The sequence below is a fragment of the Daucus carota genome, chromosome 3 (genome assembly GCF_001625215.2).
Source record: "Daucus carota subsp. sativus chromosome 3, DH1 v3.0, whole genome shotgun sequence".
NCBI classification, from domain to species: Eukaryota; Viridiplantae; Streptophyta; class Magnoliopsida; order Apiales; family Apiaceae; genus Daucus; species Daucus carota.
In genome coordinates this window covers 54179584-54250916 of record NC_030383.2, presented here as the reverse complement: position 1 = coordinate 54250916, position 71333 = coordinate 54179584, and the positions used below count along the sequence as shown (strand labels likewise).

The 71333-nt window shown below is 34.6% G+C and overlaps 8 protein-coding genes across 17 annotated transcripts in view; 4 read left to right on the top strand and 4 right to left on the bottom strand.

The window, feature by feature from the left end:
* The window catches only part of LOC108211237 (short-chain dehydrogenase TIC 32, chloroplastic), a 3455-nt gene extending 483 nt beyond the window's left edge, over positions 1-2972 (top strand). Inside the window, exons 2-8 of the mRNA XM_017382777.2 lie at positions 377-608; positions 723-802; positions 1419-1572; positions 1855-1933; positions 2246-2330; positions 2444-2487; positions 2625-2972. Coding sequence (XP_017238266.1) covers positions 377-608; positions 723-802; positions 1419-1572; positions 1855-1933; positions 2246-2330; positions 2444-2487; positions 2625-2789 — 839 coding nt within the window. The 3' untranslated portion in view covers positions 2790-2972. The remainder of the gene's footprint in view (positions 1-376; positions 609-722; positions 803-1418; positions 1573-1854; positions 1934-2245; positions 2331-2443; positions 2488-2624) is intronic.
* Positions 2973-4375: 1403 nt separating this feature from the next.
* Positions 4376-11035, bottom strand: LOC108211413 (uncharacterized). Of its 9 annotated transcripts, none has more exons than XM_064089429.1 (12): positions 10706-11035; positions 10564-10608; positions 10341-10457; positions 10192-10242; positions 9301-9971; positions 9073-9177; positions 8711-8872; positions 7833-7951; positions 7543-7653; positions 5781-6851; positions 5401-5543; positions 4376-4692 (listed from the first exon to the last, which is right to left on the bottom strand). In XM_064089429.1, the coding sequence occupies exons 1-5, from the start codon at positions 10749-10751 to the stop codon at positions 9829-9831; spliced, it is 402 nt and encodes a 133-aa protein (XP_063945499.1). In that variant the 5' UTR covers positions 10752-11035; the 3' UTR covers positions 4376-4692; positions 5401-5543; positions 5781-6851; positions 7543-7653; positions 7833-7951; positions 8711-8872; positions 9073-9177; positions 9301-9828. The 9 variants fall into 9 exon arrangements, with proteins under 9 accessions (XP_063945499.1, XP_063945498.1, XP_063945501.1 ...); XM_064089428.1 differs by having other exon boundaries at positions 5781-5939; XM_064089431.1 differs by having other exon boundaries at positions 4376-4706; positions 5781-7653.
* Positions 11036-21309: 10274 nt separating this feature from the next.
* On the bottom strand, positions 21310-22311 carry LOC135151575 (protein MAIN-LIKE 1-like). Its single transcript, XM_064090123.1, has 2 exons — positions 22213-22311; positions 21310-22122 (listed from the first exon to the last, which is right to left on the bottom strand). The coding sequence occupies exons 1-2, from the start codon at positions 22306-22308 to the stop codon at positions 21310-21312; spliced, it is 909 nt and encodes a 302-aa protein (XP_063946193.1). The 5' UTR covers positions 22309-22311.
* Positions 22312-24824: 2513 nt separating this feature from the next.
* On the top strand, positions 24825-27200 carry LOC108213285 (CASP-like protein 5B1). Its single transcript, XM_017385065.2, has 3 exons — positions 24825-25237; positions 26346-26478; positions 26903-27200. Exons 1-3 carry the CDS (start codon positions 25107-25109, stop codon positions 27104-27106), a joined length of 468 nt encoding a protein of 155 aa, XP_017240554.1. The 5' UTR covers positions 24825-25106; the 3' UTR covers positions 27107-27200.
* A 120-nt stretch (positions 27201-27320) lies between these two features.
* Positions 27321-32014, top strand: LOC108211887 (pentatricopeptide repeat-containing protein At5g04780, mitochondrial). The gene is made up of 3 exons (XM_017383599.2): positions 27321-29416; positions 30685-30817; positions 31271-32014. The coding sequence occupies exons 1-3, from the start codon at positions 27627-27629 to the stop codon at positions 31331-31333; spliced, it is 1986 nt and encodes a 661-aa protein (XP_017239088.2). The 5' UTR covers positions 27321-27626; the 3' UTR covers positions 31334-32014.
* A 120-nt stretch (positions 32015-32134) lies between these two features.
* LOC108210807 (mannose-1-phosphate guanylyltransferase 1) lies at positions 32135-38522 on the bottom strand. Its single transcript, XM_064089426.1, is given in 7 exon segments — positions 32135-32407; positions 32409-32981; positions 33098-33289; positions 34067-34114; positions 34196-34258; positions 34826-34957; positions 38375-38522. Coding segments are annotated over 6 exon segments (1086 nt in total). The 5' UTR covers positions 34937-34957; positions 38375-38522; the 3' UTR covers positions 32135-32308.
* Positions 38523-40024: 1502 nt separating this feature from the next.
* On the top strand, positions 40025-43284 carry LOC108211378 (uncharacterized). Its single transcript, XM_017382961.2, has 2 exons — positions 40025-40507; positions 42524-43284. Exons 1-2 carry the CDS (start codon positions 40141-40143, stop codon positions 43054-43056), a joined length of 900 nt encoding a protein of 299 aa, XP_017238450.1. The 5' UTR covers positions 40025-40140; the 3' UTR covers positions 43057-43284.
* A 3558-nt stretch (positions 43285-46842) lies between these two features.
* On the bottom strand, positions 46843-56036 carry LOC108215195 (ultraviolet-B receptor UVR8). Of its 2 annotated transcripts, XM_064089425.1 has the most exons (12): positions 55707-56036; positions 55073-55146; positions 54895-54979; positions 53272-53403; positions 52404-52631; positions 52047-52286; positions 51884-51927; positions 49613-49795; positions 49176-49266; positions 47730-47773; positions 47417-47579; positions 46843-46956 (listed from the first exon to the last, which is right to left on the bottom strand). In XM_064089425.1, the coding sequence occupies exons 1-11, from the start codon at positions 55891-55893 to the stop codon at positions 47457-47459; spliced, it is 1431 nt and encodes a 476-aa protein (XP_063945495.1). In that variant the 5' UTR covers positions 55894-56036; the 3' UTR covers positions 46843-46956; positions 47417-47456. The 2 variants fall into 2 exon arrangements, with proteins under 2 accessions (XP_063945495.1, XP_017243071.2); XM_017387582.2 differs by lacking the exon at positions 46843-46956 and having other exon boundaries at positions 47167-47579.
* Between the last annotated feature and the right edge of the window lie 15297 nt (positions 56037-71333).

The window sequence follows — 71333 nt, the reverse complement described above, 5'->3', positions numbered from 1 at the left end:
TTGGTACACGTTGAACAGACTATGTTACTTTATGTAGTTGTTTTAATTTGACTAATATAGTCTTGTTGCTTTTGCTGAGAACTTAAATGTAAAATATTTTTGTTGTGATTACATGAAATAGATGCGATAATTACTATTGTAAGATGAGCAATTTTGATGGATACACGGATAGCATTCGTTATGTACTCTATACGAAGCCTATTGATCTATTCTAGTGTTTTGATTCATTAGACCCTCATTTTGATTTCTAGTATGAACTATCCGCTTCACGTTTTGAATTTGAATTTCTAAAAATGAGTGAAGTATTAGTCTAATAGTGAAGTTAAACGTGCTGAGAATTTGGTACTTACTCAGTGTTTACATCCTACAATTTCAGGAGCATCCAATGGTATTGGAATAGAGACTGCACGTGTCCTCGCCTTGCGTGGTGTACATGTGATTATGGGAGTGAGGAACGTTAAAGCTGGAAACAAAGTTAGAGAGGACATACTCAAGAATATCCCCAATGCTAAAATTGATGTCATGGAAATAGATCTCAACTCAATGGCGTCTATAAGGAAATTTGCCAGCGAATATATTTCCTCTGGTCTTCCTCTGAATATCCTTGTGTAAGAGACTGTTCGATTGTGTTTAGTGTACTACGTATTTCCAGATGTTCTTTTTATAGAATTTGTAGCTATTATAGATCACATTTGACTTAATTTTACCTTTGGTGTTCATAGCAACAATGCAGGGATTATGGCTCCTCCATTTACACTATCAAAGGACAACATAGAACAGCAGTTTGCAGTTAACCATTTGGGTATGTTACATGTATATCTGTGTAATTTTCTAGAATCTTATTTATAATATTGAATACCTAAACTTCAACCTTATTTTTTTTCTCTTAATCTCTTCTAGTATTTTGTAAGGACCCCTCATACTATGTAGTAGCCAGCTGAGGTTTCACTGTTTTTTTTTAAGTCACTGGTTTGATGCAATATATCTGAACACTGCAATTATTAAGAAAAAAAAGACTATCTGCACCCTGCAAAAAACGGAATCTTGATAAATTATATGACTTCAATGCAAGCCTATCAATTTTTGTATTTTCCATGAAAATGTTGGACCTAAGTTTTTTTTTTTTTGGGCAACTTTAAGAAGAAACAGTTTCACTTGATTATAGTTGATGTAGTAGAAGTCCTTTCAGGAGCAGAGCACTTCAGTACTTTACTATGAAGTCTGTCTTAGAGTCATTGTAACTCTAAAGTTACCTTTTTTTTCTACCCTTCCCACTTACATGTTTATGATAGCATTTAAAACTTCTACAAAATATTTTATAGCCTTTCCTTGTTAAGGTCCCTTCATTTATGACCTAATTTCTATTAATTTTCCATGTTGATTGTGCATAACTAAGATGTTCTATTGCCATGTTCCAGGTCCATTTCTTTTGACGAATCTCTTGTTGGACACCATGAAAAAGACAGCAGCTACTAGCCAGAAAGAAGGAAGAATTATTAACGTTTCATCGGAGCTCCACCGTTATGGGTACAAAGAAGGGATCCGTTTTGACAAAATTAATGATGAATCAAGGTAAATATTCATTTTATTATGCAGTCATAATACTTGTGGACAGACATAGATGATTATTTCCTTCATGTGTTAAAGTAGGACTTCTAATTGCAATTAGAGGTAATATATCATTTAAAAGCACAAGATTTTATCTTTTTCTTTCCAACCACTATTCATATCCTTGTGAATTTAGAATGACAAGTAAAGTGAGATGTATTTTCTTTCCTTCAGCACATGATTATGTCTGTATACGTAGTCCTCAAAGCTTTGATTACTAAGTTCAATTTTTTTTCTGTTCCTCAGCTATGATGGCAATCTTGCCTACAAACAGTCAAAGCTTTGTAACCTATTGCATACCAACGAGCTTGCAAGGCGCTTGAAGGTAATCTCTACTCTGGTTAAGACCAAGTTAATCATTTTTAAATTTAGCCTACATCAACATAATACCAATGACAGAATTATTTTCTCTTGAAACTAATATTAGCTGCCAGCTAAAATGATATTCCAGGACCGAATTGAATTGGAAGGACAATACCATTAGGTTCTATGGTTACAGCTTGAGCTGTACAATGTGATTAGTTCATGTTCAGAAAACAAAGAAACTTTGAAATAGATTAGCTTGGTGGCTATTCAGTTGAGATGGATGTGGTAGATTAAATGTGTTATATTAAATTTCTTTTCTACTGTTCATCAGGGAGAAGGGGTGAACATAACTGCAAATTCTCTTCATCCTGGAGTCATTGCCACGAATCTTATCAGTCACATGACTCTTCTCAGCTGTAAGTACATGAATGAAACATTTCTCCATATAATTAGTCATATACAAATAGCTACTAGCATTTTCAAACATAGTCATTAAATATTAAAGATTTGTTTCCTTACTAAATTGCAGGGGTTTCTACTATTGCACAATATGTGACCAAGAACATTCCCCAGGTTGGTTATAAAATTTATGTTTTTTTTGCACCTAGCTTATATAAACCAATGTTTCCCAAGACCCCTAATCTGTTTCTCTACGTTATTCATTTAAGGTAGCATGACATAATTTAGTAACAAATCCATGTTGTTTACAGGGGGCAGCAACATCATGCTATTTGGCATTGAATCCCAAAGTTAACGGTGTCTCTGGCGGATATTTTATGGACAGCAACCAAGCTGAACCAGGCTCTTTGGCTAAGGATGAAGAACTGGCCAAGAAACTGTGGGATTTCAGCTTGGAGTTGACAGCTTCCAAGTAGTTAGCTTGTGACACTAATCTTGCTACTAATCTTGCTGAATCAAATTTTGTTTGAGACATGTATTACCTAGTTTTTTTTGGGTTTTTTTTGTTTGTGGTTTCTTTTAGATAATTTGTTCTAGCTGTTTGTTGAATAAAATAAAAAAGAGAGGAATAAAGAACCAACAGGATGCAACTTTTTATACCTTTTATGTTTATTCCGGTTCTCCAATTTCTATTTTGAATGAATGTTAGAAAAATGATTTTTGTTAATATTGTGATGGAATTTCCACTTGCAATATTTTGATCTCGTTTAATATACAGAACATGTGATAATCATGATTTTAATAACTTAAATGGAGGAAATGGCAGGTCAGTTCATTGAAAAAGTTATAAACGAATACAAGCCTGTTTTCTTTGACCAGGGTTTAATAATTTGGACCTTAGAGCATCTCTAACTAAAATTGCTTAAAATGATAAATTATCAAAAGTATTATTTTTTTATTTTTTTTCTTTCGACAATTTTTACATAAAAATTTGCTCCAATAATTGGTATCTGAAGTTGCCACATATTTTGTACAAGTGTAATTATAACAAGATAAGAAACTAAATGACTTTAGGGTGATTTATACACTTTTTTTCATTCGATAAAGGTGTTAAAAGTTGGTAACTTTACTTTGCACTCTTTCCATTGCAATGAAAAGCTAACAATACCACTTTAGCAATCTTTTTGATCTTAATAAGTTAATACTACTATGTATAAAAGGATATCTCATCTTGAGGACAACATTCAAATTAGTTAATACTATCATGTATAGAAGGATATCTCACACGGGGATAACATCCAAATTTGAACTACAGTCGACTTAATAATTTATTATACCACATGATGATGTTTAGTTATTTGATTATAAAATTATTATTTATTTTATGTGCGGTTTATTTATAGTGTGCTAATAAGCCATCTAATTATAAATATGAATGACCACGCGGTTACGTCAATTTACATCAATTAAATTACACTAGGGAATTATGCCCGCGCTTCGCGTGCGAGTAAATTATTAAAATTTTCATTAAAATGAGGTCTGAAAATAAATTAAATCAGTATTAACATTAGATTTTCCTGACCAGGCTCATCAATTTCAGACATGTAGACATTTATGAATGCGGGTTTCCTGACGCTGGAGTTGATCTGCTGATGCTACCTTAAATAAATGAAAATAATGGAATATGATAAATGTTCCAGCAACATTATGGTTATGCCTTTCTGCAGGAAGAAGCAATATTATAAATTCTACTTCTGGTATGCAAACTGATAGATTTTAATCCATAACATATCTGAAAAAATCGGATCTTGAGAGCATGATACCTTGATGATCAGCGTTGGCATTATTTGACTGCGTAATTCACAACTATAATTGACTTTGAATTTTCTTATTTCTCTTTTATATGAGATTTAGATTAAATGCTTTCTGAAAGAGATAGAGTAAAATTTATTAACTTTTATCTTAACATTGATCTAAATTAGAATATAAATTATGAAATTTAAAATCATATACCTACTGAAATTTTTTATGCGACTAAAAATATGAATTTTATGGATAGAAATCAAACTAAACAATTCATGTATTAACATAAATGAGGATGATTCTTTTTTTCCAAAAGAAAAATAAAAATTAATCCGATCACATTGGAAACAAAGTACATAATCATCAGGTCATATTCACTTAATATTGTTATCCACCTGGTAAATCCACCTGAAATACTCTGGACATTGTTGTGCTGATAAATTATCGGTGTCAGCATATTTCTGGATTATTAAGTGGACATGTCTGTGTGGTGTTGCCATCAGAGCACTATGTAACTGATGTCGAGCCTAGTTTCTGACTCTTGTATCCGAAAAATGAATTACCTGTAAAAATGGACTGAAGAAAAAAAACTGCAACTTTGTAAGAGTAAATAAACTGTGAAATTGAACTGTCAGTAACTTGTTTAAATATGGAATCATCGTGTAGACACTTTAGTTACAGTACTACACTCACTGTTAGAGTTCCTAAGGAAAAAATTTATGATACTGTAAGAACATGTTAGTTCTTATTCTTTGGATCCAATAGAGGTATGACTTAACTCTTTATTAATAATAAGAGTGCCTCCTCATTCAAAAGAATAAAGATAAGGTTGCGTATATCTTACTCTACTCAGACCCTTGCTGTAGGTTTGTTTGTTTATTTATGATTTTGAGTATGATGAGTCATGACTTATCATATAATGAGTTTAGTCGGAACCTAAAACTTATGTATCCGGACTCGACCTAAAATGTTCAACATACATATGTGTTTGAATGTCGGACTCGGCAATAATTTGACAATATTACATATTTTTGGTCTAAAATAAGTGTCGGAGTGTCCATACCCATCTTCGAGTGTCTGAGTGTCCGACCGTCCGACACAGGTTGTCCGACACGGGTACTCGAGACAAAATGAAGTGTCCGGACAACATACCCTAAAACAGTAGCAACCTAGCGGTAAACGTGTTATTATCTTATGCTGAAATGACCTTAGGTTCGATCATCATTCACCACATCCAAGCCAGTCAAGAGAATTAGCATAAGGAGTAGAGACAGGGAAGCTTACAACATCTAGCCTCCTACACTTTGCAGGCTCCAACAAACATAAGAATAGAAACCAGCGTGCCACTTGTAAAGGCTCCTATTTTCAGTTTGTGCACCATCATTTTCGAGTAACACGGCTGATGTTCACTCCACCTGAACTTAAACCTGTAAGCAATGGCATCAGAAGTCTCATCATATCTAGAGTATTTCCAGAGTGGACAGCAATGTCCAGAGTATTTCAGGTGAAAACAAAGTACATAATCATATCAGGTCATATGAACTTCAGTGCTCTGATGGCAACACCACACAGACCTCTCAATACCAGACTAAAAACTAATCAATTTTTAAAACAGAGGATCAAAGATACACAAACATACTTTATCCAAATGCTAATCAATTTACCTGTAAAAATCTTTAACTTGAGTGCACCTGCAAAAACCTGCAACTTGAATTCACTGCAAAAACCTGTAACTTGAATTTAACATGCTTCTCCGAAAATCTTGCTGCTAGTGTTAATTCCCGATGCTTTAGCAATTTCTTCATGCCTTCTTGACTCGAATCCTGTAAACATTATAAACACCTCGCTCTAAACACTTAGTAATTGGATCGTAATTGTGAATTTTAATTGAAAAATTACAATCATGATTCTTATAATTCTTGATTATGTTGATTTTCCGGACTTGAGTTATATTTGCATATAATATTAAATTTAAATTTGAAAGTGAATAAAAAACTACTTATATAATAATCCTAAAAATATATAAATCAAGTTTATAATTTAATAAAAAGTCATTAAAAATAAGGAGAGTAATTTCTTTAAAAGGAAATATCTATAATATTAAAATAATTAGTTGATATATTTTTTATGGATTGATAAATAAATTAATACATAATTATAAATATTACATTCCAAAATTTTCCTCCATTTAAAACTTTACCAAACTTCAAAATTTCTATGAAAAAAATATAAATCACACACAACCTTTTTTTGCAGCAACTAAAGAGTAGCCTCAAGCATACAGGAGATTATATGTGTTCAGTAATCAGGGACAATGCCAGGGAAGGTATTCAGGTGTATATGCATTCAAAGGAATTTTTAAGCCAGAATGACACAGGGAAGTTGTTACAGCAAATATTGAGACTGAAAAACCATGTAGAATGAATTCATGTGAGAAAGGAAGGAAAATTGTTTGGTGTCTTTATCCAGACAGGATGTTGCTGCAGCAAACTCAATTCAAGATATCTTCGGTCAAAATGCTTTAACAGACTGCACTATATTCTTATAGATGTTAATCGGAGCAACTCTACAGCCATGCTGGTACAACTCCTAGGCATAACCAAGTACCAGGCTATTACAGGAAATCATATGGTCCAGAAAACAACCTTGATTAGACACCGGATACAAAACCAACAAATGAGCACCAGAGGAATAACAACCATCCTTGATGGCCATGAGTTGCTCTTCTCTCATCACTAATAGGACAATCTAGTATCACTAATAGGAAATCATGCTTGATTTTAAATAAAACTTGTGAATGCTCGATATAATGCTTATTATTTATGTAATAAAAGATCATTGATCCATGTAATTGCAGGGACAGTGCAACAAATCCAGAAGGATTATCAAACAATTAATATATTTTGAATGATATCCTCAAGTCATTGGTTCCAAACTTGTAAAGCAGAGGCAAGGCTAAAATGTAGATCCATGATTTCAAACTTGTAATATGTAATTACCTAGATAAGTTCAAAAATTGTAAAGCAGTCAGTGCCTCCATGTAAATATGATAATAGCTAAAGAAAATCATAAAATTTCAATCAGTGCCTCAGTCTAGTATTTTTAGCATATTAATCACAACATCAATATCTTGGATAAGAGCATTTGATAAAAGTTGAACCAATTTTCTTGAACACGCAAAATTTTTGATATGTAACTGAATCTATGTCTTAGGTAAATGTAATCTGTTACACCAGAACTACTAAAGGAATAAATATTCATGTAGTGCTATGGAAGAAAATTAGTCATGGGTTACGGATTGTGGATAATAACCTTGATGTTCAAATAGAAAAAAATATCCTTAACTCTCTACACATATGCAGGACCTCAATTCAGAAAATAGTAATAACAAAAGGGTAAGAATTAAATAAGAAAAATGTATATTACCTACAGTACACAGTGGATGTTCCAGAAAGTTGAATTAAGAAAGGTCAGATTCGAAATAATGTCTGTTGAGTCTGTTGACATAACTTTGTTGACTGGCTAATGATCAGATTTCTGAAAACAATGCAATATATTCTAGATCCCATATAAGAAATAACCACCAAACCCAATCCGCAATTTCAAGTCAGCAATACCCTACATACCTGCATATGAGTGTTCCTCTGGGTCTTTTCACATTGATATTAACGAACTGAGCACATACATGAAGATCATATTTTTAAGCGTGGGGATACCTGAATCAAGGTCCCAACTGAAATTGTCATTCAGTATTGTAGTCCAGATTTTTGAGTCCCATGTTTTCCTTGCATTTTCATTTCTTATCAGTGCATCCTCAAGCAGAAAAGAATTGATTCTCTCAAATGAAAATCTGACTTGAATTAGGATAGAAGGAGTCTCAGGTATTATTTTAACAGGTTCTTCCATAATGCACAGCACTGACAAAACTGAGAAAAACTGTTCTTGCACTGACAAAACTGAGAAAACTGTTCCACCATCACAAATGCATCACAAATGTATGTTCTAAGAAAACTCGTGTAACCACAAATGTTAGAAACTATAAAACTTAAGCAAATCACACCCTAATGAATGTTAAATTTATAAGATAGGACAAAAATTGTAAACGTGAATTACAAATCACTTGCACTAACTAAACCAACACTAATTCTAGCAGGCGGAGCTTCAGAAGTGTAAATAGAGCGGTCATCGAAGCAAATCCCACAACCAAACCTACAAATATTCATCCCAGCTGTATAGCACCAACAAAACATAGAATATGAGCTAGCAAGATTGGTTGATTTCACCCATTTTATCATTTACCCATCAACAAAATACAGCTCAATAATTAAACCTACTATATATAATCTAAGTTTCTAACGATAGTTTCCTTCACATAATAAAACTAAAACAAAAAATTCAACTGAGTTTCTGAAAAAATATTTTATTTTGAATTAAATTTTTTTAGCTTGAATCGTTCTTTTCTTTTTGAATACATAATACATAATCATACAAAACTCACTGTTAATAGGCTGAAAATAAACTGCAACAATGAAACAGATTCCATGCAAAAGAAATATAAAAATGAAATTAAAAATGGAAAATGCATTAAGTTTACCAGGTCGCTTTAGCCAAATTTGCTCAGGTTCCAGAGCAGTTGTTATAATGAGACGGTAATTTTCTTTATGTTTGGCTGAAACAGAGCTTTCTACAATGCGTGGATCAATCCGAGTCTGATTACTTTTTAAATTAGTAAATGGAGGTATCTATACACCTCGATCTGGAATTGTTGCCAGTCAAGAAAATTAAAACATATATTAAAAGTAAAACACTTTATCAATTACTGATAATATTAACAATGGAAGCTGCACATCGTCCTACTCATAGTTGACCATTACAACAGACTATGCACAGAGCATGGTAAATATGTGTGTGAATTTGGAATGTCAATTATATTGCTTGGCGTAGTATAGATAATACCTTCTTTAGTTAAGGTGTGATGGTTTGACACATTTGGAGAATGGCTGGCAAGCTTCTGCGCATAGAGCTTTTCTATTCCAGGACCTCTTCCTCTACGTTTGGCAGCTACATTTATATAATATATGTGTGAAATTCGTTCAAGTTATATTTATGCCCGCAAAAGAACTACATTAAACATAAAACAACGTTACTAAAATACTTCTCTCTGCAGAGGGTTCAGAAGTGAACCTGTTGGTCTTCTGATGATTCTTTTTAAAATTGCTCCTCTTCTTGATGGCCTTTATTCAGAAACTCAAGTTATGAGGTTAAGATTTTAGAGGTTTTACCCATAGAAATGACCCCACTTTACGGATCAAGGTGACGATGGAGCAACGTGCATAATTCAAATCACTTGCTGGTTTACCAGAAGTGTATGATGCATCTTTAAGCCTTCAGTCTAAACTTCCACTGCCTTGCCAGCTCAGAAAACAATATTCATTTGGCTTAGATCATTTACAGTAGACTATTAACAACACTCTTAAGTGAGTTGGGAATTAGTAGCTCTTAGCAATTTAGTGTAGATTTCAATATGTCTACTCGGAGGACGCCAATAGAAAGGCATTTTAAACATGTACTCCTTCTCAAATACTATTTTAATGAATAAATAAAATATTTCCAAGCCTGGTGAATAGAATGTTTCAATTTCTTAATATGTCATGCTTCTTCAGTTAACTAACACCAAATATTTAGTATTGTTTTGGAAAAAGTGATGTAATTTTATTTTGAAAAATTATTTAAAATTACTTGAATCCAACCTGTGGCTGCATTGGTAGAAGGCATCACGTTTGTGACGGTAGAATCCAACACAGAGCCAGGGCTTGGATTTTGATCAAAATTGGACAACCGGGCACGCCTGATTGCTGCAAGACAAATGAAAGATCAACATTGGACACAGTGAAGTGACTCTAGAAAGAAACATAATCTGTGAATCCATAGCCAGCAAGAATACTGTCAAAAACCACTCTACAAACCCACACAAGAACTCTTTGACAGCAAGCAAAGAAATTATGTTTGAATTTTGAAAAATTAAAAGCATAGTCTAAAATTAAAAGCATAGTCTAAAATTATGTTTGAACTCACATTGATATGATGCACTCTGATCAATAGTTGATAGAGGGACCTGACTCGTGGCTGCAATGATAAAAAGCGCAGAATGACCATGACGGTGTAAGACATCGATCACAAATCAACAATTGCACACAATGACAATGCGCGGATACTATTCTTACCTCTGCTGTTTTTGTCGAACTCTGACGAAGTGCCGATGGTCCTGGATCTCTTAATGATTTCAGCGCGTCTTTGTAGGAACAAATCCAGAGCATTTTCAGAACCTTGTTGACGAATACCTGCCACAATGTGTCGGTTATGAATTGAAAACACAAACACGTGGTGTTCCTAAGCTAAAGAAACACGGCTCAAATGATGAATGTGAGGCAATTGTTTCGCGAATACCAGCAAGTGAAGCATCTGATTGATTTTCTTTGTTCCTCTTCCGACCTACACATGAAAGACAACACATGAGTCTCGCACACACGGAGGTGCAAAGCACAATTAAACCCATCCTATTGCAAAATCATGCCTCTTTTGTACGAACCTGAGCCTGACAAATTAATCATCGGCTGCTGCGAACGTGAATCCATAGCCAGCAAGAATACTGTCAAAAACCACTCTACAAACCCACACAAGAACTCTTTGACAGCAAGCAAAGAAATTATGTTTGAATTTTGAAAAATTAAAAGCACAGTCTAAAATGCATCCCTGATTACGTGCAGTTTCCATAATGGAAGAGAAGAAATCTGTATTTAGCAATCAACACAATCAATCGGGAATTAATAGGCGCGAAGAAGGCAAGCTGGCACTATATCAGTTGGTTATCTAGCCGGTTAAGAGGTTGTCAATGGGTCGCGCAAGATAAGTAACATAGGTATTTTAGTATATAGGAATTGGGTAAAACATGGGTAACCCGTGGGTATAAAGGCAAAACGGGCATTGCACACATTAAGAAGATATAGATTAAATTTGTCAAATTTAATGTTTATTATTTGCTACTAACATTTCATGTTTAGTTTGATGGAACTACTTTGAATGATAATTGAACATGAGATACTTTTTTCTATTAAAATAATAAAATGTCTCCAGGTGTGGCTATACATATAATTTGTCACATTTTTAATAATTCATTTGTAAAATATAAACTGATGTAATATTTTTTGAGAAGTGAAAAGTTTATAGAAGTCAAGTAAATTGAAATTATTTAATTAAGAATATACATAATAATATAATATAATTTTTATTTTAAAATTGAAAACCTTCTTAATGTCCTTTTTACCAGTAATCACCGGCTCCTTCAAATTACTGACCACCCGGAACAAAATCTTTACAAAACTAACCACCTTTTTTTTCACTTCACAAAACTAACCACCCTAATTCATAATCATCCAGGGGCGAACACCACAGAAAAAATTTTTGCAGGAGGCCCCTCCCAGGGGCGAACAACAAAGAATGTTCCTTATATGTTCGCCCCCCCCACGGGCGAACATAGTAGGGAAATTCTTTGTTCGTTTTGCTCAAAAATTCTTCACTTTTCAGTTCGTTTATTTAATTTATAAAAAATTCAAAAAAAGGGAAAATTGTGATAATTTATATTATTATATTTTATAATATTATATTATATAATGATATAATATTACAAAATTATTTTATATTAAAATATAATATTTTAATATTTAAGTTCATATTTAAGCTCATAAAAGATAAATAATATTGTTATTGTTTTATTTTTGTTAATCCGAAAACGTCATGTAATATCTTGTCCCGAATGCATTTGATCAAACACAGCACTTTTATTCATAGAAGATATTAAAACAACGATAACACGACTTAAATTGAAAAGCAGAAAACAATCACGACGAAACTACAGACCACTTAATCGTCCTCGGACGACATTACACTATCAGAATAATAATCCGGAGTGGTGACCAATGCAAGGTATTGTTGTTCCTTAAACCGGTCCCCTTCTTCCCGAAACATCCGAGCATCATCGTATAGACTCTGACGATGCAGTCGCAGATTCATGCGATTCTCCTCTTCTCTCGCTCTGAAGAGGGCGGCCTCCAGCTGCTGCGGCGTTTCTCGAGGCATAGTACGAGCCCTTCGTTTAGGAATCGGAATCCCAGCTAGTGCACAACGTTCCATGCACACTTCATGCCTACGCACACGCCACTCCCACTCATTCAACATGGTGGTAATCGACTGAGGGGAGTATCGTAAATTAGGGTTTAAAGAGTAGGTAAAGTCATCATCACACCACCATTTTCTACCCATGGCAACAAACAGATCACCTGGTGTGTAACTCATGATTTATGATGAACTATATCTTCTGTGAGGTCTATGGTTGTGTGTGCATTGTGCATATTGTATGTGAACCTATTTATAGGCACAGCATAACATTGCAACGAAATAATGCTGATATTCACATGATCAACAGTTGTATCCCATAATGCTGATATTCACATGATCAACAGTAGTATCTCATAATGCAGAGGTTCACATGATGAACAGTATGTCATAAAGTAAAGGTTCTGCAGAAAGTAAGGCTGCATTAGACTTAAAGCCAAAGGACTTGTAAAATCCAAAATTATAATCAGATCTGGAAAGATTTTTAGCCACTTGTAAATGCATTATTTTGAAGGGGAATAACTGCATCCTTCAATAACATATCAAACTGCAAGGACTTGTCATATCAAACTTTAATTATGAGTTGTCTACTCACCCCTTTAAATTGCAGCTACTGTTCTACTGCATTACAAGTTTGACTCAAAAAGATACAAGAACTGCAGAGACTTGTCATTTCAAATATTTTAATTATTTTAATCAAATGTAATTTTATTTTCACTTTATGTAATGCTTGTGTTCTTTTAATTTTATGTAATGCTTGTGTTCTTTTAATTTTATGTAATGCTTGTGTTTCCTTTAAATTACACATCCCTCAGTTTATGTAATGCTTGGATTAACAATAATAAAAAATAAGCACTAAAATATGTGGTTTTTTCGGTAATATGAATAATTTTGTTTAGGTTAATATAAATAGATATTGCTCATATCATTCCGATTTGCAAAAATAAAAATTGCAAATAAAAGTACATTTGATAAGTTCGAGGTCTTTAATATTCTCAATCCTGAGTTATGTCGACATAATAGTCGGAATCATAATCTTCATCATCATCTTCAGCATCAGCGGCCACCGAGGTATGCTTTTCATTGCAATCATAAAGAAAATTTGGCACATCTCCCCATACTTCCCAAAATTCAGCTTCTTCACGTGCATCAAGTTTCTTCTGCAGTGCATCACATTCTTTCGTAATTCCAGCCATGTATCGATTGTAGCGAGCATCAGAAAATGGGATACCCAACCGACGAAGTCTGTCAAAATAAAGTTGTTGAACTTCAGGATAACGTTCGGACTCGTCTAATACCTCCTGATATGTCGGCACCCAATCTTTGCCCTTTCGGATTCTCCTAGTAGTAAACTTGCGGCAAGAGTTGTTGAATTTCATCTGGGCCAGCTCTCGAGCGTGCTCTTCGGCCTGGCGACGTTTCTCCTGTAAGATCTCCTCTTTAAGGCTCATTGGAGCCCCCCCTGGATGCTGATTCGTCGCCATCCGTCCCATTGGTGGGCGACGCTTTTGTTGCACGACCGGTTGTTGGTTGTTCTGGTTGCTGCGCATTCCTCCCAACAATAGCTCCGGTTGTCTTCTCTCTTGTTTTTTTAGGCGTTTTTCATAGCCGGGGGTCATTGGTGCCTTGCCCTTATCCATTTTGGGGTGATTGAAGTGATTAAAAGAAGAAGTGTTGCAATGACAAACAATAAAATGAGTGAAGTGTATGTGTTGAATGTATGGGGGAGAACATATTTATAGGACAGCTCCACATTGAATTATTGTTGTAATATTATGTATATTCAAAAGTAGTTGCAGTTATGACATAATTCAAAATTTGTATTATGGCAACTCCCTGCACTGCTCTTCTTGCATGTTTAAAATTTCGAAATGACAAGTCTCTGCTGCATTTTTGTCTAGGGTATCTTGAAATTATCTTCAGCTTTCTTTTGCAGGTACTTTATACAAAGCATGCATATTACTGTAGAGTTGGAGTGTGTTGTCAAGCTATCATGTCATGCTTATTGCTGTACACATGTGAACCATGTCTTTTTGCAGAACCTCTTGTATCTTTTTCAGTCAAAGTTGTAATTCATTGATCCCCCTTGAAAATAATGCATTACTAGTGACCTGCAGCTTTTCTTTTTGCAGAACCTTTAATTTATGCCCTACTGTTGATCATGTGAACCTCTGCATTATAAGATACGACTGTTCTCATTAGAAAAATTTGTATCAAAAATATTACTCTATCGTTAGTGGAAATTTTGAAAATATTATATATTGAGTTTCAGACATTTTTTATGAATGGTATTACATCCAAAATGAAAGATTCCGAGTCCTACTATTTTTGCTAATATTTTTAGATTTTTAAAATTTTATCAACTATTTATTTTTAATTTTTTGATTGTTTTATTTGATTTAAATAAAAATAAATAGGAGAAGTTTTTATTCCGTTTATTTATCCCGTTTATTTATTGCTTTAACACCATAAGCAATAAGTTTATGTAAATGCTTCTGTTTCGTACTCTAGTGCTTGAAACCCCTTTTATCAAAGGAGCAATTATAACTCCTCCTGCTCATGCACAGTATACGTATAGTCACCTCCTATGCATTATTACACTTGTGAAGCACCAATTATTCAACTAGCTAGCCTACTATTCATGCACAGTATGTTTCTCTTTATATGTTGCAGCTCTCCATGCACCAATTACTAAGATTTTTTGCCTAACATTAATTCCTTGGCCATTTGCCTTATAAATTGAACTCAATTTCAACATTTCAACTACGAAAATACATCGAAAACAATATTTCTTTCATTACTTCAACTGCACCAAGATGGAAAAGGGTAAAAGGCCAATGTCCCCCGGATACGAAAAACGCCTGCAACGGCAACAACAGAGAAGACAACAACCGGAGCTATTGTTGGGAGGGATGCGCAGCAACCTAAACAACCAACGACCTGCATTACCTCCTAAAAGCAAACCACCACAGACGTTGGAGATCAAGCGGGATCATGCGTACTATTTGCAACGTAAGTTTTCTACTAGGAGAGCTCGAAACGGCAAAGATTGGGTGCCGACAGAGCAGGAGGTTGAGGATGAGGGCAGACGTTATCCTGAAGTTGATAAACTTTTAGAAGACAGACTTCGTCCGTTGGGTGTTGCATTTTCTGATGATCGCTACAATCGATACATGGCTGGAATTGAGCAAGAATGCGATGCATTGCAGGCTAAACTTGATGCACGTGATGAAGCTGATTATTGGGCAATTTGGGGAGATGTTGACGCTGAGGACGATGATGATGAAACCGAAGAATATGGTTCCGACTATATTGTGGACATCACCAAGGATTGAGAACTTATGTCATGTTCTCATTTGAAAACAATATGTAATTTTCTTTAAGTTTATGTAAATTCAGTTTATGTAATGCTTTTGTTTCGTTTAAGTTTATGTAATGCTTCTGTTTCCTTTAAGTTTATTTATGGGATAAATATCACGTTGGTGACTCGTTTCGTCCAAATGTATCAATTGAGTGACTCATTTCCAAATTGACTCAAATTGAGTGAAGTGTATGTGTTGAATGTATGGGGGAGAACATATTTATAGGACAGCTCCACATTGAATTATTGTTGTAATATTATGTATATTCAAAAGTAGTTGCAGTTATGACATAATTCAAAATTTGTATTATGGCAACTCCCTGCACTGCTCTTCTTGCATGTTTAAAATTTCGAAATGACAAGTCTCTGCTGCTTTTTTGTCTAGTTGGAGTGTGTTGTCAAGCTATCATGTCATGCTTATTGCTGTACACATGTGAACCATGTCTTCTTGCAGAACCTCTTGTATCTTTTTCAGTCAAACTTGTAATGCATGCACAGAAGAACAGTAACTGCAATTTAAAGGGGCGAGTAGAGTACTCATATTTAAAGTTTGATATGACAAGTCATTGCAGTTTGATATGTTATTGAAGGATTCATTGATTCCCCTTGGAAATTTTGAAAATATTATATATTTAGTTTCACGCATTTTTTATGAATGGTATTACATCCAAAATGAAAGATTCCGAGTCCTACTATTTTTGCTAATATTTTTAGATTTTTAAAATTTTATCAACTATTTATTTATAATTTTTTGATTGTTTTATTTGATTTAAATAAAAATAAATAGGAGAAGTTTTTATTCCGTTTATTTATCCCGTTTATTTATTGCTTTAACACCATAAGCAATAAGTTTATGTAAATGCTTCTGTTTCGTACAAGTGCTTGAAACCCCTTTTATCAAAGGAGCAATTATAACTCCTCCTGCTCATGCACAGTATACGTGTAGTCACCTCCTATGCATTATTACACTTGTGAAGCACCAATTATTCAACTAGCTAGCCTACTATTCATGCACAGTATGTTTCTCTTTATATGTTGCATTACTAGTGAACTGCAGCTTTTCTTTTTGCAGAACCTTTAATTTATGCCCTACTGTTGATCATGTGAACCTCTGCATTATCAGATACGACTGTTCTCATTTGAAAAATTTTTGCTACTATTTTTAGATTTTTAAAATTTTATCAACTATTTATTTTTAATTTTTTGATTGTTTTATTTGATTTAAATAAAAATAAATAGGAGAAGTTTTTATTCCGTTTATTTATCCCGTTTATTTATTGCTTTAACACCATAAGCAATAAGTTTATGTAAATGCTTCTGTTTCGTACGAGTGCTTGAAACCCCTTTTATCAAAGGAGCAATTATAACTCCTCCTGCTCATGCACAGTATACTTATAGTCACCTCCTATGCATTATTACACTTGTGAAGCACCAATTATTCAACTAGCTAGCCTACTATTCATGCACAGTATGTTTCTCTTTATATGTTGCAGCTCTCCATGCATATTGAATCACATCTAAACACAGCAAACCCAGTTTGAAACTCTTAAAAAATTAGAGAAGCACACAAACACCCAAAAACACACAACCACAAAAATGGCAAGCTACGTAAACGTGAACATCTTCTGGGGCGGTGAAATCGTGAAGCAAGATAACGATGTTATCTATACGGCTGATCCAAAAGAGATGAGGTTTATCCAATTCGGCACTACATTGGAAGAGTTACACGATATTGTGTATGAGGTTATGAACATAAGTAGGCATCACTGGAATTTGAAACTGAGTTTCAAATATCCTAGACTTGGTGTCGGTAACCTCGTAACAGGATATTTTGTAAAGTCCATTAGGTCGGACGACGATGTGAGGAGGATGCTAAGCATCCCCGGACGATTTTTGTATGGGATGGGAGACGTATGGATGTTTGTTGAAGCTGAGAGTGTTGCTCAGCAAAGCCAACCCTATGAAGCCCCATGGACCCAACAATCTGGGCAGTCGCATACATTTCTTGATAGCCAACAATATGATGGGAACTATGCAGGAAACTCTGGTGGGGGTTACGGTGGCGACTATGGAGGAAGCGAGTTGGGGTCTATGGCCGGATGGTCAAATAGCGTATTCCAAAGTGGCTACAACTACGGGACCGTAGGGCATACAAAAGTTGCTGAGGAGGACATACAATTGTCGCAGCCTCGTCATACGCGAGACAGAAGTGCAGCTGTGAATCTTGCACTTCACGGGGACGAAAAAGATGAAGAAAATGCCACGGAAAGAGCATTAACTACAAGTGACGATTCGGATTGGAATCTGTCAGACGAAGAGGTTGAGGAAGAATCTGAAGACTTTTCAGAAGCCGACTCGGATGAAGTCCGAGAGGGGAATACCTCGTTGCAGACGCGCGATATGTCTGTTTATGTACCAAGGGCTGCATGGTTTGGATCTCAGCAGTACGAGACTGAGATAGTGTCCAATGTGGACACTATCATGTCCCACGGGTTCAATCCATCCGTTGATGAGTTAGGCGTCGGAGCCATGTTTCGTAACAAAGAGGTTCTAATCTCGGCGGTTAAGGAGGCACATATTAAAATGAATCGGAACTTTGTTGTGCAAAAAAGCACTACGCAAAAATACAAAGTCAAGTGTACAGTCTATGATTGTAAGTGGAAGTTAAGGGCTGCGAAGAAAAAGCAGCACGGTATGTTTGAAATCACAGAATGTCCTGAGACACACACGTGCTTGTTGGATAGGCCGACACAGGATCATAAGAAGATTTCAGCAAAAATGATAGGGTCATTGGTTGCTCCACACGTAAGTCGCACAACCTATTGTCTCTTATTGACACTGATTTTTTGTCCTTTTGATTGTTAATACTTGTTCGTTTCAACAGATTTCACAAACCCCAAATCTTAGGGTAACAAACATAATAACAATGGTGAACGATGAGTTCCAGCACATTGTTAGTTACAGCAAAGCGTGGAGGGGGAAGATGGCTGCAATGGAGACCCTTTATGGCAATTGGCAGACTACCTATAATGAGTTACCACGGTTCCTCTCTGTCATGGCAAGTACAAATCCAGGGAGCGTAATGGAGATTGATGCGGTTCCACATCAAACTGAGATTGGCAAATCTGTATTTGTTCGCGCATTCTGGTGTCTGAAGGCGATCATTGATGGCTGGCAGCACGCTCGCCCAGTCATTTCAATTGATGGTACATTCCTCAAGGGAAAGTACAATGGAAAGTTGCTGGTTGCGGTGGGAGTGGACGCTAACAACCACCAATATCCAATCTGTTTTGCCCTCGTGGATGAGGAGACTACGGAGAACTGGTCCTGGTTCCTACGTCTTCTACGAATACATGTATGCCGAGAGAGACTTGGCGTTTGTATTATATCGGACCGTGCCCCCGGGATCCTCGCTGCAGTGAATGACGAGCGCAACGGCTTCACTGAACCTTTTGGTGTTCACAGATACTGCCTCCACCATGTGAGAAGCAACTTCTCCAAACATCACCCGGGAAATGACTTGAAGATGTTCATGTGGCTAGCAGGCCGAACACCACAAATAAGAAAGCACGAGGCTTACATGAAACATATTGCCCGCATTTCTCCCCAAGCGGCGACATATTTGCGGGAGATAAATCCTGCCTTGTGGACCATCTGTCATGACACAGGCCACGCTCGTTACGGCCAGGCCACTACCAACGTGACGGAGAGTTTCAATGGCAACATTCGACAAGCTCGCTTCCTACCGGTCACCGCAATGATGGAATTCCTCTTTTACAAAACTGTAAGGACGGTGAACAAGGAGAGAAACGCTGCTCTAGAAAGCATGCAAGAAGGTCATGAACTCTGCCTGCGAGCTAGGAGAATGTTGGAAACCAATACTGAGAGGGCTAACGCCCACCACGTTGAAACATTTAACCGGCAAAGTGGTTTATTCTCCGTAAAGACGCGTAGGTACAGGTTGAAAGGTGTGGAAAAGGGCGGAAACACACAAGTCGTGGACATCAGAAGGGGTACTTGCACGTGCGGGAAATGGGCCTGTCATCGCCTTCCATGTTCTCATCTGATTGCTGGGTGTAATCGTAATTCCATAAACTGGAAACAGTGGATCGGCCCTTACCACTACACTCCCGTTTTGAAAAATATGTGGGAGCCTATGATATATCCGTTACCAGCAACCGGCTATTGGGATGTGCAACTCCCATTAGCATGGCAAAGGTATGGAACCGTGGTGCCGAACGAGGCCATGCGAAAGAGAAGAGCAAAGCGAGGCCAAAGGGGGCAGTCGGTGAGAATACGGACCGAGATGGACGGTTCCCGAACGGGACACAAATGTAGTCGGTGCAAGCAAGAAGGTCATACGAAGCGGAACAAGAAGTGCCCCATGTACAATGCATAATACATTGTACACATATTAGATGCGAGGGCACGCTCCATGCGCGTATCCCAAAGATCAACAAATGGCTCCCTCGCGTACATCCAATCAACCTGCTCGTTGTAGTGGTCGTGCAGGTCCTGATGATTAGGGTAGGGAGAGGAATATGGTACACCCTGCATAAAACCAAACTGCCTCGTCACCCTGTCCGTGTAGCACCACTCGACGTAGGACATGTACATCATGGGGGCGGGAGCCGTCCAACGCAAGTACACAGTGGCCTCCGGGTGATGCTCTGCAGGTAAATCAGCATATGGCCTCCATCGAAACTGTCGGGGTGTCAACGCATCCAACTCATATTGTGTCATGCGGCTCTGCGCATGCGGCACCTGACAACGCCTAAGTGGCGCCTTCCACCTACAGTGGAAGTTGGCATAAGTGCTCAGAGGTTATACATGCAACAAATATGAATTGAAGTTAATCAACAAAAGGAGTGACAACATACCTCAGCGCCAGCGGGTACTCGAACAAGGGTTGACCCCTGTGCCTAGGCGCTAGTGACGGAAAGCGCTCGTAAATCCACACCTAGCGGCAAGGTTAGTACAAATGCACATGATGAATAAATAATACAACAATAAAGACGAGAAATAAATATTACTTAATTTTAAATTCGAAATAATTATCTCTAACTATTTTTACAAATCTGAATTTTTTTATTTATTGGAATAATATAACATTGTATAATTTAAATTAAAATTGGCACTACCACTACTTAATTTAAACTAGTAATCTAAACTAAAATTAGCACTACCACTACTAATCAACAACAATCATCACCAACTACTAATCTATTTAATTTAATGGTGTCAAGTTTACTTTTAAATTCGATTTAATTTAATTTCATTAAATTCAATAAAAGCTAAAATTAAATTGATTATATTTAATCTACTCTTAACGTAAATAATACAATAATCATCACCAACTACTAATCTAAACTAAAATTATCACTACCACTACTAATCAACAACAATCATCACCAACTACTAATCTAAACTAAAATTATCACTAACATAAGCTACTACCAAATACCAACTAACAAAACCCATTATAAATTATCAAACAAATTACTAATCAAGTCTAATTTTTAATTCATTCAAAATATGAGATCTACACTAATTTTCCCAATTTTATAATTCGAAAAAATTGTACTATATTTAGGATTTTTTTATGCAATATTTGTTATTAAATTCGAAAATTATTTTAATTAAATCAAATAATTAAAACGCTAGTGACGGAAAGCGCTCGTAAATCCACACCTAGCGGCAAGGTTAGTACAAGTGCAAATGATGAATAAATAATGCAACAATAAAGACGAGAAAGAAAGTTGTGGTTGGTTTAGTATTACCTGTACCAATGTGGCGTAGCCACAGAAATCAATACAGTAAGCCCTGCTAGAAGAACATAGCTTCTGGTATAGGAAGCCAAGAACAGCACTACCCCAGCTATACCGACGCAGCTGGTCCATGTCCCTCATTAACCATAGAAGGTCAAGCTGCACGCGGTTCCCGCTGCTGTGGGGGAACAATGATCCAATAACGCATAGTAGGTGCGCCCGAATATGGTAGGTAAGCTGTACACCATAACCTATATCCTCTGGATCCAACTGCTCCAACCGCTCACAAGACCCGAAGTTATCCACAAGCCATTTGATCTTTAAACCACCTCGGTTAACATCGTCCTTGGCTTCTGGTAATAGCCCAAGAAATTCGCCTACTAGCACGCGCCTTTCCTCCACGCTGCTACTCGCTCCACGGAGGATCAGTGGATCACCCTCAGTGGGTAACCCGAGAATGTGATGAACATCCTCAAGAGTGATAGTGGCCTCTCCGAACGGCAGGTGGAAGGTGTGCGTCTCTCCACGCCATCTCTCGATAAAGGCTGTAATCAAACCCCTGTCGTGCTTGAACTGTCCCAGCCTAAATATGCAATCAAATCCTAAATCCCTGATTGCATCCATGATCATCTGATGCGGTCTGTGGGCTCGAACTGCCTTCCAATACTCCCCAAAGTTTGTCCTCAATCTGAAATCAGGGGGTGGCTGAAATAATTGTAGTGCACAAAATATTAGTCCCTATAGGCTACAGACTCATACAAATGTAAAAAAAATTGCACTAAAGAAGGAGTTTACCTCTATGTTGTCCCACACAACCTGAGACCTGTGCACAGACTGTAATGTCAACAAACTCCCGTCTAAAGGTCCGGGACCAGAACGACCGACATTCATCTGCGAAATTAAATTCAAAATATTTGTTATTAAATTTGAAATTGTTTCATTAAATCCAATATTCGAAATAATTTTCATTTTAATTGTAAATGTATTTATGTCTAACTAATTTTACAAATCTGAATTTTTTTTTTATATTATATTTTATATTATATTTTATATTATATTTTATATTACTTAATTTTAAATTCGAAATAATTATCTCTAACTATTTTTAAAAATCTGATTTTTTTTATTTATTGGAATAATATAATATTGTATAATTTAAATTAAAATTAGCACTACCACTACTTAATTTAAACTACTAATCTAAACTAAAATTAGCACTACCACTACTAATCTATTTAATTTAATGGTGTCAAGTTTACTTTTAAATTCGATTTAATTTAATTTCATTAAATTCAATAAAGCTAAAATTAAATTTATTATATTTAATCTACTCTTAACGTAAATAATACAATAATCATCACCAACTACTAATCTAAACTAAAATTATCACTACCACTACTAATCAACAACAATCATCACCAACTACTAATCTAAACTAAAATTATCACTAACATAAGCTACTACCAAATACCAACTAACAAAACCCATTATAAATTATCAAACAAATTACTAATCAAGTCTAATTTTTAATTCATTCAAAATATGAGATCTAATTTTTAATTTTTTATGGAATATTTGTTATTAAATTCGAAAATTATTTTAATTAAATCAAAAATTCATAATAATTCCTATTTCGGTATAATATTTTTTAAATTCCAAAATTCGAAATAATTCCATTTTTTAATTCCAAAATTCGAAATAATTCAAATTAAATTCGAAAATGTGAGATTGCTTATTTTTATTCTATTTTTTAACGTAAAACACCCAAATTTAATCTACTAACCTAATTTCTAAATTTAATCTACTAACCTAATTTCTAAAATTAACATAATCTACTAACAAATACCAACTAACAACATTCATTATAAATCATCATACAAAATTACTAATCAAGCTAAGAACAATCATTATAAAATTTATAAAAATACATGCATGCAATTTGATGAAATTGAGAATGGTGAAAAAACCTTGAAAATGGGGTGAAATTGATTAATTGATTCGGTGAAAGTAGCAAAGCAAGCGCCCTTTTTCCCTTTTCTTTGTCCGGATCTCACTTTTTTCTCCAAATTCAAGCTTGCAATGTGTGTGCAATGTGTGTGTAATGTGTGTGTAAATTGAGGCTGGTGTCGCAAAATGAAGAAGAAGAAGAGGGGCTGGGGAGGTTTTGTGTGATTCAATGGACAGGTGGCCGCCCGTGACTGGGCCGGCCACGTCAAACCTGCACAGACATGTTCGCCCGTCGCAGGGGCGAACACAACACCGTGGCTTCGTCCTGTTCGCCCGTAGGTTGATCTCGGCTGAAAAAAAAGTTTTCTGCTATGTTCGCCCGAGGTGTGTTGAATTAGGGTGGTTAGTTTTGTGAAACGAAAATTTGGGTGGTTAGTTTTGTAAAGATTTTGTTCCGGGTGGTCAGTAATTTGAAGGAGCCAGTAATCACCTCTATTCCAACTTTTGCATCAAACTTTTCCATTTTGGACGTAGGAGTACTGATTTCAGGACTAATTAAGTAACACTAAAACGACATTATTTAATACATAATCCGTCAATCCTATCACTAACATCACCTCCACATCAAACTTTTTCTTATAATAATAATAATAATTGGTTCCGTTATTTAGGGGTAGTGAAGAAACTTATGAATGATGTGAATGATGTGGATGTTTGAGCACCAGCACTAACACCAACGTGGATGTTAGTTCTCACTTTTGAACTTTACTTTTGAATAAAGTTGAGGCCAAGTCTTGTTTTGCTTATGCTAATTTTAAATTTTCTGTAACCACGTAACTGAAAAATATATTAATATATTAAACTTTTAAACATTAAATTTATAAATCTAACATAATCTATAAAAAAATTAATTTATACAAAAATAAAAATATTAAATAACATAAAACCCCTTTTCAGTTTTCTATTTCCAAAATATTAAATGAATTATACTTACAATTTTAATATACCCAATTATAATATTTTTTGAGAAATGCAAATATTTTGTAATTCATTTGTGAAACTTTAAAAATATGTGCAAAAATTTTAAGAGACTTACATATCCGAGCACAAAAGTATGACTCGATCTTATTTTATTTTTATTTATGCATTAATATTTATTGTATATACTACTTCGGTTAATAAAATTCATTTATATTTTATAATATTGAGTACTGCATGATATTACTATTAGTATCACCATACTTTTTCCCTTGCAACTTTTTTACACTTTCCAAAATATCTTGACGTTTTAATAATAATTAGTTCATGTCGTAAACATTTGACACATCTCATAATGAGTACAATTACCAGGTCCACTACCTTCAGTAAACTTGCACTTAAACTTGTATCGTAAATTATGTTTTATTTCTTGTATTGCACATGTAGGTATGGTTGTCACAAAATCTAAAGAGTAACCAAAGCAAAACAAAGCAAGAGTCATCGTCAACGTGATGAGTCAGAACTCATAAGCAGAAGACCCCGAGTTCTCCTGCTTTACTCTCTCTGCAATAAATAAATGAACCTAGTTTAAGATACAGTTCACATACTATATTCTACGGATAACAAATACATACTACATCATATATTGACCAAAAATGATTATATTGACACCAATGCTCATCTTTTCTCTTTAAAAAGTTCCAAACTGTTTTTCTCTTTTCTAGTTCAGAAAGGCCAGAGAATCATACTAAGGTTTCAAAGAGATGAAGGAGTTGTTTGGGAGTCCAGGGAAAGCTAGTGGGCTTCTTCTAAGAACAGGGCAGTTTTTCTTTGCTGGTGCTTCTGTTGGGGCAATGGCCTCTGCTGCTGGTTTCTCCATTTCCACTGCTTTCTGGTATTTTTGTTGCTTTTGCGTCTAGTTTTTTCCAATCTTATAATCATTTTAATTACTTAGCTAGTGTGGTATGGGCATGCCCAGTAATTTGCAAGAATCTTTTTGGTAAATTTAGGAATTTAACCATGAATTGTGTAATTTTATTTTAAGTTGAATATATCTAACTGCAGAGTAACTTGAACAATTCTTTTAGCATGTATCAAGAGTAGCGAGCATGATGAGAAAATAGCTCTTGGTAGATTTAAAGTCTGGTAAACTGAAGTTAAATTTTAGAACAAAAACTAGGGGCCAATCTTATATGTTTGAAGGACTAGAATTAGGAGCCAAGCTATGCTAATGTCAGGTCATTTGGCAAACTGCTATGCATGTTATGCAGAAAGGTAGAAAGATTAGTATTTTTCTTAATTGACAAGTTTGAGATCAATGCTAGAATTCCGATTTCTTATTTGTATTATTTCAATTGGGTATCAGGTATGTATTGGTCCCATTGAATTTTTACAGAGTTATGGATATTGCCTAATCATCATTTAGATTTACCTTTTGAATGAATGACTTGACATTTGTTTTTTGAAACTAAACCTGCATATGAATTTTAATTGAACTATCGGGTCGGTTTGACCGAGATCCTAGTAGGATTCTAGAATTATTAGAAGTCTCATTAATCAAAATAGCATATGTTGGTTTAGGGGAAATAGTTATGTTGCTTCCTCTAAGCTCAGGCCACGTATGCACTCAAACCATATATACACAAATGCAAGTATTTCTACTGTAAACCTTAGTGTTAGGGAGATATGCATGACTTGTTGGGCTAGAGGAAAGCTATTTTCCATCATCCTTAACATATTTGAGGTTAACAAATGTACTTTCAGTAAAACTATTTTTTAGAGAAAATTTGAATAATGGCTACTTGTATTATTACGAGCAAAAAGTGCTCATAGGAATGTTCTTCTTACTATCAACAAATTTATGTTTGTTGCGGTTCAACACATGAAATGAATTAGAGATTATTTGATCCATGCCTTGTTTATTAATTATTAAATAATTGCAAATTTTTACTTGTTAGTTTTTTGGTTAAAGCTATTTAATTGCATTAGTTTTTTGGTTTCAGCTATTTAATCGCATCAATGGGTCTCCAAGCTCTTTGGAGTTTGGGACTTGCATGCCTTGATATTCATGCTTTGAGGCTGAAGAGAAGATTGCAAACTCCTATACTATTGAGCCTCTTGGCTGTTGGTGATTGGGTAGGTGTTGCAAATCATGAAATCTTGTTATTGTAATTGCAGTTTCACTCATACTTGAGCATGACGGTGCTGTAAACATAGCAGTATAGAAAAAATTATTGGAAACAAAACATTTGCATTAGACTGTCGAGGTTTCCTGCAACTATTGCATTAGACTGTCAAGGTTTCCGGCAACTATTGCATTATCTGAAGTGCTTGCAATTTTTTCCCTTTTTTCAAATTTATTTGATGTATCATATTTTAAGGAAACTTGCAATTCTTTCCCTTTTTTCAAATATATTTGTAGTACCATATTTTAAGGGAACTTCCAGGGAGGAGAGTGAACTTGTATTTACATCACTTTGCATATTCTTAAAATATTAGATTACTGCATTCTTATATAAATTTCGTAATTTCGTTTTTTCCCCCTACTTTCTGTGTGCAGGTTACATCTATTCTGTCACTAGGAGCTGCATCCTCATCAGCAGGAGTGATGATTCTTTTTGTGGTAGATTCTGATCTCTGCAAGAGAGATCGGAAACTTGAATGCAATATGTTTGGAATTTCAATAGCCCTGGCCTTTATATCATGGTTCCTCCTTGCTATTTCTTCTTATGTAATGATGTGGATGTTGGCTTCTGTTGATTAAAACAATCCTAATAACCATATGGGATCTTACTCAACCATCCGGTTTTCATGTATATTAATACAAATTGATTTTCTTTTCTTTATGAGACATGCAACTGATGTTTCTTTTAGTAAAATGTCAACGTGTTTGTTTCTTTGCACCGGTAGCAAGCTGTTTTCTGGCACTAAGTTTTTACCTTTAATACTCTCAACCTCTTGTAAAGACGGTGAGTACAATACCACTAGAGAAAGAGCTTGTTAGTAGTGTTCTAAGCTATGTTTCTGGACACCTTGTGGACCAGAATCTGATCAACCGAGCTGGTAACAAAATATTTATTAATCGGTTCATATATATCTAATTATTTTATTGGAAGACAAATTTAAGATAGTATTTCAGAAAAAAAAGTTACTAATACTAGATAGACATGTCACGGATATCATTATCAACCATAATTTTCCAACTTATTTTTGGACAATTTCGAAATTTCTAAGAGGACAGTGAGAAGTACCATGTACATGTATTTTACACCTCTTCTAACGATATGCTTTTTAAGAACTTATCAGCTGCTACATCCAGATTTTTGCATGAGAACCCATTTGTTCTATCAAGTTTACAGCATTACGTGCGAACATGTGCTGAAAACAGGGCAATCACGCAGGGAACGGCTTGCCATGCTCGAATTATTGAATTGTTTGGACATGAGACAGACACATCAACTTCAAATATGCTCATAAACATGTATTCGAAATGTGGGCTTCTTGATTACGCGCGCAAGGTGTTTGATCAAATGCCTGAAAGAAGCCCTGTTTCTTGGAATACTATCATTGGTGCGTATACGCAAAATGGAAGCGAGAGTGAGGCTTTTAAACTTTTCATGCAGATGCAAAGGGAAGCAGCTTGCGAGTTTAGCGAGTTTACGGTTTCAAGTGTTCTTTGTGCTTGTGCTGTCAAATCAGCTGTGCTGGAGTGTAAGCAGCTGCATGCTTTTGCGCTCAAGGCATCGATTGATTCGAATACGTTTGTGGCTACTGCGTTGGTTGATGTTTATGCGAAATGTAATCTCATTGAGGAGTCTGTGTTGGTTTTTGAGTCGATGTGTGAGAAAAGTGAAGTCATGTGGAGTTCAATGGTTGCTGGATATGTGCAGAATGAGTTTTATGAAGAAGCAATATTGTTATTTCACCGAGCACGGGGTACTGGCTTGGAACATAGCCAGTATATATTATCTTCTGTTATATCTGCTTGCGCTGCTTTGGCTGCTTTGATTGAAGGCAACCAAGTGCATGCGGTGTTACATAAATCTGGTTATTATGCAAATGTTTTTGTAGTATCGTCTCTTGTAGACATGTATGCTAAATGTGGATGCATAAGAGAAGCTTACTCCGTATTCTCAAGTGCAGAATCTAAGAATGTTGTTCTGTGGAATGCAATGATCTCTGGCTTCTCTAGAAACGCTTGCTCCATACAAGTAATGGTTTTGTTTGAGAAAATGCAGCAGATGTGCTTACGGCCGAATAAAGTAACTTATGTTTCAGTTTTATCAGCATGTGGGCATATGGGTCTGGTTGAAAAAGGAAGGAAGTATTTTGAGATGATGTCAAAGGAGCATAATGTTTCACCAAATGTTTATCACTATTCATGCATGGTTGATGTTCTTGGTCGGAGAGGTTTAATTAATGAAGCAAAGGATCTGATAGACGACATGCCCTTTGATGCTACCGCTTCCATGTGGGGTTCACTATTAGCCTCATGCCGAGTTTATGGGAATGTTGAGTTGGCAGAGGTTGCTGCAAAACAGTTATTCGAGATAGAACCTCACAATGCAGGCAATCATGTCTTGCTATCAAATATATATGCAGCAGATAAAAGGTGGGAGGAAGTTGCAACAGCAAGGAAGTTACTTAAAGACAGTGAAGTAAAAAAGGAACGAGGCAAGAGCTGGATTGCATCCAAGGACAAGGTACACACTTTCATGGTTGGAGAAAGGAATCATCCTCAAATCTCTGAGATTTATTGTAAATTAGAGGATTTATTAGAGGAAATGAAGAAGCTTGGTTACAGAGGTGAGACTAAACATGACTTGCATAACTTAGAAGACTATAGGAAGGAGCAGCTTTTGTGGCACCACAGTGAAAAGCTAGCACTTGCGTTTGGGCTAATGTGCTTGCCTTCTTGTGCTCCAATAAGGATCATGAAGAATCTTAGAATTTGTGGAGATTGTCACCTTTTTATGAAGCTTGCATCGAGTATTACTGGACGAAAGATCATTGTTAGGGATAATAATCGTTTTCACCATTTCACAAATGGAACTTGTTCCTGCGGGGAGTTTTGGTAACTTCTACATTTAAATCGATATGTTATAATTAATACTTTTGAGGGGTTTAGTGACTTAACTCATATCAAAAAAGTTGTTATCATTGAACAGAGCAAACATGTACAAATATACATGTAACAAAAAGGAAAAAACAAGAGTAACAAGCTGTCAAACTGATAACTCGGTAGTCAGAACTCATACAGCAGATGACCCCAATTTTCCTGCTTTTACTCGCAAAATGTTCAAAAAGTACCTACTGTTTCATTTCTTGTTCAGTAAAAATGGTTTTTCCAAAAGGGTCAGAGAATCATACTAAGATTGTAAAGAGATGAAAGAGTTGTTTGGGAATCCAGGGAAGCTAGTGGGCAGTTTTTTATTTGCTGTTGCTTTTGTTGGGTCAATGGCCTCTGCTTCTGGTTTCTCCATTTCCACTGCTTTCTTATATTTTTATGGCTTTTGTAGCTAATTTTTCAATTTTTTTCACTCTTGTAATTGTTTTAATTTACTGCAGCTAGTGTGGTTGTGGGCACATTATACTATGATGCTATCTATGTACCCCGTAATTTGCAAGAATGTATTTGGTAAAATTCAGAAATTTACCCGAAAAAGGATATTTAACAGGGTTGAGGGTACTATGTTAAGGAAGTTGCGAGATCTTTTTCTTTCAAGTTATTGTGTTGCTTATTGTATTTGGGCAATGACTATGATACAGTAAATTTGATCTTTTACATGTGTGTTATATGTCAGCGGCCCAGGACAACTGCTCTTGTTGGTAATCAAGATGAACATGTAAAGATATTGTGTTGCTTATTGTATATGGATGATCGATATGAGTACTGCTATTTTGCAAAATGTTGAGACCGAGCTCTGAGAGTTGATTTAATAAAATTGTAGTGCCACCGGTGGGTGCCTGTATTATGTCATGTTTAAAAGTTAAAACAGTTAATAGTTATTATGTTGTTTGTTGGCATTTGGCAACGTAACTTGAGTGGCGGAAAAACTAGAGGTGCATGACAGGATGAGTGGGGTTAGGAATTTGTGTAATTGTATCTTATTAAGTTGAATATAGCTGACTGGAGAGTAACACAGTGTTGAATGGACCCTTTCTGTATGTATCACCGAGTAGCGGGGAATAGTGGGAATGTTCTCCTTGCCATCAACAAACTTAGGTTTGTTGCGGTTCAACACTGAAATATATCAGTGATTACCTGATTGGTTTATCCATGCCTCGTGTATTAATTATTAACTAATTGCAAAGTTTTACTTGTTAGTTATTTGGTTTCAGCTACCTAATTGCATCAATGGGTCTTCAAGCTCTTTGGAGTTCTGGACCTGCATGCTTTGATAGTCACGCTTTGAGGTTGAAGAGAGGACGGCAAGCTCTTATACTAGTGAGCCTCTTTGTTGTTGGTGATTGGGTAGGTATTGCAGGTCATGAATTCTCATTATTGTAGTTGCAGTTTCACTCATACTTGAGCATTATGGTGCTGTAAACAAAGCAACATAGACACAATTACTATAATCAAGGAATTTCTATTAGAGTTCTAAGAAGCCCCACAGTTGACTGTTCTAATGATAGAGGTTGGCTGCAACTATTGCACTATCTGAAATGCCTGCAATATTTTCCCTTTTTTCAAATTAATTTTTTGTAACATGTTTTGACGAAATCCTTCCACGGAGGAGAACTTTCTTCCATTTACATCACTTTTTAAGTGATTCATAGCTGCACTCATTAACATGCCTTATGAATGATTAACTTCACTGAGTTTTTTAGATACATATATATTACAATGATCTTGTATATTCTTAAAATAATTAGATTACTGCATCCTTACATAATTTTCATTTTTTTTTTTACTTTCTGTATGTAGGTTACATCTGTTCTGTTTATTTCACTAGGAGCTGCATCCTCATCAGCAGACTCACAGGAGTGATGATTCTTTTTGTCATAGATTCTAATCTCTGCAAGAGAGATCGGAAACTTGGATGCAATATGTTTGAAATTTTAATGGCCCTGGTCTTTATATCATTCCTCCTTGTTATTTCTTCTTATGTAATATTGTGGATGTTGGCTTCCGTTGATAGAAACAATCCTAATAACCATCTGACTCATCTATGCATTGTTCATGTATATTGGTAACATCCATTTCATTTTCTTATGGAACATGCAACTGATACTTCTTTTAGTAACATGTTAACATGTTTGTTTCTTCGCACAGGTACCAAGTTGTTTTCCGGGACTAAGTTTTGCCTTTAACACTCTCAACCTCCCGTAAAGGGGTCGAGGACGATACCACTAAAGGAAGAGCTTGAGGGTGAGGGCAAACTGATTTCTTGTGTGTAAACAATGTTTGTGTAAACAATGTTTCTGGACACCCTGTATATTGATCAAATGTTGATTATATCAAAGAGAATGGACATAATATATGTGTCTGTTAGAACCGGAAAAGAGAGAGGAGTACTTGCACTTCTGCACAGAGATACTCAAATTTCGTCATCTGGAGATGTGCATTTGCCGAACATGTATTTTGGATATGCACTCCTTACTTCGTATTTGTAAAAAAATACCATGTGTAGTTGAGATGCAAATTTATAGTTTGAAGTGCCAATAAAATTGTGGCAATTTCATTTGTATGCTAGTACTGAACTGTGCAGAAGAAAACAACAGAAGTGCGCAGTTTAGGCCACAAAACAAGGGATATTATGCTGAATTGTGCATCACTGATTTTGTCATAAACTAAATGCAGATTCATTATACAGTCAACAGTAACTTTATATAGTAAAAGTTTGAAACCTTGCTAGAGACAGAAAATTTAACACTTGAAAAGAGTACATGGTAAGAAGAAAACCCTGAACATTCACATCTTACTTGATAAACATGATAACTTAGTAGAACCAACTTGAGCATTTCACATCAAAATCTGTGGCTGCAAAATACTTGACTTGATTTCTTTGTGTGGCAGAACTATACCTCCATTGCTATATATTTCATCACAAACATGAACATGTTTCTCCAAGAATTGTCATGTTTTCAACACGAGACCATTGCCCGACGGTTGAGTGCCACCCAATAATACTGCTGGAAATGCAGGCATGCTTCTTTAAATGAACACCACGCATCACAGTGCAGCGGGAGAGTCTAACTCCGGACTCTACCACACAACCAGGCCCGATTGCAACATCAGGACCAATCAGACATCCTTCACCAATTCTGGCACTCTCATCTACCAAGACATTTCCTATAATATGCGGACCAGTAGCCAGCTTGAATGAATTTCTCTTTCTCAAGGAGTCCAGGTATAGACTCAGGCCGGTAATGTAATCCTTTGGCTGCCCAACATCCATCCAAAACCCTGGTAAGACCATCGCAAATAGCTTTTTCTCTCCTGCGATCTGTGGAAAGACCTCCTTTTCAATTGAGGTGGGCCTGAGTTCAATTCGATCGAGAACAGATGGATTCAGCAGGTATATCCCTGCATTGATTTTGTTTCCGACAAACAATTTTGGTTTCTCGACAAATCTTTCAACTTGTCCTGATGCCTCTTCCATAACCACAACTCCATATTTTGAAGGCTCGTCCACCTATAAAACTAATTTTAGATTCTTCTATCTAATTCAAACCACATTTAAAAATTAATTATAAGCAGGAACAGCCAGTATGAAAATATTGTGAAGCAATAACTTGTATCCTAATTTACCTTAGTGACCATTATGGACGCTTCACCCCCATGGGATTTGTGAAAGGCAATCATCTGCTGCAGAGGGTACTCACTGATGACATCACTATTCAAAACGAAAAATGGCTCACCAGACCCATCTACTAATTTTTCTCTAGCTAAAGCCAGGGGGCCAGCAGTTCCAAGTGGTTCAGTCTCTCGTGAAATGGTGATCTTGATGTCAAGTAGGGCTGGCAATTGCGGGTCGTGGGTCGGGTTCGTGTCGGGTCAACATCCTCGGGCAGTATTTTCAACCCAACCCGAACCCGGCCCGAAAATTTTATGGGTACATGTGTCATACCCGAACCCGACACGATTTAATTTCGGGTTACCCGACACGACCCGAAATTACCCGAAACTTACCAATTTCGAAACTGAAAAACTAAATCGCATACGAATCGGACTGGACTGGAGACTAGGGAGTGAAGATTCGAACCGGAGTGAGAGACTGAGAGGGGAGGAGATTGGAACTGATGGCTTTGATTTGAAGGCGGAAAAAAGAAACAACGGCGCGATTTCGAACCGGAGTGAGAGGCTGAGAGGGGAGGAGATTGGAACTGATGGCTTTGATTTGAAGGCTGAAAGAAGAGTCGACGACGCGACGGAGATATTTCTGGTTGAGACTTAAAGTTGAAGATGAGGCGGCTTAGCCTCAGTCTCTCAGATCTGTAAAATGAAACAAATGAATAAGCAGTGTCTGTGGGGTTCCTGGGGTTCCGTATACTATTACATTTACATATAATTTACATATAAACTACTAAATATATAATATATAATATATATGCGGGTTGATTTCGGGTTACCCGAACTCGACCCGAAAATGACCCGATTTTTTCAGGTTAATTTTGGGTCGACCCGAAATCGACCCGAACCCGAAATACCCTGACCCGAATTCGTATTTTGCGGGTCGAATTCGTGTCGGGTCATCGGGTCGTGTCTGAAATTGCCAGCCCTAATGTCAAGCTTAGTCTCGAATTCTTTTAAAAAGTTCATCATCAACTGAGAAAATATTTAGCATCAATATTCAAAGTCATATGTGAAGAGCATTTCAATCATGCACTGACAACTATAGTCTCATACCTCTGGTTGGTAATTTATAGCGAGAACCACTTCAGTGACCCCAATTGCCTTGAGAGCCTCAATCTGATGTACTTCCAAGTCAATATCATAAGCTTCTTATCAAACAAATTGCAGATGCACACCAAAAAAATTGTTTATATCATTTAAAAAACGGAAAGGCAAAAGGACGCAGACATCCACAAAAAGTATCATGGAGAATTTTTTAAATCGCAAACATATGTGTGTTTTATCTGCCAACTGAGTAAGAGATGAAGTTGATTGCAGCAAACCATATATAATCCACATACATGCTAACTATTCCAGTCACTTTGTCTAAATTTCAACTTCAGATTTCTCAAATCTTATTAATACATCTCATTATGCATTAAAAAATATACAAGTAGAATATAATCCAGAATCCTTTAATGCCAAAACCAGCAACCTCGAATTCTTTTGCGTATAGATTTCAAATACTGGAGGTAAGCACATGGGTATCAAAAAGAACAGAGATTACTGTCTGCATGCACAAAGATCTCATATTAATTATAAGAATATGATGGTTTTATCTTAAAATTTGCGGTGTGTAGCTGATCCGCCATCATGTATACTAGTAATTAAATTCTAACCTATGACAATGTTTCTAAAATATACCTGATGCAGGATCATAGGTTTATTTGCAAATTCAACAAGTGGTTTGGGCACGCTGAGAGTCAGTGGCCTCAACCGAGTTCCAAATCCTCCAACAAGTATAAGTGCTTTCATCTTGGGATGCACCGGTTAGTACTGCATAATACATAAATAATTAGAAATCGATCACATTTAAAATATGAAAAGGCTTATTATCTAAAGCATTGGAAGCAAAGTGTTTCATCACAGCATATGTAATCAGAAGAAATGTACAATAGCAGAACTCTAAATTGACATCTACATGTGAAGATAATGTTTAGTGCTTACTGATTCAAAGGATAAATTTCGAGAGAAACTGCGATTGACAGAAAGTAAGTAAAAGCAACTTGGGAGATAGTGAGGAAGGAATACAAGTACTAAAGGTGTAAAGTCGTGTCACGCAGAAACAGCAGCAGTATAGGACACGCGTCCTGAATTGAGCGAATAAGGCCATAATATTGAAAAAAACTGTCCAGAAAGTTGAGCTGGGAAAAATAAACAAAGTCCAGCTATGTAACAGCCTGGTTCTGATGACAAGAGCAACTAAAGTAATAATTTATCAGTTTAACCATTTTAAACACAGATATTGCTTCAATATCTGGCTGCATTTAATTATTCCTTTTTGAGGTAGATACTTTTACTGTTTGACTCCCTGAATGGAAATCTCTAATAAACGGTGTAAATTCATAATAACATCAGTGATGGTTAAAGTGCAAAAAATAATGTTAGAGACTAATGCATTCAAGTTTTGTCTAAAGTATCTACTGAGAAATATATAACAAAACATGTGTGTTTTCAATATTATGAATTATAGTTTGGCCTAATGCATCAAATTAGGAATACTTGCTATAGACCTTAATTTGTGATTTCAAATCTTACGCACAGATTTACTCTTTGTAGAGAAAATACAATTCGATAACTAAAACTAGAAAATTTAATACGTGGATACTAGACATGATATTGCACAAAATTTAGCGCTAAAGTTTTAAGACTAATCAATTGAAGTATTGACAAACAAGAAAGCCCCATGCAAATTTTGAATCAAATGATATCTACATTCAAGTATTAAAAGAGGAATTGTTGTTAATCAATTTTTGTGCGGACACAAGTATGTTATTCAGTGCCTACTTTTCTTGATGAGCCCTCTTTTAAAAATACCTTTCTTTTGTGCATAATGACTAAAGATTATGATAGACTTCTTTGAAGATCTATTCATAGTTGGTGTTAAAAGTGTTGTTCTTTGCATATGCTAAACTAATGTTAAGATCAACACTGAACATATATTCTATAAACGGTGCAGCTACACTACCCGGACTCTCCATTTTTGACCTTATAATTGTGTCCACCGAACATGACATGGGTGTGGGTACGGGATCTGAGTCGGATCCTTCTTATTAAAACTGGACACTTCACCTTGTGGCGTCCCAGTTCAAAATTAAAGTTAAGGTCTTGTTACCACTTATATACATAGAGCAAGGTCCATGAATGAATTGTTACTATGTTATTATATTGATTTTGTGCTAAAATTTAACATATATAATGAAGTGTTTTGTGATTTATGTGTTATAGACACTATTTCTATACATGCACAATAAATTCATCTATGTAAGGTTTTACTTGCATTAAGGTTACGTGCCGAGTCCCAGCACCCGTGTCTAATTTCGGATCCATATCCAAGAATCCTAATTATTTTAAAACTGAGAATCCAACTCTTGGATCCGCACCCGTGTCTGACACTCATACCCGAGTCCAGGTATCATAGCGGAGCAGTGTGCCATTTAAAAGCGCAACCAGAAATGTAACCCTTCTTGACCAAATTTCTGGCTCGGCCACTGTTAAGTATGTATTGATCTAACAAAGTTGCAATAATTGATTATGTAATTGTGACATGGTATCTTCAAAATGTTTCTCAAAAATTGTCAGTTGCTGAACTTTAAGAGGCTCGATTTTCTATCGTTGCAAAATGCTAAATTTCATTAGTAATCTTTTTCATATGAGAAGAAAGATTTTCAATACCTAGCAAAAAACAAAAAGATATGTAGTTTAATATTTAACAGAACATAATGTCTATTGAATAGAAACATCGTCTCATGGCCTATTCCTCTCTAACAGGAAGTTACAACCAGTAGCAAAGACATATTGGGACTTTTTCCTAATTTTTAGGTCAAGTACCAAATCTCACCGATATTTGCAGTGAAACTGAGTAGCTGAATTTGCTTGCCATGGGATTGACCCTTTATATCATGTTTAGTTGCAAAGAATGGAAAGAAATGGAACAGATGATATTAAAGGAAAACAATTGAGGTAGGAGGGAAGATTCGGGAAGAAATGCAAATTTTCTATGAAGAAATATGTGATGAAAATAGGTATGATGGAGATTGGAAAATTCCTTCTCAAATTGGAGTCTTGAGTTCTAGTATAGGTAACTACTTACTAGGAAAGAAATGGGAATCTTGAACATTTACCAATAATATAGTTCAAAGTTCGATCCATTCACTCCAATTTCATTCATCTAACCAAACACAAAATTAGAATTTGGACAAGTATTACAAAGAACTTCTTTCGCCAAAACCTTCTTATCCATAAGATTGATTTGTTTTTTCCTGAGTTGATTGTGCCCTCTCTTGGTTTTATACTCTGACTTAGAGATGAGCATAAATGGACCATAAAGGTAAAAACCGCAACATTGGTTATTGGTTTGGTTTCACTTTTTGATTTCAAAAATCTGTATTTATTTGGTTGGGTTGTGGCTCTTACAGGAAACTGAACTGATTAACACTGAACAGCACTAATCTTTTTTATATACATAATCCCTTATTAATTTATTTACATATGTTTGTAAATTGTAAGTATAACCAAAGGCAGAATCTATCTACGAAGGCTCTCACAAAGCCCTGTAATAATATCTTTACGAACAACATAAAGCTCTACATTGGCAGAGTGTAAATACTAAACATGTAAACCTGCACAACCCTTCAAAGATCATCCAGATAATGTTATATCATGCTGTACTTGTTTAACTGTATATTCACACAACATTGGGCATCAAAAACATGGTTAGTCTCTCGGAAAACAGTAAATGTATAATTATTGTGATATCAAGGCTAGTCCCAATTCCTAAGATCCAATGTAATTGGTCTTAAATTCGAAACCACACCATTGGTATATGGTTCCTAATTTTATAAAACCGTGCATCACTGGTTACAAATTTTTAAACAGCACATTGTTGTTTCCTACTTTTAGTCTATATTAGTGATTAAAGCTCGAATGAAAGCAAGCAGTTTTCCGAGTTAATTCATTAGGATCCACACAGAAAAAAAATTCAAGAAAAGAGCTCCATAAATTGCATTGTAATTGATTCAAGTCTGTCGAAAAATATAACACACATGATCACTAGTAATCAAGATACCTTAGCAACTACATCGTAAAATTAAGCTAGAACATATGAAAACAAATGGTATACAGTAATACAGACAGAATTATTAAGAATGAAAACAAAAGCAATGAGATTGTATAGAAAACAATGAGACATACATGAGTTGAGATGAAGTGAAAGACAAGAGGAGTTGAAGCAGAATCAGGAAAGATTTATGCAGAACATATGAATGAGTCTTTATCCAACTCCAACGCTGTTGTAGGTAATGTATCTATGCTGCTGCAGGAATTCTTGATATCAAAGATTCACTTTTCTAATAGATTTATTTATAATGTGACGATGTCTAATTGTCCACTTTTTTCCGAGTAATTTTTATTCTTAAAAGGTATTAGGGTCAAATATATCAGATTTGAATCGTCTTTGGTAGGATAATATCTTTTTAGGACAATGTTCCATCATAATTAATTTTAGATGACATAAAAAATTTCCTTTTAGGATAATATTTTATGATCATTAATCATCTTTGAGCACGATTGGACAGCGCGGGTGATGTGATTTATCAATAATATGTTATATCGGTCATCTTTCATTTAGGGTCCTAATTTGTGGGCATTCATATATCATAGAGTTCTTAAATAACAAACAGTATCTAGACCGCTGGATATTCATCCAGCGGTCAGAATTAAAACAAAATTTAACATATACAACGCTTTTTAAATGCTGTACATGGATTCTCATGTACAACGCTTTTTAACCGTTGTATGAAGATGTCCCCATACAACGCTTAAACATGTTAAAATTTTGTTTTAATCCTGACTGTTAGATATTCATCCAACGGTCGAGAACCTATATGTTACTTAAACGGTCCTTGGCAATTATATATGCCAGGGACCTGGACCGTTGATGTATAAGTATAACCCTTAAAACCTTTAGCTTTGTTTCAGTATTAAATAAGGTTTTAAGATTTGAACATGCAAAAAATGTCGTGTTTATGTATTATTGATTTGAAATTATTTCTGAACAAACATAACGATGCAAAAACAACAACAACATTATTTAGATTTAATTCCTGAAAATCTATCTAAAATGTGGGATTGTGCAGGTTTTAAGATTTTCTCTTGACTACAACCATGTTATATCATATTATTGTCATGAACCGAACCCATCATCCAAATACATTAATGATCAATATATTAGCTTTTAAAATATTTGCCATACACCCTCTCACACCGACTTTTAAAGAAAAATTTGAACTTAAATTATTATTTCAATGTATAAATATATATTAATAAGATAGAAATTTAAATCAAAATAGTTTTTTCCGAAAAACGATGAGAGCAGAACCTTCCTTTTAGATATTATATTATTATCTAACATAATAATAATAATAATGTTAACGTACTCTGCATAAATCATAAAGCATAATAATAATTTATATAATTTATTTGGAAAAATTTTAAATATCACCCACATCTTTAAAGTTTTCTCAAAACTTTTTAAATTTCAAAGAAATGACTCTCGTTAGAAAATATATTAAACACGAAAACAACTTTTTTTTTGAGAAAAAACACGAAAACAACTTAAAATTATATAATACGCACGCCAGGCACAAACATCTCTAAGAAAACTCTAGAACTCTGGAGAAAAAGAATCCGATCATTACATCAAAATAACAAGTATGGATGCACATAATTTCCCATGCCTCACAACCTACCTTTGATTTTTTTTACTTGTGAATAGATTTGACATGGAACCACTTTGCTCTTTTCTATAATTAAACAACTAATAAATTCTAACAAAAATTGTTTATCGACAATAATAAAATTTTATTCCCTGATCAAATCATCACACACAAACACAAGTACATAACTAGACGAACAACATAAACACACGTATACATCTCTCTGGCCTGTTCATTTCACCAATGCAATCAATGGCGTTCGACAGGCCCGATTCAGCTCCGAACCACCAGCCCGGGAAGCTCCGATGGGGCGAGCTCGACGAAGACGACGGCGAGGACCTGGACTTTTTGTTACCACCGAAACAAGTGATCGGGCCCGATGAAAACGGGATCAAAAAGGTGATCGAATATAAGTTTAATGATGATGGTAATAAAATAAAGATCACTACGACAACACGTGTAAGAAAGCTGGCCAAGGCCCGTTTGAGCAAACGGGCCGTGGAGAGGCGATCATGGCCCAAGTTTGGTGATGCCGTGAGGGAGGATGTTGGTGCTAGGCTTACTATGGTTTCCACTGAAGAAATCTCTCTTGAACGTCCTAGACCTCCTGGTTTGTGTGTTTTGTTTTTATTATTTGTGTTTGTATATTTTGTTATATTTATTCTTAATTTTATGTGTTTGTGTTTGTGTTGATGTATGGTATTTGTAGATATTGTGTGTGATGGAATGGTGATGTGTGATGTAATGTTCGCGGGATATACCGGATATGTTTGGTTTGGTTTCTGTGTGCGATGAAGAGTTGTTTTTTGTGTTACATTATGGGGATTTTGTGTTAAATGTTTTTTGTTTTTAGTTATTTATATGTGATTTTGGAGTATGTGTTGTTTTTGTTTTGTGTTTATGTTAATTTGGATTAGAATAGGTGATTTATGTTAGTGGTATTGTGGATGTACTGTTTGATGAAGTGTTGGTTTTTGTGTTGTGTTACTAACTTGTGAACTTATGGGGACAAGAGATGAGCTACTAAGTATGAGGTAATAAAGATATGATTTGTGGATTTATGATGTGATTATAATCAGATTAGAGAATTAATACTTTGATTGGTGCGCTGTTTTGGCATGCTGGTTATCATCTTTGTGGTAGTGATGTTAAGGTTTTGTGTTTGGTTTGCCCTTTGTGTTTTCAACATATCATCTGCTCCATTTTCTTTTAATTACTTGCAGAACATTTTCATGCCACTAAAAATGTATATATTTCTTTCCATTAATCTACCTACAGTGAAAATGATCACAAATGATGCGGTTTGATTTGAACTATAATAATTAGTACTAAAATTCAAAGTAAAATAGAGCAAGCGTGAGCCGACGTTACCAAATGAAATCTGAGACTGTAATGAATTTGACGATGATCAATTAACTCGGTTAACCCATCATACCTATCATGATGCCAAGTTGAGCCAAGGTGTTGTAAGCACATGGACAAGTCAGAACAGATGATAGAGCTAGTAGGGACCAAAAGGGAATCACCAGAAGATATAGAGGGGATCAGTGACAAGTAGAGACCTACTGGAAGGAAGATTCCAGGTGGATTTTGTTGGTGGTTTAGCCAGTAAAGTTTTTGTAGGTTTTGGAAGTGAGAGCACAATGTGACCAGATTTGGGCTTTGGCTTCCAGTTTAGATGCTTGCAAGTTTACTATCTATTTTCACCATCTCTGGCAGAAATATTTCAAAACTATGACTTGGCTAATGGAATTGAAGTTCTTTTAGGAATCATTGAATCACGACATGCAAGGACAAGCTGTTTAGTTAATAACAATAATCTCCACTTCGTTCAGGCTGTCTAGGAACATGAATCCAGTTTTTTAGTCTCGCCCTTATAGTTGGTGAATAGTGCTTCTGGATTCTCATTAAACTTCAAGTAACTAGTAGACTGATTATTATCATCATTATTACTATTATTTCTTTAGCAAAATCATCAATATCTTACAAAGACAGCAGTTTGCAAAAGTGATTCTCAGCATGGTCATTTAATTAGCATTTATATTGACTGGGTATGAAAATCAGTTCAGTTTTTAACAACTTGACTGATTTACTGATGCACTCCTCATTTCATCCTCAGAAGAAGGATGTCCCGTTTTTAGCTCTATTTCTAGGAACAATGTGTTAAAGTTTAAGTGGTCTGTCCTGTCATTTGAGTTTCAGTGGCTCAGATGTCCAATTACCACAAAGAATTTATATTTGCCTATGATTAGACAAGGACGTAGATGATATGAATGGCAAATTCAATTACAATTGAATTATGTAACAAGTATTAGGGGACTAACTTATTTTCTAAATACACGACTTAGTAGATCTATGATTTGGACCTAATATACCATGCTTTTGCACCATCCGTACCAATGGCATGTACAAACTGAAAAAATTTTGTTGGTAGACAGTCAATTTGTTGGAGGCAAATCTTTGAGATTAGGATCCCTCAATCTAAATCAGGCTAAACAGAGTGGCACGTGTAATTTGTGTAGAACTCACCGTTTTTAATGTAGAATACATCCAATAAATTGTCTTATTGGGATATGTAGAAGTTGAGTTGATGTTATAAATATATTTTATTGTGATTTGTCAACAGGTTCTAAACCAGATGAAGGCAAGGTGTCTGGAGATTCCTTGGCACAGCTTGGAAAAGGAGCAGTTCTTATGTTGTGCCGAACATGTGGCAAAAAAGGTGATCACTGGACATCTAGATGCCCCTACAAAGATCTTGCTCCGCAGACTGATGCCTTTGTTGACAAACCACCAATCTCTGATGTACCAATGCCTACTGGCGCCACAAAGGGAACTTATGTTCCTCCAAGCTTGAGAGCTGGTGCAGAGAGACCAGCAGTGCCAGATATGAGACGCCGGAATGAGGAGAACTCAGTTCGGGTCACCAACTTATCCGAAGACACTAGAGAGCCTGACTTGCTTGAGCTATTCCGCACATTTGGCCCAGTAAGTCGTGTATATGTTGCAATTGATCAGAAGACGGGGGTAAGCAGGGGTTTCGGCTTTGTTAACTTTGTGAGCAAGGAAGATGCAGAGAGAGCAATTATGAAGTTGAATGGTTATGGTTATGACAATCTAATTCTTCATGTGGAATGGGCCACGCCGAGGGTGAACTAGAATTTTGTCATCTCCAGAGGAATTGTCTAAGAGTTTTGGTCAGTTTTACATCCATTATGTTGCTGATAGTCTCTTCGGTTTGTTGCTTGTTCATCATTGTTTTTTCTCCTAATACTTGATCTAAGTACATCAATATATTAAACCTGATACTTGCATTATTGTCTGTTCTTTCCTTTTAAGATACACCAGCAATGTTTTTACCCTTCTTTGATATTTCTTTTCATCTCCTGCTGATGTTAGTTAAATGCCTTTAGCATTGTTGTCAGATGTAGCTTCTACCTTGCTTAATATGTCGCACTTGTTCTCCTTGCTAGCCCCTCGTAATAATTTATGGTCAGCTTAGTAGAACTAAAAAACGATCTAGCCATAAGTTATGGCTGCTCCAGCTCACAACCACAGGTTGCGAGAACAGGCTAGAGGATCTCTGCTGTATAGAGTCAACACAATCCTTTGAAGAAATTACAAGTGGCAGATTATTTCATACACTTTTTATTTTTGTGATCATCCTGTTTTTATTTTACCGAAAACAAACCTGGATGAGAATGAGCTATAACTAATTGGATGAGCATGAGCTTTATAACTACAAAATATCAGTAACTACAATATATCAGACTTCACCGACGTATCAGTTAATGTACCTAAGATATTAGAGAAAACTGATGGACTATTTGCAAATTGCAATGCAAGTAATGTGATTTTTGTTTTAATATGTTAACTTTAAATTAAATAGCTATTTGTTTGACCAACAGAGTAAGAAGAAAAGGACAAATAAAATAACTTTCTCGGTTCAATAATCATCTTTGTTATTTTGAAGAAGTCCTCGGTAAATAAAGATTAATAATATGTCCCGCTCGCAAATGAATACTCACCGAGCAGAAGAGTCGGAAAGGAGATAAGATGTCTTGCAGCTGGATAATTACACCAGCAAAAGAGGGGTAAACAAGACAATGTATACCTTTTAATTTTTACACATATAAGAAAAATATGTTTCTACATGCAATTTTTTTAATATAAATATAGATGTCAAAATTTTATTTTATTTTTCTTCTTTGAAAAATAATTAGTAGAAATATATTTTTTGTATTGTATATTACATATAGAAAATGGAAGCTGCTATTATTTTAAAATGGAACGCGAGACTTTTTTAACAATCACTTTATATTTATACAAATACAACAAATATTATAACAATCAACATACTTATATAAAAGAGAAGCGATGAGCGTGTAGTTGGCGCCTCTCAAATAGCTCCTTCCTATTTTTCTAATTTTCTGGAATTTTTGGATGAAACATATCAAAAATATGATATATATCTTGGCATAAATTATCTGTTTCTGTTTCAGATTATTTATGGAATATAATAGCTTGCAAGTTTTTAATCAAAAATATGATATATATATATATATATATATATATATATATCTTGGCGTAAATTAATCTAATTCTGTTTCAGATTATTTATGAAATATAATAGTTTGCAAGTTTTTTATCTGACTCTGTTTTAGATTATTTAATTATGAAAAAGAGTAGCACACACGTCTCTCTACACCTGTAAATACCCCTGTAGGTTGTAGGGTTGCTATCGTTCTACACATACGGTAAGGGGGCGAATACGCTTTATAAATAATTTTTCTTTGCCTATTTATCTTCTCCATCTAATACAATAATAAGTTACACTATGATGGTAAGGGGGCGAATACAACCTACAGGGATATTTATAGGTGTATAGAGACTTGTGTGCTACTCTTTTCATAATTAAATAATCTGAAAAAGAATCAGATTAAAAACTTTCTAATTATTATATTTCATAAATAATCTGAAACAGAATCAGATTAATTTATGCCAAGATATATATCATATTTTTTATTAAAAACTTGCAAGCTATTATATTCCATAAATAATCTGAAACAGAATCAGATAATTTATGCCAAGATATATCATATTTTTGATATTTTTCATCCAAAAATTCTAGAAAATTAGAAAAATAGAACGGAGCTATATGAGAGGCGCCCCTCGCTTCTTCTTTATACAAGTATATTGATGATTTTTCTTTGCCTATTTATCTTCTCCATCTAATACAATAAAGAGTTACACTATGATAGATGTTTTGAATGGCGATAGAGATGATTGATTGACAAGAGTAAAAGTTTGTCGGATGTGGGAGTAGACTGCTATCTCATGAATTTAAGTTGATGTTTTTACGGACAACCAATCCAAAGAAATTGGAAGAAGGAGTCACTAATATACACTCGCATGGATTGGAATTCATACGTCCCGACATGATTAATGTTCGTAAAAGTAGAACATAATTTTTATCCCTATTAGAACTGGGGATGGTTTTGGAGTTGCATCTCAATATCTTTTTGACTTTTACACAATTATGTTCTTGCAAGCTAACGGATGTCATCAATCAGTTCTGTTAATGAGCCGCATGCTTTTTACATGTTAGGCATGGTGTATATGTCTAAGAAGTAGTGTTTGGAAATGAGATAAATATAAAGTAGGTCACTTACTGCGTCCAAGTGAGTCAATAAAACTGACTCAAATGAGTCACTCATTAGAAAAATTTGTATCAAAAATATCACTTTATCATTAGTCGAAATTCTGAAAGTATTATATATTAAGTTTTTCACATTTTTTATGAATGGTATTACATCCAAATGAAAAATTCTGAATTCTAGTATTTTAGATAATATTTTTAGTTTTTTAAAAATTTATTTAATATTTATTTTTATTTAAATCAAATAAAACACTCGAAAATTAAAAATTAATAGTTGATAAAATTTTGAAAATCTAACAATATTTCTAGAACCTTTCATTTGGATTTAATACCATTTATTAAAAAACGTGCAAAACTCAATATATAATACTTTCAGAATTTCGACTAACGATATAGTGATATTTTTTATACAAATGTTTTTAATGAGTGACTCAATTGAGTCAGTTTTGTAATCAGTCACTCATTTCATACATTTGGACGCAGTAAGTGACCTACTTGATATTTATCCCGTTTGGAAATTAATTACAATGTTAGTGAAAAACATGATTACTTTTTAAAAAAACACAGCTAAAATTAAGATTCGTCATGCTTTAAATCGCTAATTATATGTAGAATTTTATTTTCATTTTTTTCACTCATGAATTATAGTCTAATTTTGTAACTTTATATACTAAAATTGGTATTGCATCGGGATGTTTATAATATAAAATTTATTTTATTTTAAAAATATTAATTTTGAATCATTAATATAATCTTTATAGACTGCCACACATTTATTTTATCTTAAAAATACTAATTTTGAATCATTAATATAATTTTTATAATCCGCCGCATCTTGCGGCTTCTCAACTACTCCCTCCGTCCCGGTCAATAGTATACATTGGGGGACGGGGGCGCGGCACGGACTTTAATGCTTCAATATAGTATAATTCTGTAAATTATTTTTAAGATTTTTTTTTTGTATAAAAGTATAACATTTATATTTTTATACAAAAAAAGAAAATCTTAAAAATAAGTTGTGAAACTATGTTTTATAAGAGCCTTAAAAAGCGTGTCGAGCAGTGAAAAAGAAACGTATACAATTCACTGGGACAGAGGGAGTAGTTTTTTCGAGAGTAGATTTTAGGTCTCCATAACTGCAGCATAGCGAATTCCTTAATTATGTTTTAAATCTCCATGAACTGCAGTAAAGCGAATTCCTTAATTGCATGTTCAATTCTCCCGCCCTAAGTTATTTAATTTCATTATTACTTCCCGACTTCCAAATTTCCAAGTACACAGTGACAAGTGACAACTCGGGTTCGGGAGCGTCTGGATCGTCTCGTGCTTCGTTTTGCCTTATCCTCGATGGTTTTTGATGCATTGAGACGCGTTTGTTGAGCATCTACTCCGCTACAGGTCTGATCACCCACCGATTGTGATTCACACAAAAGCAAAAAGAAAAGGAGCAAAAAATATACCAAGAAGTATAGAAACTAAAATTTAAAATATAAATCCAGAAAGTGAAAAGGCATGGGCTTATTAGAGCAATTCTCACTCTGCCGGAACATATGCATGGACATATCCTTCATATTATTAAGATTCCGAGGCATTTCCAGAACAAATGTATATGACCTAAGTCACGCAAGCATGCACTAGCAGAAGAATATACAGAGGACTAAAACATCTTGTAAGCCTTCAAAGCATACTTAACACAGCATAACCACTCGATCAATCTCAACTGTTTGAACACAGAAAGAATAACACTACAACATGCTTGCCCATGCATAATGCATAGATCTATAACCAACACTATATGTACAGATCACAGATGCATAATCTACATGTATACTACAATAAATTAGTTTTTGCTAATCTAACCTAACAAAACTGTCCAGAGATGTCAGGCTAGATGAGGTACTCAGGTGGGAGCATCAGCTAGGAGAAGTGTGTGCCACCACCCACATGATACATTCTTTGGCACACGACCATCCAATGGTACTTCAGAAGGAATGTTCCGGTCTATCACATCACCCAAGCCAAGCTGCATCAAACAAAGTAGGTTGTAAGCAGAAAGATGATGGCACCATTCTCTTGCAAATTCAACAAATACAAATTACAGACATGTATATAAAATTATAAATAACAAATTAGTAAGAGAAATAATTGCTCTGTTTAAGTTTACAAATTTTACCTGGCCATATTTGTTCCATCCCCAGCAAAACACCTTTGCATCGTCTACAATAGAGTGCACGAATCAGCAATTAATCAAAAATTCACTGCCAAATATATGTAACACCTAGCGAGTAATGAAAAGTAACACACTGGAGATGATAGGAAAAAACACACAGAAAGAGTAACGGAAAATACATTGCTAGTCAAATTCAACAAGAAATTCAGATACGAAATTTACAACACATTGCCTGTCTGGCTACCAGGTTAGAAAACTTTGCTGCCAGTTGTAATAATACGAAGCATTCCACATATTGTAGAAATCCGTTGCCATTTAGTCTTTAATGAGCTTGCACTTAGACGGGCATTGGAATACATCAGAATATTGTACAAGTAGTTTAAGCTGCAACTAACCGTGAACGTGAACCCTCAGCATACAATTGAGTGTCCTTTAACATAGCCTAAAAGTAAAAATAGTATGACACCACCAACTGGGTATTTTACTTCTGGTCTGGCAAACAAGATTCTGAATGTAAAAATGTAACAGCTACACATACCTTTTTAATTTCCCCTATTTCCTTTAAAGTTTCAAACTTCTTCGAAAAATGAGAGTTTAGCAGGATGCTTGATTCTAGTAGAGTAGACTAAAGCCCAATTTTCTTCTTATTTATATACCAAAGAAGAAAAGCATGCATATTATACTGGTCTGCCATTCAGATTTAGTAAGTAGCAGATTTCATATTTCTATAACCTGCCAGAAAAAACTTCAGAAACATTTCTCGGAGACTGGGATCATGTAGGAAATAGACTCTCTTACAGGTGTGATTCAGTGAATATAAGTGATTTGGTTTGGCAACAGTATTGAGTATTTTGAGAAACTTATGAGCTTAAGCTCAAGAGACTGAAAGAGTATGGACAAACAACTATCTAGGTCTTTACTATCAGAATGACAAACTTATCACTAGAAAACTGAATACAAACATGGAAAGACAGCAGACCAGTAGTCTTTTCAATTGATACTTGCAATAAAAAAAAAAAAGTGAAGAGGGTTTAAACTTGCTAAAAAGTATATTATGGCCCCTTTGAGACTAGGTCCTATTTATAAATATGCTAGGTCAATAAAAGCGATGTACCTTGATTGCAAGGACCTCTGCATTTGTTCTTTAAATTTTAAAATGACGTAGGGCATTTCGGGTCAATTGTGTATCACACAAGAACATTTTAATTTACCCCAACTATGAGACAATAACCAGCAACCTTTGACAAGAAATGCATGCATGTAGCCCTATCCTGTTACTAAGCTTCAGCAAGTGACTGCTTATAAAGACAAAAAGAATAACAAACACTAACTCATCTAGGAGCTACAAGAACCAGAGCCAATATATGCTGGTATAAGGTTCGCTGTTATCCTCATGCTTGGTAGATTACACTTTTCTTAGTAAATCAAAGAAGACATAATTTTGCATACCTGTAACAACAGCAGAGTGACGAGCCCCACAAGATACTATTCGAGCACGCATGTTCTCAAACCCTGGGGCATCAAGTAGCCTCGGCAATGTCTATAACATTTATACTAGTCAGAAATCATCGATGAATCATACCAAAACTTCTTAATATTAATTATAGTAATGTTTTAATATTATTTATAGTAATGTATAGACTATTATCATTTGTCACCCGCATAAATTTTTTGAAGTAATGCAAAACTTTACATTTAACAAGTGGTTTTCATCAACCTACATATCACAGGACAATGGAAAAGGTTAAACCGAAAAATATTCACATCATTTCAAAATTTGGTGAACAGAAACATAATGGTAAAATTACACGGTATTTTTAACCCAAAATATTCATTCTATCAATTATTATAATTCAACAAGGAGATGCCAAAATACAGTAGTGTACCTCAGCCTGATCTGAACCAGTTCCCAACTGTCCAAATTGATTACCACCAAACGAATATACATCACCATCAACAGAAATGCAGACAGTGTGCCAGAGTCCTGCAGCAACACTCGCTATTTGGACGCCCAATAAAGAAGAGACACAGGTAGGGCTTAGTTCATCATCTGTACTTCCTTGCCCACACTACATTAAACATCACAATTGAAAATGAATGAATGGGACAAGTGCAGGACGTGAAGATATTCTAATCACAAAAGACAATGAAGCAAAACTAAGCATAATAAAAAAATAGAATCAAATATTCCTTTTTTTTCCGAGTGAACCTCATCTTGAACATCTACTCTCCAAAATCTTCCATCATTTGAACCTTACCTACATCGTTATATTGCAGAATGATTAATAATTGGTATGAACTCGTCATAATGCTCACCATGCTAAGAGCAGACGAATTTTAAGTAGCTTTAAATGATAACTGCCAACTTGATGCATGGACATCAAGCCAGCTTCATCTATAACATTTAGAACAGACGGGACATCAAACCAAACTCTTGCTCTATTTTTCTATTGATGCATATATAATTGTAAATAAGACTCGGCTCCTATATTTTCCTCAATTTTTTTGTTCTATGATATTTAAAGAATCAGAAACGACTATGATTATCTTAATGCTCATCATGTCGAGCAAGTAGGAATACTGTAGCTTGTCTAATAGCTAGGTAGGATACTAAGGTTTCAGAATTTTGTTGTACACACTCCTTCCTCCAAATCATACTTGCTTTTGCAAAGTAGTAGTAAGTATCATAGTCGATCTTTCTCAGGTTTCAATATAAAATAAAAATCGTAATACTTAATATATACTGCTTGTACATGCAATGCTTTGATCTCTTCTACTTTGAATGCCACATTAAAAAGAACAACTTCATGAACAATAGAACTTCTTTCCTACCATTCTTTACATCACACTTTTGTACTTCTTGTTAGTCAAAGTACTATATAAGTCATCACCATACATTTTTGTCCAAAAAGAAAAAGTCATCACCACACATCACTAATCAGCCTAACACCATTACTTGGAATTACTCATTTTCTGGGGCATGCTGCATACTTCAAGGCATACTAGATTTCTTAGCATAAGGTAAGAAGGGATTAAGGATTCAAACCCATGCCCATGGGGTCATGGGAAAGGGCGAAGGAGGCTTGCTACTACCAGGCTATCATCGAGTCATTGATCTTTACTGAAATCATGAAGTTTACTATCTGGCAAAATTCAGTAATTATATCCTTTTCAACATTCAAGCTGTAAAAAGTTTTTACATCTTTTACAACTATAAGTCAGTGTACTACAGTCTCTGTCAGAAAAAGCATAGCCTCATCAGCACCACAATAAAGTGCATACTATTCTCATGTCGTTCTCCCATTTTTAAAGACATGTAGCAAGAGCCTTAATAAAAAATACAATTGACAACGTCTGACTATATCATTGATGCAATAAAAATTATTTTCATCTCAGTACTTCAGTTGACACCTATCATTAATGTTCTCTACTACTCGGCCGATGTATATTTATCAAGTATTTTCATTCATATATCCAATCATTTCAATAGCTTCTAACACCCTTACAACAAAGACAACAAAAAGGAGAATAGTGTTATTATTCAAGTCTAAATATGCCCATTCAAGGTGTTACTAAGATGTTTATGTAGCAATTAAGTCAATAATCTGTTATCTATAAATAAAAGAGCACCCATAAAAGAAGAACACTATAGAATCGAATATAGAATCTCATCTAAAATTTGAATAAAAATTTAATTATGAGCTAATTAACCTTTCATTATGAATAATAATAGTATCTAACATGTTTACAATAAATATGTATTAAAAATAACATGATTCTATATAAATTCATTAATGCAAAATATATATATGATTCTATTATGTATTTTTTAATAATTCATATTAATAATTTGGATGAGCTTGGATGTAAGATTTCATATTTTAAGTGTAATTGGTGTTTAACTATATAATTACAATCTTAACAAATCATTTCCTATGAAAAATTAAGTATTATAATAGTGTTCTTTGTTCTTTTTTTAAGACGTTCTTTTTGGAGTGCAACCCATAATACACACACACACACACACACACACTTCTCTATTCTAACTGAAACATAAAACATGGTAGGAAAATATATATGATCAATTCATTCAGAGTCAAATAGAATATCTAGCAGAAAGGATACAGTCAATGCAACTAACCAAATAATGACCTTACCTGTCCGTAAAGTCCCCATCCAAAAGCAAGTATTGCTCCGGCATCTGCACAAGGAAACGAAATTCTGAAACGTAAAAAACGATGAAAAATATGAATAATGTTGTAACTTGTATGTGAAGGATCATTTTGATTACCTAACCAGACACTTCACATTAATGCTTACCTGTGATTACTGCACTGTGCCGTCCTCCACAAGCAATGCCTCGCACATAGCTTCCAGGAACTCTACAGCCTTCCGCCTCAGAACTCACGCTTGCTCGAGATGTAACTGCAGATCTATCTTTTCCTAGTGGGGATGTATCGATACAAGGCACAGGATGTGGTGATGATACCATGCGTATTCTGGACCCCAGACCTAATTGTCCTTCACCTCCGTATCCCCAACCCCAAACTTGTCCAACATCTTTAGTCGAGGAAAAGTATAGAAACTTTTAGCATACCACCCGCACACTGATTCCCTTGAGCTATATTGCTAGGATGCTAACGAGTAAGACAATTATGAGCAAAGACGGTGGATTACCTGACAAAGCTAATGTATGACGTCCACCAGCAGCAACTGTAGCAATCCTTACTCCAGGACTCAGTGTTACCAAACAAGGTAATGCTGACAGTGGTTCATCAGCAGTTGCTGAACTTTCAGCTGCTTGTTTAGCAGATGATACTCTTCTTCTCTTTGCATTTGCACTTTCTTCTCCACCTGCAGAAGCCGGCCCACTACTAGGTTTTGGTGGCTGGGATTGAGGACTCACTAAGCAGAAGAACTAATCAGAGGTCTAAATTATGCATAAACCTTTTGCACTCACTATGCAGAAGCACTTATCAGAACTAGGGGTGTAAACAAACCAAACGGTTCGTGAGCTACTCGAGCTCGGCTCGTAAAATATTCGAGTTTGATTCGGTAATAATCGAGCCGAGCTCGAGCTCGAGCTATTTAAATGTTTTACCGAGCCGAGCTCGAGCTTCAGATTACTCGGCTCGTAAGGTTCGCGAGCCTTATCGAGCCTCTACTATATTTTAATTATTTTATTATAAATATATATATTTACAAATATATTTAATATTTTATTTATAATTCATATATTTAATCGAATCAAACTCGAGCCAAACCAATCATATTTCGAGTTTTTGTCAATATTTAGTGAATCGATTCGAGCTTTCGAGCCGAACTCGAGCCTATCGAACTGCTTACGAGCCGAACTTCGAATTTGAAATTAAAAGCTCGGTCGAACTCGAACTCGAGCCCGAGCCCCGAACTTTTCAGTCGAGCTCGAGCCGAGCCTGGCAGTGTTCGACTCGGCTCGGCTCGATTACACCCCTAATCAGAACTCTAAAATTATACACAAACCTTCTTTTAATTTAATCTTAATACTACAAAATTAGTTAATTACCTTGTTCAGTCAAAAGTGAACCCTGCTGGTCAACTACATCCTTGTCTAGAAGCAATCCCATCGATGGATCTTCGATTACCTTACCAGAGGGCACACACTCTTTCCATCCCCAAGTATATACTTCACCAGTTTCTGTATACATATTCCAGCTCACACTTATTTCATCATAATCAAAGAAATTTATTCAAAAGTGCTATATATATATGTGCGTGTGTAAATATATAATACGCAAGGATAAATTTGTGTGTAGCAAGCATCCTGTAAGAAAATTCATCCTAGGTGTCTTTTCTCTACATATTTTGGTCACATCTGATGATTGTGATTTTGTGCTTGATAAGCAATGAGTAATAGATGGATATAATAAGATTTCCCAAATATCTTGCTGATAGGTATGAGGTACAAGTCAATAAATTTCCTTAACTTAATATTGAGCCCAACTCAATCACATCTTTGAATTCAAATTGAACTCCAGCACATACCTGCACTCTATAGTTTTATAAATTTAAGCTCATTACTTTTTGGACTCGATCAGGTTCATTTACAATCCTACTTCTACAGTGTTGTGTAATACTGTAAGTCTGTAATGCACAAAATTAATAAGAGCAAGATCCAATTTTGAAGCACAACTCAGTGAGAATGACTACTCGCACGAATTTTTGCCAAATGTGAAATTACACACACACACACATAGGGTCGCGCTTAAGAGATAACTACTCCTTAAAATAGAACCTTAGAACCACTAAGGTTCTGCTACAAAACCCTAAACTATCAAAGATTTTGAGGATCTAATTTCATATACATGTTTTTTGCATCGTTGTGTGTGTTCCAAAATAATATCAAAGTATAATACATAAACACGACATTTTTTTGCATGTGCAATTCTACTGCAGAACCCTAATGAATACTAGATATAAGGCTAAAGGTTCTAAGGGTTCTTAAGCTAAGAGTTCTAATACAACAATAAAATAGCACTTAAATAAATTCAAACATAGTAGAAATATCACATAATCAATCAATAATATTTTGGAAGTCAAAAAAGGCAGAAACTAACAAACATTAGAAGTAGTATTTAAAATATAGCTAATATACTATATACTTAAGATCAAACCATTAAAGTAAAAGTCTTTTCAAAAAAAAAAAAAAAGAACCATCAAAGAAAAAGTAGGGATGCAGATTAGATTTGTATATATAGAGATAATGATGAAGAGAAAGACAGAGAGAAAGCGAAATGTAGAGAATGACAGAGTGATGAGAAGATACTAGTGATGTGCAAAATCAGCTGTTAAAAAGATAGGTAGGGTTTATTAACTTCAGGGTTATCCGGTATTTCTAAGTATAGTGCAAGTTTTTTTGCACTTCTTTCTGCAAGTTTTGTGCTTTATTTCTGGGAGTCTAGGATGATTTTGTGCCAATTTGATAATCACACTAAATCGCTAATACGCACACACAAAATCTTCACCTACTTGTGAAATGCACGACTGATCACGATTTGAACAACATTGCACTTATACCATCTTTCTCATACCTCTAATATAGAACCTATTTAGCAAATCCTATGCCCTGTTTCCAATAAGCCAAGTGCTAGTAGTGAATGCTAAAGTCTAAAATAATAATCAGTAGTACCTGTTGCCGCGACACAATGTGCCCACCCTGCAGCAGCTTTTGATATTGAAGTTTCGATAGGTAGAGGAAAAGGCTCTGGCGTTTCCTTAACAGTTAAAATGCAAGAATTTAGGTTATATCTGGAAAATTCATTATTATAAAATCCCCGACAACAAAAGAAACAAACTAGTTAAATTACCCCGTGCTTTCCTGATGTCACATAGCTTTGACCTAGATCATCCGTTGAACCCCATGTAATAAGCTTCCCCGATTCTGATTTCAATCAAAGAAACAAAACCATAAACAAACAACAAAAAACACCCTTCACTCTAATTGTCTCTAAGCAACATAGATTACCGTTATTGTCCATTAAAGTATATCAACACCGCAATCAAGAAAAATAGACATCGGTACAGTTAGTTCTATGCATAGTATGGTCCGTCTGGTTCTGTAGGAAAGCTAATTGCAAGAACTAAACCACGACAAACTCTGGCACACACTCAATGTCATACAATATAACTAACAAAACAGTCCAGCCAACATTTCCATCTTCCATTTCGAGGTCCCGATACCAGTGAGTCAAGTTTCAAAATGAAACAAAACCAAAACTCAATCTTCTACTTTTTGCCAATCAAATATTCAAAATTTTCAATGTTTACCAGCTAAAAATCAAGACTTCAACCACCAAAATTCAAAAAAAATCAAACTTTATGCATCTGCCACAACCAGAACACCTCAACTCAAATTCAAACTATCAAATTAACAACTACAATGTCAATACACAAACTCAATTAACAAAAAAAAAAAAAAACAAATTCACAGAGATCTAAAACCTGAGAGCGCCATAGCAAAGCCGCAACCACCGCCACAAACATCCTTCCACTTACTTACGGCGCCGCCCGCCGGAACCTCCACCGGCGACAAAATCGGCGACCTTTGCGGCAAAGCTCCCGGCAAGTACCCCCACATAAACACCTTCTTCTCCCTCTCCTCCATTTCACCTACTCCATTCACATCCATCTATACACACAACAATCTGTAAGTATACACACAACACGACCTATAGACACAACAATCTGTATCTATATATTCCACTAGCTGTGTGTTTTTGTTGCTATTTAGAGTAGAAAAAGGGGAGAAAATGAGTTCACTGCTTTTCTGTATCGGGGCGTATCAATTCTTGACCTAAGGGGGTGCCACGTAGGACAGTGACGTGGTAGTAGGACACGTGGCGTGATGTGAGCCGGTCGATCGTGGAGGGTTTGTAGCCAGGAGTTTGCCAGAAGTTTCTGGAAGGTTGGAAATAAAACACGCGTGCTGAGGGGAGTGGATGGAGTGGTGATGTGCCACGTGGAGCACACGTGGCGGGGTTGGGGTCAGGAGATGGGGAGACCTAACATGGTTCTCGTCTCGCGTCACGATTGGTTATGGTCAATAACATTCCGAAACAAGTCGGTAAAAATTTTCTCCCTTTTAAAATATAAAATATAAGTCGTTTGACTTTTTGCCACACATTTCTAAATCTTTTGGCCGCATAGTTAAAATTATTATTTTTTAAATTTTTTTGAATAAAAATATATGATTATTATTATTTAAAAAAAATTGAAAATAATAATTTTAACAATGCGGTCAAAAGACTTAAAAGTGTGTGCCAAAGAGTCAAGCGACCTATATTTCAAAACAGAAGGAGTAATTTTATTCGAGAACTAAATCACCCTAGTTAACCTTGGGGCGAGAGTTTGGCATGCATTCTAATGCTCTTAAAAAATATTGTTTTGTGACTTATTTTTTAATTTTTTCTTTTGAATAAAAATTGATGTTTGAATTTTTATATACGAAAAGAAAATCTCAAAAATAAATTACGGAACTATATTTTATAATAGACTTGAAATGCGTGTCGAGCGGTGAAAAAACTATAAAGAAATGAGAGGAACGGGGAGAGTAATATTTATTATAAATGAAAAATATAAAAAATTGATTGGTGGAAAAACTTAATTCTAATTATGTATTTGCATTATTCATTATATCTATCGAATTTTTACATATTTGTGATAAATCTCTAACAAGATTTTATCTCATTTGTAATACCATACTATTTTCAAAATACAACTAATCAATATGTTCAATATCATCGAAACACAATCTTTTATACATTTAATAAATTGTACATGTCTTACATATCCAAGTTAGCCAGTCAGTTCAATCCAACTCCAATCCCTTGAAAATGATCTTCGAATTTAACTATCATCCATATGAATTCTCTTATGTCTCGTTTGGAAACCTGGATTTAATTTGAAATTTTGAATTTGATTAAATAACCTGTTTAAAAATTTGGATTTGAAATCCAAACATTCAAATATTAAAGCATCTCCAACAGCTTACTTATATGGTGTCCTAAGTTATTTTGATAAGAAATATGACAAAAATACAACTCAAGCATATTGAGTATAACACATCACAGCGTCAAGCACATGTTGCTCGTGCTCACCACAGTGATATAATAGCTCAACATAAAGATACACTAGTAGACTTAAGTGTATTGTTTCATGATTTACAGATGCCACATCATCCACCATGAGCTGTCAACAGCTGCTAGTTAGTTAGATGTTTAGATACAATACAGTTGTATATACACCTAGTTAGTTAGCATAGGCACGATGCAGTTAGAGTAGACCTGTATATAAACAGTAGCAAGCTATGTATTCATTCATTTTGATATATGAAAACATACAGCAAAGCTTAGTATATTCATTTCTTTCTCTCCAAGATTAGTATCAAAACTGTTAGTTTAGTGTTAGTAAGTGAAATTCAACATGGTATCAGAGCAGGACGACCTTGGTTAGGCGATTTCAGATCTTCGTCTCTGCAATCTTTGATCGATTCTCTAGTATAATCTCCGATCCAGGTGTTTTCTGTTCATTTACGCTTCATCTGCACTCCATACTTGTTGATTTCTCGAAGTGATTCATTGTTTGATTCACTAATTGATCTGATTGTCTCACTGATTGATCTGGTTATTCTGATCTGTTGATTAATTGTTCTGAATTCACATTTCTTCACAATTTCATCTGTTTTCATCATGTCTCGAACTACAAATTCTGCATATAATGCTAATCAGGATCCTGCTAGTCCTTTTTACATCCATCCTAATGATAATACTTCTACTCAACTTGTTTCTGTCAAGTTTGATGGTACTGGATACGCTAATTGGAAGCGATCTATGTTGCTTAGCTTAACTGTAAAGAACAAACTCGGTTTTGTCAATGGTACAATATTAGTGCCTGATGAGAATGATGTTGATTTTTTGGCTTGGGAACGTTGTAATTCTCTGGTTGCTACCTGGCTGTTGTACAATCTTGATGATAATATTGCTCGAAGTGTTCTCTTTAAGAAAACTGCAAAAGAAATCTGGATGAATCTTGAATCTCGATTTGGCAGTGTGTCTCTCACACAAGTCTATTCTCTTGAACAAAAACTGGCTGAAATCACTCAAGGAAAATTGAGTGTTTCTGAATTCTATACTGCTATTACAACTCTCTGGGATAATCTTGATGATGCAGATCCATTTCTTCAGAATACTTGTGGTTGTGGTCTCAGTTTGAGAGTCCAACAGAAAACTCAAGAACATCGTTTGATGCAATTTTTAATGAAGTTGAATGATCAATATTCAGCAGTGAGGGCAAATATTTTGATGATGTCTCCACCTCCTACTGTTGATCAAGCTTACAGGTTGATTGCACAAGAAGAAAACCACAAAGAAATGACTCTGGCTAAACCTGAAAGTATGGCATTCTATGCAGATCAAAGAGGTTCTGGAAACAATAAGAATCAGTATTCTGGAAATTACTCACAGAAGTTTGGGAACAACAATGGCCAGGACAGGAAGCCTAAATCAGGAGCAAATTATTACTGTACTAATTGCAAGGTTCCAGGTCATAGCATTGATAGATGCTTTAAGATTCATGGTTATCCTGCAGGCTTTAAGCCAAAGGAGAGGAGAATTGCAGCTGCTGTCACAACTTCTGCTGGAACAGAAGGATCAAATTCACTCTCAAATGATCAATACAACAAGCTGATAAATCTGCTTTCTAAACATGACATTGCATCCAACACTGACACAGATTCCAGCCAAGCTCTTTTGGCAGGTAAAACTTGTATGATATCTTGTCTTGATTCTGGTTGGATTTTAGACAGTGGTGCAACAGATCATATTTCTCCTTACTTGGAGAATTTTACTTCATATACTGCTTTTGCCAGTTCAGATAATTGTATTACTGTCCCAGATGGTCGAAAAATTAAAGCTCAACATATAGGGACAGTTGACTTGGGCAATAACATCATTCTGCAAGATGTTTTACATGTGCCAGAATTCCAGTTCAGATTAATTTCTGTCCACAAGTTGTGTTCTGACTTGAAATGTGATATCACATTTAACAAAACTTCATGTTTTTTACAGGGCCATTTTCAGAGCAAACAGCCAATTCTTCTTGGTAAGCTCAGAAATGGTCTCTACACAGTAGACTCCCAGTCTCCTAAAGTTGCTCCTAAAGTTTGTTTTGCTGCTACAAATGAAGCTCATCTTTGGCATCTGAGGCTTGGTCATATTCCATATCAGCAATTAAAGCATTTGTCACCATCATGTGATATAAAGATTGCTAAAGATACTACTATCTGTCAAATTTGTCCTTTAGCTAGACAAACCAGACTTCCATTTTCTAGTAGCAATATTAAGAGTACTGCTATTTTACAACTGTTACATATTGATTTGTGGGGACCATACAAGGTCAAGACACACTATGGATGTACACAGTTTATTACTATTGTTGATGATTTCAGCAAATTTACTTGGATTCAACTCATTAAGTTCAAGTCTGATGCAGCTTCAGTAATAGAGAATTTTATTGTATATGCTGAAAAACAACTTAAAAAGTCTGTTTTAGGCATAAGATCAGATAATGCATCTGAACTCTGTGAGGGTCGACTAAAACTTTTTTTGCAGAATAAAGGGATTGCTCACCAGACTAGTTGTGCTTACACACCCCAACAAAATGGGGTGGTAGAGCGCAAACATAGACACCTCTTGGAGACAGCTCGTGCTCTATTGTTTCAGTCCAGAGTTCCAGACAAATACTGGGGAGAATGTGTTCTATGTGCTTCATACTTAATAAACAGAATGCCACTTTCTTCTATCAACAATCAAACTCCATATAAATTGCTTCATGATGGAACTGATCCAGATTACACTATCCTTAAGCCCTTTGGTTGTCTCTGTTATGTAGCCACTTGCAAGGTTGATAGATCCAAACTGGAGCCTCGATCTTCACCTTGTGTCTTCCTTGGATATACACCAACACAAAAAGGATACAAGGTACTAGATCTGAAAACTCAAAAATTATCTGTATCCAGAGATGTTCAGTTCCATGAGTTACATTTTCCATATCATCACTTAGCAAATGATCCCAACTATTATGTTAATTCTGGTATATATTTACCAGCTGTCACCACTCTCACCACAGATCTGTATTCTGAGCTGGTACATCAGTATACAGATACTAATCATGCTTCCAGTTCCTCTACACATACTATATCTCATGAATCTAGTTCTGAACATTCTAATGCATTTGATTCTGGAAATCATACTGAACCTGATTCTGTGACTTCTGAGAATACTACTAATACCCAAACCAACACTCATGTTGATCCTATACGCACATCTACCAGAGTTCGAAAACAACCTGAATATCTTAAGGATTTTCAATGTCACACTGCATATACACATCACAGCGCTCTTTTGTCTCAAAATTCTTTTCTTACTGAACCTAAGACCTATAAAGAGGCATCTTCACATCCACTCTGGAAAGAAGCTATGGACAAGGAAATTGCAGCATTGTTGGTAAACAAAACTTGGGATCTTGTCCCTCTGCCAAAAGGAAAAAAGGCAATTGGTCACAGATGGGTATTCAAAGTTAAACTGAAGTCTGATGGTTCTCTGGAACGTTGCAAAGCTCGACTAGTTGCAAAGGGATATAATCAACAATACGGAATTGATTACGAGGAAACATTTTCACCAGTTGTTAAGATGAATACTATACGTTGCATACTGGCACTTGCTGCTAGCAGAAGTTGGAAAGTATTTCAATTAGACGTAAACAACGCGTTTCTTCATGGCAATTTATCTGAGGAAGTTTACATGACAGTTCCGGAAGGGATTCCCAATCCACATAATCTTGTATGTCGTCTGCGTAAATCTCTGTATGGCCTGAAACAGGCATCCAGAGAATGGTTTGACAAGCTTCAAAGTGAACTGCTTGATCAGGGTTTTGTTAAGTCTAAAAATGATTGTTGTTTGTTTATCAAGCGGGATGACACACACATTACAATAATGGCTGTCTACGTTGATGATATCATAATCACAGGAACAGATATAGCTTCCATTACAGCAATCAAGCAGCATCTTGATCTTGCTTTCAGCATTAAGGACCTGGGTGTTCTTCATTACTTTCTTGGTATCGAAGTTGATTATGTACCAGATGGCACTGTATTAACTCAGTCAAAATTTACTAAAGAACTTCTACACAATCTGCCTTTTGATGTTTCAAAGAAGGTAGCTACTCCATTGCCTGCTGCACTCAAACTGAATAATGAGACAGGACCATTGATCCAAGATCCAGAAATATACCGTTCTTTGGTGGGCAAGCTTAACTATCTCACAAATACACGTCCTGATCTTAATTACTCAGTCCAAGTTCTCAGTCAATTTATGCATGCTCCACGAGTCCCACATTGGGAAGCCTTGATACACACAATACGTTACATTGCTCACTCATGTCATCAAGGTATTTTACTACGAGCATCAGACCAGTTAACACTCCAAGCGTATTCTGACAGTGACTGGGCTGCATGTCCAAACACTCGACGCTCTATCACTGGCTATGTTTTACTATTTGGATCCTCTCCTGTAGCATGGAAATCAAAGAAGCAAAGCACAGTATCAAGATCATCTTCTGAAAGTGAATATCGAGCCATGGCTTCTGCTGCAGCTGATGTGACTTGGACAGTAAGATTACTTGAAGAACTTGGAGTCACAAACCTGAAACCAGTCACTCTTCATTGTGACAATCAGTCATCTATAGCCATTGCAAAGAATCCCGTGTTTCATGAACGCACAAAACACATTGAAATTGACATGCATTTCACTCGAGACAAGGTTATGGAAGGTCTTCTGCAGCTTACTTATCTTCCTACAACACAGCAACTTGCTGATGTTTTCACAAAGATACTGCCAGCTTCCCAATTTGATCTTCTTCTATCCAAGCTAGGAGTGATTTCTTCCCCTCCTACCTTGAGGGGGGATATTGAGTATAACACATCACAGCGTCAAGCACATGTTGCTCGTGCTCACCACAGTGATATAATAGCTCAACATAAAGATACACTAGTAGACTTAAGTGTATTGTTTCATGATTTACAGATGCCACATCATCCACCATGAGCTGTCAACAGCTGCTAGTTAGTTAGATGTTTAGATACAATATAGTTGTATATACACCTAGTTAGTTAGCATAGGCACGATGCAGTTAGAGTAGACCTGTATATAAACAGTAGCAAGCTATGTATTCATTCATTCTGATATATGAAAACATACAGCAAAGCTTAGTATATTCATTTCTTTCTCTCCAAGATTAGTATCAAAACTGTTAGTTTAGTGTTAGTAAGTGAAATTCAACAAAGCATAGTCCTAGTGATGTCTTAAAAAATTAGGATGCACATTTCATTCCTCATTTTTAAGGATTGTGGAACCATTCCTCATACTACTTTAAATAATAAATTATTCACTCTTCTCCTTTTGTCGCACTTTCCCTCCTTTTTCTAACTTATTTTCCATCTCATTTTCTCGTGGCTCTTATTATAATTCATAACTGTACTTTTGAAATTCGGACAGTCTTTTCAAAAATTTGCTTCATATTTTCTGCGTCACTTCAAACCACATGAACAACCATAGAACTTTCAGATTCCTCATCTGTTCAGCACCAATTGTTGCCCACTTTTCATAATCGTAGGCCTCGTGTTTCTCTCTAGATTTTAATATATTTTTTTTCCGTTTGAGTGTATATGCAGCAGAAGAAAATTATAGCCGTTTGAAAGTAAAATTGGGCAGGATAGAATGATAGTGCTATATGCCTATATCGATATGAAAGTCACAAAGATGGGTAAATTTTGAATTATAGGATATTTCAAATATATTATTATTATAATAATGATAAGGAATGTAAATAGGGAATGTTGTTGGAGTTCTCATTCAATAAAATATAGGAATGCCTTAAAAGAGATACTCCCTCTGTCCCTTGATTTATATACACTTTCCTTTTCGGGATGTCCCATTCAATTTTATACATTTTAAGACTTTCCAAAATAGTAAACTTTTATAATATAAAAATCCCATTCACCCACTACTTCCATCTACTTTTTCAAATCTATCAATTAAAAATGCATGATCCCACCACTTTACCTACTTTTCTTTCTTTTTCTCATTACTTTACATTAATTTATACACTTTTTTTGGTCTCCGTGTCCATTCCAAACGTATTATCTCAGAAAGACGGAGAGATATATTTTATTATATATTTAAGGAAGCTGTTACGACTCTTCCGGAGATGCTCTTGCTGTAAATATGAGAATCTACTTATATCTACTTATCTACTTATATATATAGTAGCCCAACAGGTTCGTGTCAAGCCTCCCTCCTGAGCAAATAAATTACCTAGCTCCGAACTCGAGCCTAACTCCGAACCTAAGTCCTCCTCATACATATAAAAAAAATGTTATTCATGGGACTCGAACCCAAGACCTCTTCATTACAATTACACCACTCAAACCACTTGAGCTACACAGGCAATTAATCTTTTTATTCAAAAGCATTAAACTCATACATTAAAACTGTTGTATTTATATTCTTTTCGATATTTATTTATTTGAGTTAAGTTATTATTTTAGGTAAGTCTCATATGTTTTTTACATGATAGATTAATATTCATAAATTAATTACTTATGTAATAAATTTAAATTTGAAAAAGAATTTGAACAATTGGGCTCGAGCCATGTTTCAGACTTCAAAAAATGGATATAATTCATATTTGAATAAAATTGGACAAATCTAACTTAATACTTTAAACGAGTGCCGATACAATATAGAGAAATTTAATTCATGAATGTGAGAAATAAGCACAAAAACTAAGATTTCGGTGAGCATCTTTGAAAGGAAAAATTGATGGACTTTCAACATGGACTATGTCATATTTTTTTTTAATTATAAAAGATGACTTATAAAGAGATTACAATATTTTGAAGAACATGAAATAAGATAACTGAAAGAATATTTTTATTTAGATTACATTTTATTTTAAACTTATGAATTCAGAATTCGACGTGTAACCAAATCTTTCTGATTTTTTTTTATAGATATAAGAATAGTGACAAAGACATCAAATTTGGTGTTAGAAAATATGTCTAAATGATGTGATTTTGGTGATATATGAATTTGAAATATTATAACTTGTGATACAAAGGTGAATTTAGGAAAATTCTATGCTGTTAATCAAAAGTCAACCAAATAATAATAAAACGTGTTCACCAGACCTACTAAAAAGAATTGAGTTATAAATTTTACTTGCTTAAAATAAAATAACACAGAGAAATAAGTTATATATATATATTAAAGTCTTAAAACTATAATTTTAATATGCCATCCATCAATGTATAACATACGAGTTAAATAAAATGATTCAAACTATAATTAAATTAATTAATCATTTACAAATTAAACTAATAAAATATAATTAATTTTGAAATGGATAATCCGACGCGATAAGGTGAAAACTAATATCTGATTAAACGGGAATAGAACAAGAATAGTTTTTCATAATCCAGAATATCGAACACCTGATTTGATATTTAACAACTGAACATGATATACTACATTACTCACCCCTAAGAAATAAGAGTATCAAAATATTTAAAAATGTGAGTTTGCACAAAACTAAAAAAGTAACTATACGACTAATTAAACTAAAAATTTCTTATTTTTATGAACTTCATGGTGCCCAACTGACATCTACTCTATTTTTGCTATTTGAGATCTGGTTTATAACATTTACATGAAAAATCATTAAAAGTCTTAATCAACAAACTCAGAAAACTAATGATAAAAAAATTAATATTTTATAACAAGACAATATTATAACACGCGGTATCAAAGTAATAATCATCTAATATTTTAAATTAACAAAAAAATATATAAGACATTGAAGTACTATATAATTGATATGAAAATTAAAAGGGTAAGCTACATCAAACGTGCCGAAATTTTTCGGGTACAATTATAAGGTTAGTAGTTCAATTGATGCTTTTATAATAAAGGGTAGGGTCTTTTACATACAATATATGTTTCAATTATTATTTATACAAGGTGTGTGCAACATATGATATAAAAGAATGTGTTGATGGTCTATCTATCATATATCACTTAACTATTACACAAACGTACGCTCAAAAAAAGAGAAATAAATATAAAACAACGCGGACCACACATCTTCATCTAATCATGATTTAGGATATCATAATTCACATATCAAGAACAAGTTTTCGTATTGGATGAAATAATTTAATAATTTTTAACAATAAATTACAAATCTTTTTAATGAGGTATAATATATTTAAATTCTAAAAGTTTCAGGATTAATTTCGAATATAATTTTGAACATGTAGATAATATGGTAGTGGCCTCTATATCCTAACGAATTAGAATATAAAAAAATCAGTTCAAATGTTGTTTTTGATCCATATTTTTTTTTAAATATAGTACATATTATTACTATATATCAATGCTATTAGATTGTAAATGTTACATTTCATATTTACATATTCTGTTAAAAAAAAAAAGACGTAATAGTTATGCTCGAAATAATATGATGACACACGAATATTATTTAAAACACAACAAAAACTAGAGTCCCGTGCCTCGCACGGGCTTTTATGCTAGTTTGAAATAACAACTCAAATATTTGTCGTTTGAAATCTATCATTTTAAATGAAATGTATGTTCCCAAATGCCCTCTTATTTCATTTCATTTATTTTGTTAATGTCATGTTATTTAAGGAAAATAGAACCTATGCTTAGACTTTTCATATTATTTAATAAAAGAAATCAAAAGACCCAAAATTATGTTCACCAAAAATTTTTTAAATATATGTTTCGAAGTAGTTTTTTGGACTATCATGAGAAATTAAAATCTCCATTCTTCAGGTTTACTCTTTTATATTTTTGTGTTTCTTAAACTTAAAATCATTAATTTATTTTATCTTGTCGTATATTATATCAGACTAACAATTTCTTTACATAATATATCTAATAAAAATAAATTTCAAGAGTTGGCAAAAAAAATAAAAATAAATTTCAAGAGTGATAGCTAAAATATACATATATAAACAAAATAGGGTTATTTGATAAAAAAAAACAAAATAGGGTTATTTTTTCAAGATAGCAAAAGTTTGGTCAAACCGTTGTTTCTCCTGTTTTTCGCGTTAACGACCGTTAACCTATGTTAAGTATTACTCCCTCTGTTTTTTTTTATAGGTCACTTTTGACTTGGGCACGTACTTTTAGGTGGGTTGACCGTATAGTAAAATTTAATATTTTTAATTGATTTTTTTGTGGATTTAAATTTTGATTATATATTTTTATTCAGAAAAAAAAAATTCAAAAATAATACTCTTAACTATCCGGTCAAAACAGTTAAAAGTGTGTGCCAAAAAATCACACGTCATATATTAAAAAACGGAGGGAATAAATATTAAAGAGTATATTTTAAAAGCTAATATTTTCCCAATTTTGTAAAAAATTGACTGATTATCAACTATTGATTTGTAAATTTTTGTGAACTTTAGCTGCCATCGTGAAAATTACTCTTTATTTTTAATACTCAACAATGTACCATAATGATTTTTGACGACCGACATTTTATTATAAAACAGAAGAAAAGACCGGTCAATTTATCGGCACTTAAAAAAACAATATTTTATGAAAATCTGAAAACTTTAGCCACCAATAAAATTTACATATAGAAATATCATAAAATTTTCGTTTCATAATTCATACTGCTGATAAAAGAAGATTGAAATTGTCGGAAAAAAGAACCTGGAAATTTCTGCAAAATTAAATCAAAATTTGAGTGCAGAAACCAGAACACGTTTCCATTCGCAAAGCTCCATATAATTTTGGTACTTCTCGACCCTTACGTGCAAAGCCCATCGACAAAATGTGTGTTTTGTGTCAATTATTAATCTAGGCCAATCATTCGATCATTTAATTTGATGGGGTCGATCTAATTCTAGGTTTGTGCAGGTGAATTTTTATGGCCAGCCCCAATCTCACGTGGTTGCAGAAAAAGATTAACGGCCCACTTTAAGGATAACCACTAATCGAGTCTTAAACCACTGGTTACGGATCCGTATATCGAATTCATAAGACGTGTCCTCCTACAGAATCATTGGATGGGCCAGAATCATCAGATGGGCCACAACACATTTGGATATGATCCTGTGGTTCATAATCATAAATGATGAGATATATTTTGGCCCTTGATTTGATAGTTGATGCTTTATCGACTGGTAGAGATTAGTTAAGATAATGGACCCTTCTAAATTTCGGTAAGCCCATAGAATAAACGCATTTCCTTTGCTTTGAAGTTTCGAGGGTTCAATCATTAGTCATTTATGGGGCCAATAGTTGGGTTCTTGGCACGGTGAAAGTTGTTATTTTCAGTCCAAAGATTATACTCCCTGTGTTGTTTTATAGGCTGTTTAAGGTTTTTTCACACATTATTACATTAAAACATATATTAACTCTTTTTTTCTTCATCTTTGCCCTCGTTTGATGTCTCTCCTCCTTTTTTCTCTTGACTTATGATATTAAATAAGGGTAACAAAAGTAATTAGACAACCCAACTACTTTTGGAAAGAGAGAACGATCTACATTTATAAATAAACAACATTTTTAACTCCCATCTCTCTCTCCTCTGCCATCTCCCTCTTCTCCCCCGTTCCAGTCGCCGCCGAAGCCCGTCGGCGTTGCCGTCGCAGCACCGGCCAGCCACCACCACCAGCATCGCCCATCAATTCCAAACCACAACAATCCCCAAATTTCAACCTGAATTAACCTATACCAACTATTAAACAACAAGCCCCAAAAAAATTTTATACACATATATAAACCCTATCTTAGTTTCTTATTCATATTTTTTGGGGAAAAAGTCATGGTTTTGCTCAACATAAGATTGTGTATATTGAGACTGTCTTTTTTATAGTTTCAATACCAGGGACTATTGAGTAGCAGTCATATTGAAATCTTCTGGTACGTTTTTGTTGCTCGTCGGATTTTACATGGGCTAGTCAGGGGCAAGCTAATTATTCGGAGCCAACTCAGTGAGTAAACCCGATGAGTCAGAGATGAAATCATCAAAATGATGTCGTGCAACTGTTTTGCCCTTTGAAGGTGAATACGGGTAAGTCCGTGAGTTTTGAGGCCACGGTACAAGTAAGTCGTTTTTCTTTTTTTGTTTAAATGAGTTGATCACTAAGAAAAGAAGATGAGTTTATGCTTCTCTGTTTAGTTTTGTGGTCTGATTCTGGTATCATTTATTTTGGAGTCACCGATTTTTCCGTGACCGAGTTGCATCATTGAGTCATTATGTTTAGTTTTTCCTTCAGTTGACTCGATAGGAGTCGATTATTGAGTTCAGATTCTGGTTTACGTTTTTGATTGCTGCTGCTTGCTTGATTTTTGCTTGTGTTTATGCCGAGCTGGTATCTAGTCTGTGTCTAGGCTGAGTTTTTGTCTGTATTTTGAATTGCTCGATTTATTAATTTGATGACATGTTATTTTCGTTTTGCCTAGTCTTGGTCTGGCTTGCTATTCATGGTCGGATTTTTGGAGGTGGTGTAGGGGTGACTAATTAGTGCGAGTTGATTATTCTGATTGACTAATTTTGGTGCATAATTTAGTTTTAAGTTTTGATTTTTGAATAGGTGGATTTTAGTAATTGTAGATCTTTATTGTATTATATATGGCAAGTTGACTCTTTTTTTGCTCAGATTTGGAATTTGAATTTTCTCTACCCTAATTAGGGATTAATTGATTCCATTCATGTTTTTGAAAAATTGTGTGTTTGGTAAGTGTTTATGTGCATTTATTCCGCTTAATTGGCATATTAAATTTGTTAATTTATTAATATTTATGAATATTTATTGGGTGCCATAATCGATGGCTTTTATTAGGTCTTGATAACGTTCAAGGAGTTTGTACCAATTTTGGTGGCCATAATTGGTGGCATATATTTTTGGACCAATATTGGTTGGCATGATTATCGGCCTATTGTCCTAAATGAATATTTTGCGGTTAATTTTGTTCTTGGATTAATAATTTGAATTTCTTAATTCTTATACTTTGTGATGTTATGATAACCCTTTTATTGACTAATTGGATTATTAAATAATTAATTTACGTTGATCGGGATATAAATATGATTTAATTTGTAACTTCCCTCTTTTCCTAACAAAAATCTTTAATTTTTGTTTTTGTTTTTTTGTTCCCACAAGAAAATATTAATATGTATTACGATTTCTTTATATTGCGTGTCTAACCAAAGTTCTTACTTTGGTTAGACATTATCACTTTTCATATTTGTATCGTATTTTTATTAGTTCTAAAATTTTTATTTTTGAATAAGATGTTATATTATTATATTTATTTTTGTCAGGATTTATATGTCATAATTGGGTTTATTTTCTCCAAAATACTTTTTTCTTTAATTTATCATTCTTATGTTTGTTTTTGCTTGGTTTGTTTTTCAGGATCTTGGAGAGAGACCTTACGGGTTTTCTTATAAGACTTTAAAGTCTTATTATCTAAACGTCCGGAGATATCTTTGCGTATCTTTCGGTTAGATGATAAACTTTATTGGATGAAAGTAATCCCTGATGCGGCTATTGTATCTATGATACAACTCATCTACGAGTATGTAGATCCTGACAAAAAAAAAAAATAATAAACAACATTTTCTAAAATACCTATAAAACAAAACAGACGAAGTATAAATTGTGTTTTCATCATCACTGCCCCTCCTACTTTTACGTTTTTATGTTATTTTTGGATATTCAATATCATACTTTTTTATATTTTTAGAAAAATTTAGGTATCCAATCTTAATTATTGATTTTTAATTGATTTCGCTCACATTAATAATAATGTGATCTCACATTTGTACATAAATCATTTAACTAAAATCATTTATTTAATTATCACATCGTTTTAAATAAATAAATAAAACAAAATTTAGGATACATTACGTTCTACTATTTTCTAACTGAGAATTATAAACTGTTGTGCTCACCACGGTTCCTTTGACTCGCCAAATCATTCGCTGACTCCGAGAACGGTAAAATTTATACTTCTTGTCCCACCCAATTTTTTTACAGAAAATTTTTGTAATGTAAAAAAATGAATGGGATGTTAAAAAAAAAGGTAAAGACACTGTGAATCGAAATGAATCCATACTATTCGTGACTCGGATGACAGTAAAATTTATAAAACACTGTGAAATTGAATTCTCAAACTTCCTTTTTTGTTAAAAGTTAAGTAGTAGTCTAAACTACAACGTCATTCGGCTCAATTTTAAATTATGATTCATGATTTAATGTGACTTAATGTGATAAATGGTGCAAAATATATGTTTGAGATTGTGATTTATTAATGACTTATAATTATTAAAGATATAACAATAACAATAATATAAAAATGATTTGTGACTAACTTATGATTTATTAGTAATTTTTATAAAAAATTTATAAAAATAGGCTCTGCGTTGCTATGAAAAAATCGTCTACTTTGTCATCATAAAAAATAGAGTAGCATCTTAAATTAAATTGATTATAATTATTGGTTAAATTGAATCTATAAGACATTATGTAAAATTTGCTGAACTTGTAAGATATCATGCTTCGATGATATTGACCATGTTGGTTGGTTATAATTAAAAATAGTATGTTATTAATATGTAAATTGTTATAAATAAATTATATCAGTTTAATATCATAATAAATGATGTGCAATCTTACTTCTTTTAAAGATATGTAGAGATTCGACAAATATAGTCTATCTATAAAAAGTTGACTAAAATTAAAGACAATGGATGCGTATTGGTTGGAGTGTGATTTTCGAAGAGATATGCTATATTTTTTTTATTTTTGATGCCAACTCAGTTTTTAGTTTGGGTTTTCGTGGTTTGAGATGCTCAATGGTGATTTCATTGTTTTATGATCAAATTATTTTATTTTTCACAAGACTTGTGAGTTTATCACCTTCCATTTACATATAGTATCCGCCTCTTAAAAATATTACTCACTCT

Bases quoted from the DNA above. Each gene is read 5' to 3' on its own strand.
- LOC108211413 (XM_064089431.1), bottom strand. From the start codon at position 10,751: ATGGATTCACGTTCGCAGCAGCCGATGATTAATTTGTCAGGCTCAG. The intron at 10,458-10,563 runs GTATTCGCGAAA...ACATTGTGGCAG, and splicing joins ATCAGATGCTTCACTTGCTG to GTATTCGTCAACAAGGTTCT. The intron at 10,243-10,340 runs GTAAGAATAGTA...TTATCATTGCAG, and splicing joins GTTCGACAAAAACAGCAGAG to CCACGAGTCAGGTCCCTCTA.
- LOC135151575 (XM_064090123.1), bottom strand. From the start codon at position 22,308: ATGAATGTCGGTCGTTCTGGTCCCGGACCTTTAGACGGGAGTTTGTTG. The intron at 22,123-22,212 runs GTAAACTCCTTC...CAATTATTTCAG, and splicing joins TTGTGTGGGACAACATAGAG to CCACCCCCTGATTTCAGATT.
- LOC108215195 (XM_064089425.1), bottom strand. From the start codon at position 55,893: ATGGATGTGAATGGAGTAGGTGAAATGGAGGAGAGGGAGAAGAAGGTG. The intron at 54,980-55,072 runs GTAATTTAACTA...TTAACTGTTAAG, and splicing joins TGACATCAGGAAAGCACGGG to GAAACGCCAGAGCCTTTTCC. The intron at 53,404-54,894 runs GTACTACTGATT...ATATGTATACAG, and splicing joins ACATTGTGTCGCGGCAACAG to AAACTGGTGAAGTATATACT.
- LOC108211887 (XM_017383599.2), top strand. From the start codon at position 27,627: ATGCTTTTTAAGAACTTATCAGCTGCTACATCCAGATTTTTGCATGAG. The intron at 29,417-30,684 runs GTAACTTCTACA...ATTTGGTTTCAG, and splicing joins TGTTCCTGCGGGGAGTTTTG to CTACCTAATTGCATCAATGG. The intron at 30,818-31,270 runs GTAGGTATTGCA...TTCTGTATGTAG, and splicing joins TCTTTGTTGTTGGTGATTGG to GTTACATCTGTTCTGTTTAT.
- LOC108211378 (XM_017382961.2), top strand. From the start codon at position 40,141: ATGCAATCAATGGCGTTCGACAGGCCCGATTCAGCTCCGAACCACCAG. The intron at 40,508-42,523 runs GTTTGTGTGTTT...ATTTGTCAACAG, and splicing joins TGAACGTCCTAGACCTCCTG to GTTCTAAACCAGATGAAGGC.
- LOC108213285 (XM_017385065.2), top strand. From the start codon at position 25,107: ATGAAGGAGTTGTTTGGGAGTCCAGGGAAAGCTAGTGGGCTTCTTCTA. The intron at 25,238-26,345 runs GTATTTTTGTTG...TTTTGGTTTCAG, and splicing joins TCCATTTCCACTGCTTTCTG to CTATTTAATCGCATCAATGG. The intron at 26,479-26,902 runs GTAGGTGTTGCA...TTCTGTGTGCAG, and splicing joins TCTTGGCTGTTGGTGATTGG to GTTACATCTATTCTGTCACT.